The 72,089-nt window shown below is 34.6% G+C and overlaps 5 protein-coding genes across 9 annotated transcripts; 1 reads left to right on the forward strand and 4 right to left on the reverse strand.

Moving 5' to 3' along the window:
- The first annotated feature begins 356 nt into the window (after positions 1 to 356).
- Positions 357 to 5,656, forward strand: LOC133294805 (protein ULTRAPETALA 1-like). The gene is made up of 3 exons (XM_061493554.1): positions 357 to 906; positions 2,443 to 2,767; positions 5,335 to 5,656. Exons 1-3 carry the CDS (start codon positions 696 to 698, stop codon positions 5,507 to 5,509), a joined length of 711 nt encoding a protein of 236 aa, XP_061349538.1. The 5' UTR covers positions 357 to 695; the 3' UTR covers positions 5,510 to 5,656.
- Positions 5,657 to 6,256: 600 nt separating this feature from the next.
- On the reverse strand, positions 6,257 to 9,489 carry LOC133294806 (H/ACA ribonucleoprotein complex non-core subunit NAF1-like). Of its 2 annotated transcripts, XR_009749251.1 has the most exons (4): positions 8,462 to 9,489; positions 7,942 to 8,019; positions 6,571 to 7,738; positions 6,257 to 6,465 (listed from the first exon to the last, which is right to left on the reverse strand). XR_009749251.1 is itself a non-coding variant. In XM_061493555.1 (3 exons), the coding sequence occupies exons 1-3, from the start codon at positions 9,404 to 9,406 to the stop codon at positions 6,680 to 6,682; spliced, it is 2,082 nt and encodes a 693-aa protein (XP_061349539.1). In that variant the 5' UTR covers positions 9,407 to 9,489; the 3' UTR covers positions 6,257 to 6,679. The 2 variants fall into 2 exon arrangements, 1 of the variants encoding a protein (XP_061349539.1); XM_061493555.1 differs by having other exon boundaries at positions 6,257 to 7,738.
- A 12,735-nt stretch (positions 9,490 to 22,224) lies between these two features.
- Positions 22,225 to 22,747, reverse strand: LOC133294809 (uncharacterized). Its single transcript, XM_061493561.1, has one exon. The coding sequence runs from the start codon at positions 22,671 to 22,673 to the stop codon at positions 22,467 to 22,469; it is 207 nt and encodes a 68-aa protein (XP_061349545.1). The 5' UTR covers positions 22,674 to 22,747; the 3' UTR covers positions 22,225 to 22,466.
- Positions 22,748 to 25,289: 2,542 nt separating this feature from the next.
- On the reverse strand, positions 25,290 to 42,369 carry LOC133294807 (secretory carrier-associated membrane protein 1-like). Of its 4 annotated transcripts, XM_061493556.1 has the most exons (13): positions 42,060 to 42,369; positions 36,696 to 36,761; positions 34,884 to 34,985; positions 34,724 to 34,786; positions 34,265 to 34,298; positions 34,060 to 34,182; positions 27,709 to 27,771; positions 27,139 to 27,232; positions 26,574 to 26,619; positions 26,416 to 26,483; positions 25,967 to 26,015; positions 25,749 to 25,814; positions 25,290 to 25,657 (listed from the first exon to the last, which is right to left on the reverse strand). In XM_061493556.1, the coding sequence occupies exons 1-13, from the start codon at positions 42,111 to 42,113 to the stop codon at positions 25,571 to 25,573; spliced, it is 915 nt and encodes a 304-aa protein (XP_061349540.1). In that variant the 5' UTR covers positions 42,114 to 42,369; the 3' UTR covers positions 25,290 to 25,570. The 4 variants fall into 4 exon arrangements, with proteins under 4 accessions (XP_061349540.1, XP_061349543.1, XP_061349542.1 ...); XM_061493559.1 differs by lacking the exon at positions 36,696 to 36,761 and having other exon boundaries at positions 25,290 to 25,653; positions 25,766 to 25,814; positions 26,416 to 26,486; positions 26,577 to 26,619; XM_061493558.1 differs by lacking the exon at positions 36,696 to 36,761 and having other exon boundaries at positions 26,416 to 26,486; positions 26,577 to 26,619.
- Positions 42,370 to 45,470: 3,101 nt separating this feature from the next.
- On the reverse strand, positions 45,471 to 57,550 carry LOC133294804 (protein STRUBBELIG-RECEPTOR FAMILY 3-like). Its single transcript, XM_061493553.1, has 17 exons — positions 57,493 to 57,550; positions 57,069 to 57,380; positions 56,354 to 56,483; positions 56,183 to 56,254; positions 55,913 to 55,978; positions 55,763 to 55,834; positions 55,590 to 55,661; positions 55,428 to 55,499; positions 55,280 to 55,345; positions 55,044 to 55,109; positions 53,690 to 54,177; positions 53,111 to 53,583; positions 47,346 to 47,617; positions 46,621 to 46,759; positions 46,290 to 46,426; positions 45,958 to 46,114; positions 45,471 to 45,855 (listed from the first exon to the last, which is right to left on the reverse strand). The coding sequence occupies exons 2-17, from the start codon at positions 57,187 to 57,189 to the stop codon at positions 45,781 to 45,783; spliced, it is 2,478 nt and encodes an 825-aa protein (XP_061349537.1). The 5' UTR covers positions 57,190 to 57,380; positions 57,493 to 57,550; the 3' UTR covers positions 45,471 to 45,780.
- Positions 57,551 to 72,089: the final 14,539 nt, after the last annotated feature.

Here is a 72,089-nt window from a genome sequence, read left to right on the forward strand (position 1 = left end):
TCATTAAATCATTTTACAAGCTCGCATCAATCTTATCGTATAACAAATTGCAGTTTATGCAGAAGAGAATCAGATTCTACTTCCAAGACCCCAGCTTTTTTTTTTTTTACTCCCCCTTTTTTTTTTTCTTTCAAAAGTCTACTATCTAACCAAACTCAATCTGTTCCATTCTTTAATGCAAGATCATATATATCAAGATAGAAACCCTGACCCCTGATGATGACAGTAGCACAATGCAAACTACAAAAAAATAAAATAAAAATTAGTAAAACAAAAACAAAAATACACACACAAATATCGAAAACCTCTCGTTACATGAGAGGATTTCCTATAAACTTTTCTTCTTTCTCTCTCTATATCATATTCTCTCTCATGTCATATCATGCAAGTAGGTACCCTAAGCCTTTAACCCCTCTTCACTACCTCACAACATTGGTTTTGCTACGCCAGCTCATTATATTCATTCAACCCCATCGCAACCACTCTCTATCTCTTACTTTCTCTCTCTAGTATTTCAACGCTTCTATCCCAGATCTCTAGGATCGACGTGGTTCTGGGTCTTCGTTTCTCGGAGTTGAGTTTCTGGGTATCTCCATCTCGTGCGAAAAAGCCCGTCTATTTGGAGCGCATCCTTGATATTCGATTTTACACCCACTTCGTTTTCTCGCTAAAAACAGAGTCTTTTTCTCGAGAAAATGGCGAATGAGTTGGAGAGAGAGAGTGGGTTGGCAATGTTCAGCGACGAAGAGTTGAGCGAGGTGAGTGGGGTGAAGCGTTCTGGTGACTATGTTGAAGTGACGTGTGGGTGTACTAGCCATAGATACGGTGACGCTGTTGGAAGGCTTAGGGTTTTCGTTAATGGGTACCTCGAAATCACTTGTGAATGCACCCCTGGTTGCCAGGAAGGTCTCTCTCTCTCTCTCTCTCTCTCTCTCTCTCTCTAAAGATGAGTTTCTTTTTTTGTGTCTTTTTGTGTTTATGTGCATGTTGATAGTATGTGTAGAGGTGAGTTTTGACGTTAATGGGTATCATTATGGGGTTGTTTTGATCTGCTTTGGGTTGAGAGTTTGTGTTGTTCAGTTGACAGTGAAGTGTATGTTGATTTGTCGCAGTGAACTCGTTGGTTTGATATACTACACGATCGGGCTGGAGGAATATTTGTTATATGCAAATGTGGAAAATTCTTAATTAACTTTGTGTCTTTTTGTGAGTTTAAACATGGTTTGTTTCTTGATGAAGGAGACCTTTCTATAGTTTGCACGTATTTAATAACATAGCATAACCATTACAGTTAAGATGCGATCTCGTTACTCTATATTTCTTGAAAGTCATTGAAGTCTGTTTGGCAGAGTAGACTATGGTACGATCTTATGGTTGTGTTACTGTTAGTCTATAGTATATAATGCATTTTGCTTATATGCTTTGTTCTTGTCTTTGATGGCATGCATATTCTCTTATGTTATGTGTGATTGACCTTTATTTGTATTTGGAGTGGGCCATTGGAAGCATATATTCATGCCACTTAGGTAGCTTTTAATTTGTTGGGGATTGGGTTGAATGGGTGCGTTCCGCAGACTTGGAATCTAATCCTTTCAGTCACTATTCATATGCATTTTCAAGTTGTACTTTTTCCATGTATCCAGCGCCTGCTTTATTTTGCTTGCACATTGATATGTTGTATAGGTAGGACTTAGTAGAGTATCTTTTCAGGCAGAAGGACTAGTACCTCTGCTGATGCATGAGGATTTACTGATTTAAACACAAAGTAATGATAGTTACTTTCAACATCTTGTTTGCCACACTGCAGGATGGTATATTAGCACCGCGTGAGATGCATTTAAGTAATTAATTCACCAAATTATACATGAAATACTGACTTAAGAAAATAATTTTTCATAGAGTAATATTATACCATGTCATCAACGGCAAACCCAGGTGATGTTAATATTGATGTAGAATTTGTACCATGTCATCATGATTAATTTGAAAGCACTGAGAGATCAGCAACTAGGGAAGAGATCATATGATTAAGAGTGGAAAAAATTCTGAATTTTTACTCACAAAAAAAAGGAACAAGATTTCTTGAGCCCTCTGGTGGAGTTTTGAGGGAGATGAGTAATACTTTATTTGGTTTATGTGAATCTATTCATGAATGCGTTGGACAACGTGGCTAGATGATCCATTATAATTACCCTCACCGGACTTTTAAATCAATATTAATAATTGGGTTTTGTTTATAGTTTGATATCTTGCCACTGGAGCTTTGTAGTGCTATTGTGTATTTTTACTGTGCTTTATATATTCATAAAGAAAAAAAAACTTGTTTTTGATTTTGATTCTTTAACTTGCATGCTATCCATTGTTGAATCCGAAGATTTTGTTTAAAATGGTGTTCTTCTCCTTCATGGCCTTTTTATTTGCATAATGGTGTTTTATTGTTAGACAAGTTGACTCCTTCTGCATTTGAGAAACATTCTGGAAGAGAGACAGCCAGGAAATGGAAGAATAATGTCTGGGTAATAGTTAATGGCGAGAAGGTTCCATTGTGTAAAACAGTGCTGCTCAAATACTACAATCAAGTGTCAAGAGCTGCTAATGGCTCCCATAGATCCCAAAATGGCCGGGCTTGTCACCGTGATGAGTTTGTTCGCTGTACCAGGTGCAACAAAGAGTGTAGGTTCCGTCTGAGGACTAAAGAGGAATGCCGCATTCACCATGATGCTATGGCAGATGCAAATTGGAAATGCTCTGATCTACCATATGACAAGTAAGTTTATTCTCTTATTATGCAATTTCACCAGGAACTAAAAAACTAGTCAGCAAGTCATGCTTTTAATGTTGGTGACTTGGTGTTAATAATGTACGTCTATTGGATTAGTGTTCATAAATTCACCATACTTTAAATGAATTTTGTTTACACCAAATAGCATGTATATTGATGCATGGCTATGGTGTAATGTGTATGACCACTTTCCAATTCTAGCCAATAACTTTATCTTTCCTCTTTCTTTTTTTTTAACACCATGGGTGGGATCTGAAGATCTAGTAAGCAAGCCTTTCTAATTTGCTGAGTGCTGTACTAGTAACTGAATATGGTCTTAATTTAGGATATCTTGTTTTTTTTACTTTACACCTCACTACAGTATCATTGCTTCATCTTTGATTGGACTTAGATTATTTATAAATTTCAGCAGGCATATCTTAGTACTGTCTTTATGTCTGAGAAATTATGTAACATTGATGTGGAACTTTTTGCATTGTCAGGCTACGTATGAACTTTTAATGTTACCAAGTAACTGGAAGTCTGGAACTATGATAAATAATTGTTAAATCCATTTTATCTCTTTATCGTTAAAATTTGGCGTATAATAATATTTTATTAGTATCCATGTATGCTAATTAGTTCTTAAAGCTACTGCGTCATGGTGATGCTATCATGTATGCCTCAAGCTGGAAGAGCTTAAACTGATCTGATTCTGAAAAATATTTAGTACCAACTTAGTGATGAAATTAAAGATTCTTGAAGCAAATTTTAAAATATTTGTATGTGTTTTGGTTATAATGTGTTCAAGAGTTAGTTGAATTTGTTTAACAGACTTAAATGCTTCATCTATTGTTACAAGTGCATAAGTAACAACATTTCAATTTGGCCGGCAGCTATGTGTTGTGGAATCATAGAGGGATTGGAAATGGCAGAGGGACATAAATTCACTTAAGCTGCCATTTGACAGAGTAAATGTCAGGATAATGATGAGAGTGCAACCGCAGTGCATGATAGAAGAGTCTACAATTAAGAATGTTTGGATTGAAAATTTGAAATAGAATGGTTAATGATCATTTCAACATTGTGAAGTGATCTTTTGCTTGCTATAGATTGAATAGCTTCGTGTAGCAAATCACATTTGTTAAGTTTTTGGCAATTATTTAAAAGAAGATTTTCTCCTGAGGCAGTACATTTGGGCACAATTTAGTTATCGATATATTGTAGAAAAATAGTAGGTCTAGGTATGGTTAATGGGACTGATATAGGGACTCCATTCAAATTAGTTATGGAGTAAAATCCATTGATATAGGGACTTTTCCAGTATTTTTTTTTTCCTGTGATTTTCTGTTCACATAAAACGCCACTATTTCAAAACCTTTGGCTTTCTAAGTGTAAAATAGTAATTATGATAATGATTCTCTTACAGTCTTACACAGTTATGATTTATTGCTAATGGTGGTTATGGTAGTGACAAAACTGGTGGTCTTACATTGACCTGACACTGCTTGCCTTTCAAGCCTGTATCTCTAAGCTATCTTTTATTGCACTGAGAATAGGTTGGGGTCTTGGGGATATAAATGGTTGGTACAAAACATTGATTTAAAGCTTGAAAGAAAACAAATTTCTCTATGTTATTAAGCTATATTATCTGAACTGGTACTTGTACTGGTGTTTCCAAGCCTATTTCAATGTGATTTTGGGTTAGTCTTTGTGTTCGATTCCATCTAGCTCATTCTTTTTTGGATGGGGTATGATGGGGTAAAGCAAGCAAAACGGATAGACTTATACTTGACTTCGTTTTTTAATGATATGACTTTTTTTAATTCCTGGAGAGAATAGTAGATTTTTGTGATGATACTAAAATATATATCTTTAGCATCTATCCGAACACATAATCAGAAGTCTCTGTATAACTTTTTTTCTTATCATTTTTCTGGGGTTCAAGTTTCCCTCCATGTTTTTTTTCCTAGAATGGATTGAGTTTCAATCTTTGTGAAAGGTTTGCTAGTGTAACTCCGGGATGACACAAAGTTCATTTGATTCTAATATACCATTATGATATGTATTACTCGTTTTATCTAGCATGGAATATCATTCTTAAAAGGATTACTCAGATACAATGCCTGTATATTATGTCACTTGTGGTCTGTCTCTGTCAGCAACAAGAACTTTGGGTTTTTCTCAATCTTGCTCAAGAACTTTTTGTCACTAATATTTTTCCGTAAGCATCTTATCATTTATTTCAGTTGATTCAATAGGTCTAGTTTGACAGCACTGGCTTGTTTTCACTATGTGCATGGCTGTAAATTATATGGATCACCAAACTTCTGTTTGCTTTACTGTCTTTTTATATGGGAACTATCAACTTAGGGTTCAGGATATAAAACTCAATTTTTGGGCACAATCCTTGAGGAATGCAGTTGTTTTCTTAACATAACCTCAAGAATTGAACTTGTACTACTATTTGGAGCATGTGTGCCTTGTTCATGTTTATACTGTTGTATGTTCACCTGTACCAAAACTACATAGTTATAATTTTTATGGAGCAATTATTAATAGTAACTTTTCAGAATCACATGCGATGATGAAGAAGAACGAGCAAGTCGCAGAGTTTACAGGGGATGCACTCGTTCTCCAACATGCAAAGGTTGCACTTCTTGTGTGTGCTTTGGGTGTGATATCTGCCGTTTTTCAGATTGCAGCTGCCAAACTTGTACTGACTTTACAAGCAATGCAAAAGCTTGAGTCCTCCATATTGTGTTTCCGAGTTCTCATATTCACTCTTATTCATATAGGCTATTCATGCCTATAGGAATGTTTTATTTCCTAATTGAACATTACCAGTCTGAGTTCCGCATTCATTGTTCTCATTGACTGGTCATAAATTTCAATGTTAGCAATTTATTCTCTTTCACAATGTTTCTAATGTGCCTCTCTCTTTCTCTCTTTCCTTATGTTTGGTTATATATTATATATCATATGAGAAAAAAATGTTAAATGAATGGCATAAAGTACTGATCTGATATCCCATTGATGGTGACCGAACCATAATATAGACACCTGACCAGTTCCTTGTTTTTGGGGCAATTATTGTCTAGTCGAAATTATTCGGAGCTCAATAAAGCCCATGTAGTCCTTGGACGGTTGGACATGTTGGTCCTCTATGAATGTGCTTTTTTAATACAACATTTTATTGTTTAAACACGAGGGGTTGCTCTAGTCTTTTGAGTTTGAACGCTTTCTACAGCTTGTAGCCAGGTTTAATCTTGTTTGAGACTCACTCACTCTATCCTTTTTACCCAATGGCGGACGCAGATTTTGTGAGGTTTCAAAAAATTCAAAGTTCACACTTAGACAAGGCAATACAGTAGTGGGTCGTAGCCAGATTTGAAGAACTTTCCAATAATAAGGAATAATAAAGATAAAGAAAGGCAAACTTATATTGCACTATCTTAGTGCAATATAGGATTGAGCATGTAAAAGCCTTTTGGAGGTTGTAGTTAAAGGAGTACAAAATAACATTGACATAACGGAAAGAAAATTGTACATGATGTGGCAGATACATCTGCTTTAAGATTAGAACTAGTTTATATACCGTTGCTTCAAATAAACAGGACTTCTGGCTTGAGTATGGTGACATAATATTATATTGGGTTGAATCTTCAGTGCAATGAAAGTGGAAGGTGCTCTCGTTAGCTATCCTTCAGTTAATCCAATAGACAAACAAGATAATTAGCACCAAGCTATTTCAAGACACTTTCAAATACAAATGATACCTGTAACTAAAGTTTAGGAGCTCAACGAACTCATTTCAATATTCAAGAGAGGCTTCCATGAAAATGTACAAGCATAGTCCTTGCAACATGGTCCAACTCCACAAATTATTTCAATGTGCAGTAGAGCACACAATAACCTTCACTTGGTTGGTCGCCACCCTTTCCTACCCCCACCACGAAATGTTTTTCTCCCACGCCTAGCAGATGAACCTTGATGAAATTGTTGGGGGGCGCCAGAATTAGTACTAGAATGCAAATTAAGATTTCTTTCTGACTGCAATTCAGTAGATGGAAAACCCTGTGGTGCAGCACACATAGTTGGCTGAATCTGTGGGAAGGATGAGTTCAACCCAAATGTCAGTTGGTTTTGACCCACAAGCCCTTGTGCATACAATAGCTGTGCTAATATATTGGCCTGTGCCCCAGGCAGCAAATTTGTGGAAAGAGATCCTTGACTGGGATGGAATTGCTGTTGAAATGGATTTCCTTGTGGCACAGGCAACTGATGAGAGATTTGAGTGTTTTGTGGGTACCATGGTATGCCATTATTTGTAGGAAATCCATTAGGAAGCATGACCGGCTGTGGCTGCTGTGGAAGTGATGTCCTGTTTGTCCAAACACCATTTGTAGCAAAGTTAGGACCTGCATTTGAGGGTGGAAATGTGGTAGTTCCCCTAAAATGACCTTGTCCAATGCCTGAAAAAGGTGAACAATTTCCATGATCAATAAATGGTGTTGCAGGTGCATTATGAATGGTAGGTACCACATGCTCTTTTGGTGAAACTTTCTTTCTATTGTTTTTTCTCTTGCCAGGATTTTGATCATTTATGCCTCTCTTTGTCACTCGTTGCATTCTCTTGTATTCAGCCTCTTTCTCATCATCTGAAAACTCTACTTCATCAGACAACTCTTCATCATTCGCACCAGATGCATCATACCCTTTCACGTAAATATCCTTGTTATTAAGAACATGATTGGCAAATTCTGGAACAAATGAGATCAAGGTTCCCCCATGAATCCCCGCAGGGACTTCATTCTCAGAATTGTATCTCACAACATAATAAGGGTTTTTGACTGGTCCAAAGATTTCATCAATTAAACCTAGTGGTTTTCGGCTTTCAGTCAACCAGAGAATAGAACCCTCATTAAGAGGTTCATGCTTCTCCACTCCTTCCACAATGACTTGAGCACCAAGAACCTGTAAAATGAGAAACTTGATTAAGCTGATTTCAACAATAATTGGTACCCCTTCTAATCCATTTCTCTAGTCATATTATTATCTAATATAGTAACAAACACTTAATTTAAACAGATAGGGGGTCACCAAGCAACTAAAGAAACTAAACTTGCAAACATGACTGGAATGCCTATTTTGCTTTTCTTATTAGAGAGTGAGCTTACCGACATAACAACTCCCACTGGCAGCATTTGATGGTGTGGTTCTAGGGTCACATCAACCGGAGGAACTGGAGGTAGATTCTGCAAAGTTAACACCTTTCAAAATAAAGCCCAAAAGCAAAATAAAATTGCACGATAGCACACAACCAGTGTGTGTCATGAATATAAAGCATTCTTCACCCTATATTTGTGTATTGTATAAAGCGTCAAGAGATTTCCAAAATTTCTTATTCTTAACTTCCTTCAATTCTAAATTCTTAATAAAGCTTCAAACTAAAAGGTCAAACCGTTCAAAGCCATAACTTCTAACTTGTGTGGCAACAATAAATGGCAAAATTTGTCATCAAATTCAAACAAATCAATATATGCACAAAGTGCCTCTGTCACTAACATTTAAGAACTGAATCACCAAATAGTTGACAACTTAATTGTCATTAAAAAACCTTATAATTCCCAATGAAGCACAATATAATCAAATTAGCAAATATTTACTTTATAAATTAAAAGAAAAAAAGAGGAATACCTGAAGCTCATTGTTTGACCTGATAGGTCCTCCTACAGCAACATCATCATCATCATTAATATCATCATCAACAATGCCCCAACTAACCATCTTATCTCCATCAGAACCACTTATCTCGCCTTCTTCAACTTCCCCTTTCTTCTCCTCCTCCTCCTCATCATCATCGTCACTATCACTGCTACTGCTACTGCTACTACTACTGCTTCCGCTGCCAGAAGAAGAAGAAGAACACTCAGAGTCTGAATTTTCACTTTCACTTTCTTCCATATTACCATTCTCCTCAACTGTGAGAGAGGTACCCACTAAAGTGATTTTCTCCACACCTTCCTCAATAGGAATAGCACAATCCAAAGTCCCAAACTTTTCAGTCTCAGGCTCCAATGTCTCCACCCCACTATGAATTTCACACTCCAAAGTCCCAAACTTTTCAGTCTCAGGCTCCAATGTCTCCACCCCACTAGGAATAGCACAATCCAAAGTCCCAAACATTTCAGTCTCAGGCTCCAATGTCTCCACCCCACTAGGAATTTCACACTCCAAAGTTCCAAACTTTTCAGTCTCAGGTTCCATTGACTCCACCCCACTAGGAATTTCACACTCCAAAGTCCCAAACTTTTCAGTCTCAGGTTCCAGTGTCTCCACCCCAAAAGGAATAGCACAATCTAAAGATCCAAACTTTTCAGTCTCAGGCTCCTGTATCTCCACCCCAATAGGAATAACACAATCCAAAGTCCCAAACTTTTCAGTCTCAAGCACTTTTGTCTCCACCCCAATAGGAATAGTACAATCCAAAGACCCAAACTTTTCAGTCTCAGGCTCCTTTCTCTCCACCCCAATAGGAATAGCACAACCAGAAGTTCCAAACTTTTCAGTCTCAGGCTCCGGTGTCTCCACCCCAATAGGATTCGGGTCAAGCCCCGACCCGTTGTTGTGTTGGTTGGCCATTGTTATCTATCTGGGCAATATATCCAATGCAAAATTGTACAGAATCGGAATCAAAACTCAGTGGCTTCAAAGTGAGGATTGGTGGTGTTTGGCTTTCGCTGATTAAACCCTAGTAGGCGCAAGGGGTTTCCAATAAAGAAGGGGTAATGATATGTTGGGAATTTATCCGACGTCGTTTTCCTTTTTCTTTTTTTTTTCTTTACCCATGATTAAGAAATAATATCTTTTACAAATCATTTTAATTACTTAAAAACTAAAGTGTCTAGTTAATAAGTGTTATAAAAACGTTGAGTAATAGTATTTAATACTCTTTATTAAATGCTTCTAATATTCTTTGATTTTGAAGAACTGTGAAAGAAAATATTTTTTACTTTAAAATAATTTTTTTTAATAAGGATTAAATATTTATTAAATATTTTCAAGTTTAGAAAAATATAAATTTATTTGATTATATTATACTTTTATTATATCAATATTGATTTGGAGCATTGGATGAAAGTAGATGTTCAAATCAATTTGACGATAATACATGGTTTTTATTTTTATTTTTAAAGAAACAATATAAGTTATTCGCATCCGAGATAAGGTCTATGACCACAGGAAGAAGTGTGTGCTTATAGCTTATAAAGTCCACAAGAGCAACATAATTCTTGTATTTCCATATATATATATATATATATATATATATATATATATATATATATATATATATATATATATATATATATATATATATATATATATATACCCCTGATTTGAGAAAGGAAACAAAGAAGAAAGAAAGGAAAACAGGGGGAAAAGAGACGAAATTGAGAGAAAAGAAGAATTGGGAGAGAGGAAAGAAAAATCGGGGGAAAGAAAAGAAAAAAAAAAAGGGAAAAAGAGAAAAGAGCGGGGAAAAGGAGGAAGGAGAAAGAGCGACATAAAGAATAAGGAAGTGGGGGAATTAAAAGAAAAAGGTAATATTGGGAGAAAACACTATTCTCTTAATTTTATTCTTTTCATCCATATTTATTTAAAGTTGATATTTTAAAATTATTTCTTTAAAATCTATGAAGGTGTCGTTACTTTGGCAAACTATTTTTTATTCTCTTTTGTTTTATCTTCTACTTTGGTTTTAACTTCTACTATTTGATTGTATCTTCTAAATTTTGATTGTTGTGTATTTGTTGGATATGCACATATTTGTTATAAGAATGATGAAAATCAAGATTATAGAACTAAAAGAATTCGTTTGGTACCAAACGAATATTAACAGAATAGGCAAGCTTTAACTAAATGATTTTGATATGAAATGACCCACAAAGGTTTGGGATTAGACAGTTATAGGGTAAGGGACGCCTTATCTGGCTTAAGTTTCGCAAATCAGAACCTTTCACATGCAGAACCCACAAAGATTTGAGCTTTAGTCATTTCAGGTAAAGACTACACGTTCTTTAGTATGTTTGTATGCAGAAACCCATAAAGGTATGGGATTTTGTAGTTTCAAGATTTCATTTTCTTTTATAGGAAAAGTGTGTATTATTTTAAAGTATGTAAAGGTATGGGATTTTGTAGTTTCAAGATTTCATTTTCTTTTATAGGAAAAGTGTGTATTATTTTAAAGTATGTAAAGTTGTGTCATTTTAAGTGAGAGAAATAGATAGATAAAAGAGGAGAGAGAATGGACAAAAAAAATATAAATGTGTGGGTCCCACCTCTTTGTGAGAGTGAAATGACACAAGTTGTGTCATTTAAAAGGACAAACATTTTTCCCTTCTTTTATATGATTGTTATTTAAGTTATTATTTTCTTATTATAGACATATTATGAGAGAATACTATTTTCCGCTAAAGCGGCTAGATTGGTTATAGTTTGAAAACCACAATATTACTGAGATTTTTCTCATGTGTGTTTATGTTTATGTTATCCTTTCTAGAAAGTAACCATGCCAGTATGTGTAGCTTTGGAGTAGGATGAAACACTATGGTTAAAGACTTTGAAGATTGTACTGAGTTCAGTGGAGTAACTGATATAATGAAATGTTTCTTTTCAGTTTAGATGATGATATAATATATTTCGTTTCAGATGTAACAGTGAACTTGACTTCTGTCGCATGTATAATTAAATTTTAAGAATATTTTATCATATGTCTTATTTTATATCTGTTACGTTAAAATCTCATTATAATTCTCGTTCTCTTATTTAAAATAAGATTTAAGAATTAATGTGATGTCCTCTATACTAGCCAGTTATAAAGGATGTTACAAAAGTCAAAAATGTCAGAAGTCAAAAATGTCAGCCTAGACCCTATATTATGCGTGTGAGTGATAAGGATGACAATTTTCAACAAAACCAGCTAACATGACACGAACACGACACGAAAAATTCATGTTCGGGTTGATCTATTTTCAAAATTTATGTCATGTTCGAGTTGACAAAAACTAAACTGAAAATATTTGTGTCGTGTTGTGTCGTGTCGCTTGTCAACCCGTGAATCCCAAATTGACCTATATTATTTTTCTTATAGATTATTTATGTTGTGTCGTATCGTAAATATGTTATTTGTGTCTTATTGTGTCGTGTCAACCCGCATAATAAGTAGCACATTTTGAGGTTGACAGGTTATTCCTGTCATGTTGTTTCATGTCAACTCGCATAATAAGCGATACACTATGAGTTTGCGGATTATTTGTGTCGTGGTGTGTCAACCCGTAAAATAAACAGATCGTGTTCATGTCGAAAGTTTTAACCCGATTTCAAATTCGTGTTGTGTCGTGTCGACCCGAATTGCCACCTTACTAATAAGGTATGTGAGGGAACTAGAAAAATATTGAATGAAAGAGATATTTTATCATATAATGAAATAGTAAATTGGCGCAAATTTGACTTAAGACACTCATCTTCAACAAATACTCTTTCATTTTACTAAGCAGAAATATCAAAAGATATTGATGCAAGTTTAAAATAAATAAAAAATGATATCTTTTTTTTTAAAGTAACAGGGCAATTTGAAGAAAAAAACCTAAATTTTTTAAGCATATATTTTATGTTCAATTTCGAGATTTATATGTATGGGAAAATATTATTAGAAGGAATTCCCACCTTATATCTCTGATCACACGGTAAAAGAAGTCTCTTACTTATCAAAGTAATCAAAAAAAAAAAAAAAAGTTCTCTATACACAATTCAAAAATAGAGTGAATTTTGGCTGAGCTAGAAAGACGAACAAACCCAAATGCACATATAAATGTTGAAAGTCGTAATCCCAAAAATATGATTAATTTAAGTTTAGAAATATTAGGTAACAAAGTATCCTGTAGTTAAATTAGAGTTAAGAGTGTAAACAAAAAAAATAGAGTTAAGAGAAATCGGGAATTTCCAGACACTTTTAACTACATCAATTGGTAAGTTAAATATAAATTCAATGAGAGTCTTTTGGTGCTAAACAATAGTGACTAATTAAATAATCCATGAACTTAAGACTATGCCTTTTATCACTTTCCTAGACACCAACAGTCTAATTAACTTTATCTTGATTTCACCAGTCAAGAGATCAATAAATATACCAATTGAAGTGACATACAAGAGTTCGATCCTCCCCGATATCACTTTTGGAAGAGATTTAAAGCATTAATCTTTGCCCTACCCCGAATCGAACTAGTCGTGAAGCTATGTGTAACACCCCGTATATATCCGGTAATGTTATCATAATATCGTATTAAGCTGCGCTTAATTAAAATGCGGAATTACTTTTTCTTTTCAATTATGATGCCATTAACATTACCAACTTGCTTAATAATCAATCAATAAAACATCGCATGTACGTAATTGCAATAAAACAACTAACTGAAATACCTCATAACATAGATAATATAAGTGTGGCTCTAGTCACGGAACTAGATCAACGTAGACCGGACCATCTAACAGTTTATACAACTCCAAACTACAAGTACTAACAGAAAGTGTCATGGACAATCCCCATGCTCACTCCAATAAGGCAACATGCCCAACATCAGTCTCAACAACAACATATCATAAATAGCGGAAAACATAAACAGCATCCAAATCCAGTCATGCTAACATATAAGCAGAAACAACATAATCAGCTAAGCTCCGGCCTCCTGCCGCCTGAGGCATCAGTACCCATACTACCTGATCCTGAAATAAGCATTTCCCAAACGTGGGGTAAGATCTCTAATCTAGAAATCTCAGTAAGTCAGTGAGTCCTCAAGGATCTTCCACCCCAAGCTCACTTACATGTGCAATATAAGTTCAAAACAGTTTATCATTTATCATTTCAAAAACAATGCAATGCAGCAGATAATCATGTCATGTGTGTCAATACTAATCTACTGGCCAGAGACAGTGCAGGTATACGTCTACACCTACACACCGTGCAAGTACCACTTGCATTCACCCCGGTACACCATCTTGTATGGCGCTACATACTCAGGCTTCCCGTCAAGATGAAACAACACATGCATATTAAAAGCCATTACATGTAAAGTTCAATCAACATATCAAATATCCAAAAGCATGTACACAGCATGCATAAACCATACCCCCATGGGACATGGTGGAACCACAACATGGCTAAACCGAGGACACAAAAGCTTACCTTGCAAACTAACTCCAAAAGCCAAGAGTCCACAGCTCAAAGTCCAAACACAGCAGATTCACAATCTGTTATGGACCAATACTATATCAATAATAATGCAACACAAGCATATAACTTAAAGACAACGCCTTTCCTTACGTTTTACGTCTTAAGGCTCCATACCAAGCCATAAGTCCTTAATCACAACGATTCTGACTTAGTTCATAAATTACAGAAGTTCAACTTCATCAATCTAGGGTCCACAAACCCCCAATAGCCTACTGTACACACAACACAGCTACTGTTCTACGAAATCTCAGAATATCCGGATATTCCTCGGGACCATATCCGGATATGCAATATCCGGATATCTCACTGGACGTATCCGGATATGCAAAATCCGGATATCCAGAATCCCAGATCCGGATATCTAGTATCCGGATACTCAAAACCCATATCCGGATATCACATTTCCGGATATTCATCGGGCTCATATCCGGATATTTCACGACAGAATGCAGAAAATGCATTTCGTGAAGATATCCTTCCAAGGTTGGGTTTTTAACGATTTAAAGCACCTAAACATGCATTTCTAGGTGTGTTCAACATTACCTCACAATAAGTTATCATCTTTAAGCCTTAACATGCATCAAGCTTTCATTTTTAAGTTCAAAAACTCAAGACCAAAGGTGACAAGGCTTACCAAAACTCAACCAGCCAACAAGATGTGCTCTTGGAGCTCAAAAGGTCACTCCAAGATTCTGTCTCTCTCTGCACACGAAAATGGTGCACAAAGGTGGTTCTTTTACACAACAAGAAAGCTCCTTGAAGCTTCAAAACACCTAAGGAAAGCTCCCTCCTTCCCAAAACATGAAAACAACAAGCTCACCCTCTCAAGACAGAAGCCAAACTCAGAAATGAAGTCTCTTTCTCACTCACAAGGATTGTTCACACTCACCCAATGTGTTTACAAGAGAAAAAGTGAAGAATCAAGGAAGAAAAGGCCTTGAACCTCAAGAAAAGGAAGGAGAAAACCCAAAGGCTGTGTTTCTGGGCAGCCACCAACACAACTCACGTAGCAAAATCTGGTATCTAGGGCAATGTGCCCTTAAAAATGGGTATTTATAGCCCAAGCCACTTAAACACAAAGTATTAACTTTAATTGCTACGCTTAGCATTTTAATCCCAAACTTTGGATTATGAAACTACATAATTTTCTAAGATTTATCATATTTTTCTTATAATTTTCTGAGCACTTTTCCGGTACGCGCTTTTACCAGCCAGTACCGGTTTCCAGCACCAGTTCTCATTATCCGGACTTGAAACTCGTTTTACAAGTCCTACATATTATCCTAGTAATTATCATGCACTTACATTAATTTTCCGGGATACTTTTTCGGCACGCATTTATACCGACTAGCAGAACCGGTATCTGCACTTTTCTTCCGAAAAGCGACTTTCAGCATTCTTAATCACTTATTACGATTATTAAGCCTCATAAATAATTATTAGGGTCAATTATGGAATCATTTCCTATTTTCTCGTAATTTATTAATTAAATACCTTAATTAACGGTGCGAGTTCTTACATTCACCCCACCTTTTTAGGATTTTGACCTCAAAATCAGAAACATACCTGGTCGAAATTCGGGGTACTGCCGGAGAAGCTCGTCCTCACGCTCCCAAGTACACTCCTCAGGAGTCCTTCCGGTCCACTGCACCTTGACCATCGGAATGATCTTGCTCCTTAGCTGCTTCTCGCCACGATCGAGAATCTTTAGTGGTCCGACGGGAGTCTTTAAGTTCTCCCGAACTTCCACATCATCCGGTTGCACCACGTGCGAAGGGTCTGCTATGTACCTCCGAAGCTGAGACACGTGAAACACGTCGTGGATGTTGGCCAGGTTCGGAGGCAAGGCAAGCCGGTAGGCAACTGGTCCTACTCTACCAAGAATCTGGTATGGCCCAATAAACCGCGGGCTCAGCTTCCTCACTCCGAGTGCCCGTCCAACACCGGTGACAGGTGAAAGTCTCACAAAAACGTGCTCACCCTCACTGAACTCCAGTGGTCGATGCTTGACATCGTAGTAGCTCTTCTGACGATTCTGCGCCTGCTTCAGCTTTTTCCTGATCATTTGGATCTGCAGGGTGGTATCTTGGACAAAGTCCAAGCCAAACAACTCACGATCCCCAACCTCCGACCAGCAGGTAGGTGTACGACACCTCCTACCGTAGAGCGCCTCGTAAGGTGTCATGCCCAGGCTAGCATGAAAACTGTTGTTATACGAAAACTCTACCAATGGAAGGTACCTATCCCATGCCGAGCCCTGCTCCAACGTGCAAGCCCGCAACATGTTCTCTAAGGTCTGGATAGTCCGCTCAGTCTGTCCATCAGTCTGAGGGTGATAGGCGGTACTCAATCTCAACTGTGTACCAAAAGCTCCTTGCAGCGCCTCCCAGAACCGAGATGTGAACTTCGGGTCCCTATCACTGATGATACTCACGGGCACCCCGTGAAGCCTCACAATCTCGCGAACATACAGTCTGGCCAACTGCTCTGTAGTGAAACTCACCTTCACTGGAAGAAAATGGGCAGACTTTGTCAATCTGTCCACAATGACCCATATCGAGTCACAGCCAACCTGAGTATTCGGCAAACCCACAACGAAGTCCATGGAAATGCTCTCCCTTTTCCACTCCGGAATCTCAAGAGGTTGAAGTTTACCAGACGGCTTCTGGTGTTCAATCTTCACTTTCCGGCAAACCAAACACTTGGACACAAAGATGGCAACATCTTTCTTCATGCCCGGCCACCAGAAGTTCTTCTTCAAGTCTTGATACATCTTAGTAGCACCAGGGTGGATAGAAAACTGACCCTTATGGCCTTCTGCCATAACCTCTTCTGTCAACGGACCTCGAGGAACCACAATCCTCCGCTGGAACAAAAGCAATCCTTCATCATTCCAAGATACATCGTCTTGGTTCTTCACATAATCCAGACACTCTCTCTGAACTTGTGCCTCTTTAATCTTTTCTAGCAGCTCGTTCACGACATCTGATGCTTCCAACCCGAGAAGTACGCTCGCACACGGAGCGGTCACTGCCAAGTGGCGGAACTTCTCAACCACATCGAAGTTACCAAGTAGCAAACTGGATGAACTACTGGATTTCCGACTCAAAGCATCGGCTACCACATTGGCCTTGCCAGGATGATACCTTAGCTCAAAGTCGTAGTCCTTTATGAACTCCATCCATCTCCTCTGCCCATGTTCAACTCCTTCTGGTCGAACAGGTACTTTAAACTCTTGTGATCACTGAATACCACAAACCTCAAACCAAAAAGATAGTGCCTCCAAATCTTGAAAGCAAACACAATCGCGGCCAACTCCAAATCATGAGTCGGGTAGTTCTCCTCATGAGGCTTCAACTGCCTCGAAGCATAAGCAACAACTCTACCAGACTGCATCAGCACACAGCCCAGCCCCTTTTATAATAAGAGGATAATATAAAGGGTATGATTATACTTACTACCATTTTGAATTTGCTATTCTTATTATCTGACTGGTTATTGTTAGATCAATCTAAAATCAACAGTTGAAAAAATGAAATAAAAATAAATTATCATTGATTTTAAATTAATTATACATTAACCAATCAGATAATAAGAGTGGTAAGCTAACCTTCCCCTAATATAAATCAAGACAAGATTTTCAAGTAGCTGCATTGGAAACTATAACCATAACCTTTGACAACCAGACTTCTTCTATTGTATTGAAAGATAGTTGCTTCAAAATTATCTTTAAAAAGTTCAAAAGACGAGGGACCCTTGTACTTCTATTTGTTATCTGATAGATTAGTTTTGGGATATCTAAAAAGTTTTCTTATTCGCGATATATATATATATATATATATATATATATATATATATATATGAGGTAGGACCATTTGACACCGATGTCAAATTTGAAGTTTGACACCTTATCTGAGAGCCATTAGATAAAAAAATATCAATGGGGTCACATGCTTACAAACCAGAGTCGATGATCTTATTTGATCTAACGGCTCTCAGATGATGTGTCAAATTTGAAATTTGACACTAGTCTCAAAGGATTATATATATATATATATATATATATATATATATATATATATATATATATAGGTTATTCTACCTACTTTTTTTCGGCCTACCTTTGCCTACCACTCTAAAAAATCATTAGGTCAAAATCTTAATTAACATTTATCTTTCTCTCTCCTCTTTGGATTCTGATCTAAGGTATTGGAGAGTGGTAGGCAGAAAAAAAGGTAGGTAGAATAACTTATCCATATACATACATAGATATATATATATATATATATATATATATATATATATATAAGGGTTTTGTAATTTTCATTCAACATGAGAATTGAAATCTTCCTACACACCCTTCAATTTTCGTTCTGAAGTGGGTTCTACACATAATTTTTTCTAACATATGAGTCACACATGTTTTTTTGTCTCTATAACATAAGATTTCAATTCTCATATAACTTGAGAATTATAAAACCCTACATATATATATATATATATATACAGTGGCAGACCCAGGAGAAATTGTTTATGTCCGCACATTTAGTGATGAGGGTTCGGGGGTGTCGCCTCCGATTTTTTTTTTGTAAAGACAGTTTAAATTAACGCACAAGATTATGAACTCGCTCATAATTTAGTTGCTTCCATAACAAGCTGCAGGCAATAGTTTGACCAATCATTATTCCTTCTAAATCTTACCAATCCTCCAAAATAAATATGAGAATATACTCTAGTACATCTATACATCATCATTCTATTTTATAGTGGTGAATAAAAAAGTCAACACTACGGTACAGAAGACAAGCGAAATCATAGTGAAGGTCTCGTCTTTAGAGATTAACTTATTTGAAAATGTCAGACGTGCAATCAATCCTCTCTTTTTATAAAAATGAAAAAGAAAATAAAGGATGAAGAGAGCATGAGAATGGGTACATTACAGGAGAGGAAGAATAAGTTTTCTCTCTAATCAATTTGCATTGCTATGTTGTTTTAATCATCTCTGTACGTTGCTACGTTGCTAACTAATATAAGAGTAAATACTTTTTTTGGTCACTAACAAAAATTCAGTCCTCACTTTAGTCCCTTACAAAAAAAATTAGTAACCTGGTTCTTATGAAATTCAAAGTGAACACATTTTAGTCCTTTTGAGTGACTAATGTGGGTCTTTTTTGAATTTATGAGGGACCACGATTTTAACTAAATTGATCCACTTTGAATTTCTTAGGAACCTCGAGATTAATTTTTTTATAAGAAAATAAAGTGGAGATCGTATTTTTTATTAAGGACTTAAAAAGATATTTACACCTAATATAAATATTGAACCAAGTAATAAATAAAAACCTGCAAAAAAAAAAAAAAAAAAAAAACAAGAAAAGTCACAATATTTATGTCCGCAAGTGCAGACATTTGCTACCGACTGCGTCTGCCACTGTCTATATATATGGGATAAGTTAAAGGGGGCGAACCGGAGTAGGGGTGTTCATCAACTGATCCAAACCGATTCAAACCGCGGTGACCGAATCGAAAATCGAAAAATCAAAAATCGAAAAATAATCGCAAAATTTAATTGAATTGGATCGGTTTTTAGATGGGTGGGTGAAAACAGATCCAATCCAAACCGATCCAATGATTCCCCAACCTTACCATCTACCTACTTGGGTCTTTCCCCCTTTAATAGCCCAAAAATCATATAGATTCTTTTCTCAATTCAATACCCATTAACCCATCATGTTGGAGAAAGTGAGTTGTGTTTGATCTATGTTATGCTTATTTTTGTAAGATACATAATATATTTTTATTACATATGTTATTGTTGTACAACAGCTCCTCTATAGGATCAAAATTTGGGTAACTTCGTATCTCATGCAATCATATTATAAATTTTTTGTTGGAAGTAAAAGATGATAATTTAACTTTTTGTTGTATAATACTTCTAGATTGCACAATAATAATCATACAAACGTTACAAAGCCGATACATACAAAAGATATGTTATTTGCACAATAATCATTATACAAATCTTAGGCTTTTCAAAAAACCGAAAACCGATCCAATCCAAACTGAATAAAATTGGATTGGATCGGATCGGATTTGAAAAAAAATTTAAACCGAATGGATGATTACATGGTTAAACCGAAGGGATTTGATCAGATAATTTTTATTTCCAAAACCGATCCAATCCAGACCGCGAACACCCCTAAACCGAAGCAGTGGTAAAACTACTGTTCCTTCATGACTGAAAAGGTCATGGGTTCGAATCCAGAAAACAACATCTTTACAATTATGCAAAGGTAAGGTTGCGTACAAGAATTTCCTTCACCTCACACTCGCTAGTCAGGTTTAACAGGGAGTGGGTTTTTTTTTAATATATAGGATAAGTTATTCTACCTACTATTTTTTCTGCCTATCTTGACCTACTACTCTAAAACATCATTAGATCAGAATCTTAACTAACATTTATCTTTCTCTCTTCTTGAGATTCTGATCAAACGATGTTGGAGGGTGGTAGACAAAGGTAGGTAGAATAATATATATATATAAAGGATCCATTTGCAATTTTTTTTTACAAATTACACTAAATACGACCTGTCATACAATCTTGATTGAAGTATGACCGTGTAGTTTATAAACAAAAAAATTGTAAATATAACATTTCCTATATATATATATATATATATATATATATATATATATATATATATATATATATATATAAGAGAACTCTTAGGTGTAAGCACACTGCATAATTACCCCTATTCCTTTCCAACCATATCAATTTTTATTTTGTAAGAGATAATTTATTTCTTACACATACTTCAAAATGTGTGGAGTCCATATAAAACCATATCAAGAGAAGAAAGAGAAAAAAATAAATATAAATCTCACATATTTATATATATATATATATAAAATAATTTTATCTTTCATAAACACATTATTCTTATAAACTATAACGCGGTTAGAGACTACTTTATTATTAAATTTTCTCATATGATAGATTGAACCTCCTACGAGTTGCATAACTTATCCTACAGCAAGAACCCTGGCCTGTACAACCCTTCGGATTTTAGGGGCACAAATCTATTGAAATTTATAAAATGTTTCATTTTTTAGTTTTAAAAAAATAGAAGTTACACAAGCGCACGCATGTATATAAACAATTAATATATTAAAATATTTAAATTCTATAAAATATTACGCCTATTTTTTTTTTAATATTTCCTCTATCTACTTGTATCTATTATATATAAACAATTAATATTAAAATATTTAAACACTATAAGATACTATGCCTATTTTTTTTTTAATATCTATTCTATCTACTTGTATTTATACCATTAAATTATAATCTTAATTGACAGTAAAAAAGAAAAAGAAAAAAGATGAAAGTCGATTAAAATTATTGTCTAAAAATATGTATAAAAGTAAGTAGAGTAAGAATGAAAAAAAAAATAGCTTACCCCCTATAATAATTCTTTTTAACAAATATCGAATAACTTATGATACACATTTTTCCAAGGTGTCCGTGTACCTATACGGGAAGTCGGGAACTAATTTTTTTTTTTTAAAAAAAAAAAAAAAAACTAACGTACTCATTGTACACGAAATTAATGGAAAGGTTCCAATATGGGAAAAATAAAAAAAGCAAAATGCTCAATGAAGAAAATGAGAAAAAAGGTGCGTTACCAAACAAGCTGCTACCTTTGATCATCCAGAAAAGAATATTATTTTACTGTGCCTTTCGCCCTTTCATTAGTACTGCCAATTTAATTTGTTAGAGATCTCCAGATTTTCAAGCTACCTCAACAAAGCTTTCATTGCTTTAGCATTTACTACTTTGTTTTGAGTCTGAGTCCTTGTCCTTTGTAGTTGCAGTTGTTGTAAGAAACAACAACTTATACGAATATTATTATTATTATTATTATTATTATTATTATTATTATTCCATATCTAACTAACGATTCTAATTATTATTATTGATTCATCCTGTCCCTCAAAATCACAACGAAAGGAAAGAAAGAAAAACACAGAGAAATATGCATGCTTCTCTAATTAACATGATCAAGGGTATATAATGAAGCAGGATACTTTAAAAAAAAAAAGGAAAAATAAACAATATTAATTAATATACATAAAATTTATCATAATAAAATAAACAATTCTACATTTACTGCAAGTTACATGTATTTATTTTCAAAATGACATCGTTATCATTTCGAAATTGAAAGATTAAAAATTTATAATTATAAAGACTATAATAATTCTAAAATAAATTAAAATTATAAAAATATGATTTTCGTTCCAAAACAATATCGTATTAGACTTTAAAAAGGAAAAAACGAACCCTAGAATAAAATAAAAAACTATGGTTTGGATTGGAAGTTGGAAATTGGAAAAGAGTGATGATGACTAATGGTAAGAACGAAGGACAGCACCACAAAAAGTGCAGGCGATGGCTCTCCAAGATTTCCAGTAAAAGGGAACATAGCAAAATCTGGTGGCGGTCTTCATATCCACCACGCTTGCTCCGCCGCCGCACTTAGAGCAAAACCCCGCCGCCGGCTTGCTCCGCCGTACTTGGCGCGTTTGGTCCACCAGGAAACAGAAGCATACCATGGTGCTGTCGTTAAGGAATAACGTTAAGGAATATTGGAATATGTTCTAATTTATAGCAAGTACATTTAACAGTTATTTAACATTCGATCATCTTTCAAACAGTTCTTACAACTGCAACCGTTGGATTGTCGATATAGTTAGAAGTGGGCCCCGGATAGTTGCTCGAAGTTTAGTGAGTGTGTGTGTGTGTGTGTGTTTGTTCCATGTGTACCACGTAGTTGGATAAAAAAACTATGGTGGTGTGAGTGCACGTGAAATCTGGTGCGTTCACGTTGCACAAATGGAAGGGTTGTAATAAATAGGGCCATGCTTGGTCGTGTTAAATATAGGTGGCAGTTGGAAGGTCCTGGTTGATTTTTAGGCGTTTCATGTTCCATTGTCGGCTGTAAAATGCACTTCAAAATATAATTTTGTTAAGAAAAATAAACACACTACTAGAAAAGTATTTACTATGACGGAATTTTTCGATAAAAAAAATTCCATTAAAATTATTGACGAAATTTTTCACAAAATTTGTTTTTCGTCAAAAATTTCGACAGAAAACGGTTTCCGTAAAAATGTTCGACAGAATTTTGAATTCCGTCAAAGATTTTCGACAGAAAAAGAATTCCGTCAAAAACTTTTGAAAAAAATAAAAATAAATTCTATTCTTTGAATGTTTTGACGGAATTTTGATTCCGTCGAATTTCTGTCGAAAACTTTTGAAAAAATAAAAGAAAAAAGAAATTATATTCTTTGGAATTTTTGACGGAATTCTGATTCCGTCGAAGATCTTCGACAGAAAAAAAAATTCGTCGAAAATTTTTGAAAAAAATAAAAGAAAAAGAAATTATATTCTTTGGAATTTTTGACGGAATTATGATTCTGTCGAAGATCTTCGACGAAAAAGGAATTCCTTCGAAAAGTTTTCATATTTTAATAAAACTAAAGAATAATTCTCCCAACTAAGCTGTTGTTGATTTTGGCTTTTTCATATTTTACCGTTTTACAGTGATCGAAAGGATATAAGTTATCCTTTGAGTCATTTTAAAAGGAGTTTTTGAATTTAGGTTAAAATATATTTTTCACTTGATATTTAATTTAATTTAATTATTATATGTAAAATTATTTTTAGTTTAGTATTCATGTTGTTATTATAATACTTTCTGTTGTAATTATAACATAATAAATTGTAAAAGCTAATTAATTTAACATAATTGTCACGTATAAGTATTGAAAATATTATATTTTAATTCTCTAATGTGAGAATCATTTTCAATTTAGTTACTATAGTTTTTTCGTAACTTAATTTTCATCTTATAATATTATAAGGATAACATACAAAGGAGATGACATTAAAAATAGATCTATATATGTGGATTAAACCAAAACTACTTATATAAAAATTAAGTCAAAAATAAATATATTAAAATTATAGTAACAAATAATAAATCTATATATGTTGATTAAACAAAAACTGCTTATATAAAGATTAAATAAAAAATAAATATTTACTATATATATATATATATATATATATATATATATATATATATATATATATCAAAATTATATTAACAAGTCCACTTATTATTTAACTCACCTGTATCCACATTTATTTAAACTCATATATATCGACATTTAGTTATTAGTAAAATAAAAAAAAAACTTTAATCGTAATACCTTCACCGCCTTGTTTTGTTTTTCTTCTTTGCTAAGGTTTTAATCAATGCTGTAGTATTAGTATCACATCTCAAACATAAAGTCTTTTCTTTCTCACGAAGATAAGTCTTTTTCGAAGACTGGATCAAAATTAGTATATCATATATTAAAAATATCATAACAAAAAAATTATAACGTATGTGTGAACGCATATGCGTTATTCTTTTAAAGATAGGAAGAAAGATAAAACTATAAAAAGAGGATAAAATTCGTATGAATTAAAATTCAAGTTCACATCTGATTATCAAGCCAACACTCACTTAAATTGATGAATCATTTTGTTAATACAAGTATAAATGAAATTCTACCTAAACAAGTCATTTATGGAGGTAGAAATATTCGAAATCCAACCAATTGAACGTTTAAAATATAGAATTGAAAATTTAAAAACCAAAAAATTTAATTGAATTCAATCAAATTTTCATATCTAAATTTAAAAGTCAATTCAATTCAAACTTAACAGAAATTACATATTTAAAATAATATTTTATCTAACAAATTCTCACGTTATTTATATTTATTTTCCTTTTATGACAAACTTAATTATTTATTTTTCTTAACTTTAGACATATTATAAGATAAATAATTAATTTAAACAATATTTGTTGTATTTTAATGAGATTAATGTTTCTCATGTTAGAAGACATTATTTTATCTCCTACACATACATAAAAATATATAAAACTCATGTAGAGCCATGTGAAGAGCAGAGAGAGAAAAAAAAAATGAACCCTACACACTTTTATGTGTGTATAAGAGATAAAACTATCTCTAACATCAATCCCTTTAATGAATTAGACTTTATATTTAGATAAATTTAATGAATTTATGTTATAAATTCTCATAAAAACTTAAAAAATAATCTAACCCAAATCGAGGTAAATCGAATCTTATATTTTCAACCAAATCCTGTTAGATTGGGTCAATGAAATTTTTTCTTTCTTTTCCAATCCAGTAAGACTCCTCGGTCGAGGAAGCCATCCTTAAACAACGTTGTCTATATATATATATATATATGTGCACAACTGAGACTTATAGTAATTATCTGGTTTGAGTTAACCCTAGCCCAAAACCAAGGAAAACACATCCAACTCCCAAGTATTAAGCAAGGCGCAAAAGGTGTGTGTAAGGAACTGGTAACTTAGGAAACCAGTTTTTGGGGTATAACCATCGGAAAAGCATTTGCAAGTACCACATCATAGAGCTGCCATCATCGTCCCTCTTGCAGCCTCGCGCTTCATCTCTGCGGCCTTGCCACTGCCGCGAAAGTACATTAATACTTGCTGTGAATATAAAATCAACAGTTAAAAAATCAAGCACAACTAGGACCAAGAAAATACCAAGTTACTGTTACAGGGTTAAGATTATAAAAACCTGAATAACCCAGATGCTCAGCAGTGACTCAAGACAGAATAACCCAAACCCAATAAAGTAGAATATCTGCAATTCAGCACTAAGTATTAACATTATTTCATCGTGAAATCATGACTTGAAAATATACTCATCCGGAACAGAGTCATAATATCCAACTATTGATTATCCAAGAAGCTAGTGGCATTATAGCAGCCAAAAAATACACAATTGGAACATACCGCAACAAATCCATTGTCGTTCAACACATCGATCGCAGCCAGAATACCTCTGTCCGCATCATAACAACATACAATACAACCATTAATTTGAGCAGAAGTGGAATAACGAAAAGAACAAATTTATTTTTCATATAACTGATCTTCAACAAAATCATGGATTACATACCACCAACCCTAACATAATACAAAAAATTGATGATTATGGCATAGTCATTATGTTCATTAGATACAAAATTATGCGGGGTAAATTGCCACCAATTTATGCCCCTTCAGTTAAATAGTTATGGATAAAACCCAGACGAGAAATCAATAAGCTCGGTAATAAAATGCTTCAGCCATCCCCAGTGTTTTCCTTGCCTCCAGAAGATCAAATCAGTAAAAGAGTAGTTATAGAAGAATTTGAGTTTGCAAAATACATACTAGGAATGCAAGATTAGAAGTATACTCACGTGAGAGATTTTCCTTTGAAGATAATTGGTGGAGCAACTGCAGCGAAAATGCAAAAGACAATGTGCAACTGCTTGGAGAAAATTGGAAAAAAGAGATGAGCGGTTACCCAAAATTAGTGCAGAATAGTGACTACAGCGAGAAAATATATAAAACTTGCCGCGTAAAACAAGAAAAACCAGCTAAACTTCAGAGCACTGTCTGTTCTGTAACAGGAGATGACACGCGATTATAAAACAGAAACAACATCAATATATAACAACAAAATTAATAATAAAACAATGAAGAATCCAGATAGCAGAGTGGATCCTGCTCACAGTATAAATGTTCCTACAAAAGCAGTTACATGTCAATGCTTTTTTAATGCAGTTTGGAAGAAGGTTAAGCATCAACAGACTCCTGCCTCCCAATCACTCTCCTTTCCCCTGTTCTTCTGATACCCCTTCAAAAAGTGAAGGTTAAGGACAAGGTATTTCAGAAGGTAAACTTTGCACCCACAGAGCTTTTCAGTTTTCGCAATGACAGTATTGCCTTCCAAAGGTTATCATTCTTCCCACATATTACCCAGGTGTACATACCACTCTTAACAGTAAAATATTCGGGGCTTCATAATTGAGATAAAGCATATCTGGAGGACATAGATCAACCTGTTTTAATATTTTTTAAGATCTTACCAAATAAACTTAAAAACTACAAAAATTGCATTAAGTCAGATTGAATACTACCTCATAGCACGATAAAGAGGGCGATACCACAGCACATAGGATCCTGGAGCACCAGAAATAAAGTATATAATAGCAAGAAACCAGATTGTTGGACCTGCAAGGTAAGACAAGCATAGTTATCAAATGCGGATTGCGGCATGTCGCGGCCAACCCCGAAAAACGCTATAGCATTATAGCGGGTTGCGTTTGCAGAAATAGCAGAATAGATATATGACAGTAATAATGACAAAAAGAAACATTTTTTAAAGGCATAGGTAGCAGAAGTGACAGAAAGAAATGCGGATAGACTAAAAAACTCTTAAATTTTTTCCGTTACACATTTAAATTTAGGACAAAACTGACATTTTGCCTTATGACAGTATTATGGCTGCAAATGCGATTGCAATGACCGCTATTGCGTTCCAGTGTGGCGCGGCGCGGTTTCTTGCGGCGAGGCACCGCAACGCCCATACAACGCGGCTCGCGGCGCTATTGCGGCACAATTAACTACTATGAAGACAAGTCTGTAAATTAAACAGGACCTAACAAGTCTGTAAATTAAACAGGCCAATATCCAGTTGTAAGACAAACCTTCTCCTTTGATCCAAGCAATGGTAACTGCCAGAATATTCCACACAAGACACAAAATCATACCTGCAGAATATTACAAAGTTGAAAAATTAAGACACATACAGTTATTAAAGTAAGATAAATGATGATTTAAAAAATATTTTTACCGTTGAAATTATACAGATTTAGATAGAGGAGGAGGATAAGAGAGAATAAACAAATAAAATATTTTTACTGTTGAAATTATACAGATTTAGATAGAGGAGGAGGATAAGAGAGAATAAACGAATAAATGATCTAAAATTAATATTAATTTGATGTGATACAAAATACAAGATACTAATTCCTATTTATACTAAATACTAGACTTTTAATCATAATTAAATAAGGAAACAAATAATGAAATATGAAATATTTTGAGATATTTTCTAGATATTTTAACATATGCAATAAATTTCTAGTGAAATGGGGGAGGGGGAGAATTTTCGTAGGTTGAGAAGACATCAACCTTATCTTGTACTTCAGTTAGAAGTTATTACAACATTATCTATGGGCTTCAAAATCTTTTTTTTATGATTCATTGGATCAATAAATGAGAACAAACAAAATTTTTACACACACAAGACAAGGATGCATTTAGCAGACAAAATATCTAATAAGGTTAAACTCTTTTCAGCATAAAATATGTTAGAATTTCAACCATACTTACAGATCTCTTGAAACTGCCATCACTGAGACAAACAAGGGTTGCTTCACAATTTCAATAATTTGGTAAAGAAAAAATTATGTTATTTTATTTAAAAACTGATGCAATTGGTTGCATTAGCAATGCTTATTTTACATTGAAGTAAATTAATATAGTTTATGGAACATGAATCTTATAAACGAAAACATTATCAAGGTTGAAAATAGTTTGGTTTACTTTCACTTAATAAAATATGGAACTTAACTTAAATATTACTTTTAATGCTGGATTTTGTATCAGGAAAACAAAGGAAGCAATGTTTCTATTAGTAAAAAAAAGGAATGTTTTTAAATACTTAAATTTGGGCAATACAATCAACTATCATATTACTATAAAAACATATCGCAACTAATTGTTAACATTATCTGGAAATATGGAGCGAAAGACTGGAGAGTACTTTTTACATGAAGTAAAATATGTATTTCATCCATAGTTTTGTTGCTAATCTATGAAAATGCCTTTGTATCCATCCATCTTGTCAATTATACTAAAAGCTTCCATACCAGTCAGTAACTCACGTAAGAAGTTCAGACAATAATTCATAAGAAAGTGTAGAATATTCTAGATTATCATTTATTACTTCCTTGCTATTTGTTCCCTTATTTTTTAATGTCTCTTGTTATTGTAAATAAGCCTCTTAGTTTACTGTTGCTATTTATTAGCATTGTTCTTTGAACTCAATATAAATAGGACTTATTGGGTCTCTCAATGTAATCAATCAATAGTGTTATACAGAAAAACACTCTTTCTTTTTCATCATGGTATCAGAGCTGGTTAAAATTCAGTCTCTTCCCTGTTCTAACTTCCCTTCCATTCTTTTTTTTTTTTTTTTCGTTTTTTGCCTCTGTCAAGGCCAGAACCCTCACCTAGACACCTCCAACCACAAAACCAAGGCCACCATTAGGTCCAGAACAAAATTCCGAGCCAGCCAACAAAAGACCCGTCGCCGGAAACCCAGCCACGCGCCACCAACATCCTTCAGCTTCGCCGGCGCGTGTGGTCCACGCGCCGCCCTCCCATCATTTTTTTCCGGCGGGTCATACCCAGTTCTGATCGTCTGCCTCAAAATCATATTTGGAGGAATTTTGTTTTCTGGGTATTGTTGTTAGGAAGCCATGGACACTGAAAATGTTGAAAATTCATCTGGAGTTTCGACCGGAACCTCACCCCTTCCCATTTCTTCGTCTTCTGGAGACAACCCAGCAATGCAGATCACCAATCACCGTTTAAACGGTAGAAACTATGTGCAATGGTGTCAATCTGTTAAGTTGTTTATCCAGGCCAAAGGGAAGATGGGGTATCTGGATGGAAAAAAGGTTCAACCAGCAGAACATGAACCTGGCTATGATGCTTGGGTGACTGAAAATGCTTTGGTCATGACATGGCTGACTAATTCTATGGAATCGGATATCAGTCAAACTTATTTATTCCTTGATACGGCTCAAGAAATTTGGGAAGCTGTTAAAGAATACTACTCTGACCTGGGCAATGCCTCTCAGGCTTTTGAACTCAACACCAAGGTGAAAGATTTACGCTAAGGAGGGATGACTGTTACTGAATACTTCCTTGCTCTAAAAACATTGTGGCAAGAGTTGGATCTTTATGATAAAGCAGACCTTCAAGGTTTAGACGCTAATGCAATATTCAAAAATTATATAGAGAAAAGGCGTCTCTATGATTTTCTTGCTGGCCTTAATTCTGATCTGGATGATGTTCGTGGAAGAATTTTGGGGCAAAACCCATTACCTTCCATTGCCACTGCCTTTTCTGAGGTACGAAGGGAGGAGCTTCGCCGAAAGGTAATGTTGGGTGATAAGGACTCTAAGTCCTCTGATGGGTCAGCCTTTATAACAAAGAATACTGCTCGTCCTTCTGGGGACTCAAAACGTTCTGACCGTTGGTGTTCTCATTGCAATAAGGGTGGTCACACCCGTGAAAAATGTTGGGAAATTCATGGCAAACCACCAAACTGGAAACCAAAAGGACAGAACAAGAATCGTGCTAATCAAGTATCTTCCGAAGATAAGGGGGAGGGGTCTCATGTCCCTTCAAACCCCGATGGTGTTCTCCTCTCTAAGGCCCAGTATGAGCAATTTCAGAAATTGATGTCTCAACCTGCTGAGGCAACTAGTCATGTTGCTCAAAAAGGTATGGCATTCCATGTTGAACGTAGTAAATAAGAACAGCTGATGGAAATTTCTCCACTATTGCGGGCAAGGGATCCATTAAACTTTCTGAACATATTATTTTGAACTTAGTCCTTCATGTTCCCTCCCTTACTTGTAACCTCATCTCTATTAGCAAATTTACTGCTGAGTTGCATTGTGTTGCTAAGTTTTCTGCAAATGCTTGTATCTTTCAGGAGCAGGACTCGGGGATGATGATTGGCAGTGCTAGAGAGGAAGAAAGGCTATACTATTTGGAGGAGGATCTTTGTGAAAGGAGGATTTTTTCAAACCACTCTCTATGTTTATCAGATGATTGTAATGATGTTTTGTTATGGCATCGTAGGTTAGGGCACCCAAATTTTGTTTATCTTCAGAAGTTATTCCCTAACTTATTTATCAATAAAAAGCCAAGTTCCTTTCTTTGTGATATTTGTCAGCTTGCAAAACATTCTCGTGTCACTTATTCTCCTAAGAAATATCATGAATCTTCTCCCTTTACATTGATTCATAGTGATATTTGGGGACCTGCTCGTGAAAAAAATGTCTCGGGTGCTTGTTGGTTTATTACTTTCATTGATGATCATTCTAGGGTATGTTGGGTATATCTCTTAAAAGACAAGTCTGATGCGGCATCCACTTTTAAAAATTTTCATGCTATGATTCAAACTCAATTCCAGACTCCTATCAAAATTCTGCGAACAGACAATGCCACTGAATATTTTAATTCTGTTCTTGGAGATTACCTAAACCAGCATGGAATTATTCATCAAAGTTTTTGTCCTAACACCCCTCAACAAAATGGGGTGGCTGAAAGGAAAAATAGACGTCTAATTGAAGTTGCTCGAGCTCTCTTATTCACGATGCATGTCCCTAAATATCTGTGGGGGGAAGCCATCTTGACAGCTTCTTATCTCATTAATCGAATGCCTTCTCGGGTACTAAATTTTCATTCTCCTTTATCTTGTCTTACTAAATCTTTTTCTTCTTTCTGTGCTCTTTCTCTTCCTCCAAAAATATTTGGCTGCGTGGTCTTTGTACATATTCCTCCACATCAAAGGTCCAAACTTGACCCTAAATCTATTAAATGTGTCTTCATAGGATATTCTCCTAATCAAAAAGGCTATAAGTGTTACTCACCTTCTCTCCGTAAGGTCTTTGTTTCCATGGATGTTACCTTTTATGAGACACAATCCTTTTTTTCCCCGACTTCTCTTCAGGGGGAGTCTACTGGTATGGATGAAGATAAGCCTGGGAAACCAAATGAAGCTGTTGTCTTACCTTGGCCTTTGGAAACAGGGGGAGTTATTGGGAAGGAAACAGGGGGAGCAATTATACCTGAGTCTAATGATCTTCCCAGTCCTTGTGATCCTCCTGGTAAATGGGAAAAATTCTACAGCAGGCGCAAAACACATCAAGAGACTCTAGACTGCCAGGATCCTGACTCGAGTCCTTGCTCTAGCAACCCACTTGAATGCACTAGCACAGCCAACATTGATATGCCCATCGCCCTTTGAAAAGGTACTAGATCTTGCACTGCTCATCCTATTTCCCATTATATCTCATATGAGAAGTTATCTCCAGGTTTTCGTGCTTTCAACACTATGTTAGATAGTACCAGGATACCCAAAAATATCCAAGAAGCACTTGATGACCCAAAATGGAGGAACGCCGTATTAGAAGAAATGGATGCACTTATAAAAAATGGAACATGGGAGTTTGTGACATTACCTAAAGGAAAGAAAACTGTTGGTTGCAAGTGGGTGTTCACAATAAAATTTAATGCAGATAACAGCATCAACAGGTATAAGGCCAGATTAGTTGCTAAGGGATTTACTCAGACTCATGGGATTGATTATCAGGAGACATTTGCTCCTGTTGCCAAGCTTAACACTATCCGCATTCTGCTATCTCTTGCCGCCAACCTTGATTGGCCATTGCAACAGTTAGATGTCAAGAATCCTTCTTGAATGGTGATCTACATGAGGAAGTTTACATGGATCCACCTCCTGGTTTTGAAAAAGGGGATGGTTCAGTTGCAGAAGTCTCTCTATGGACTTAAACAATCTCCCAGAGAATGGTTTGGGAAATTTACTCAAGCTGTTAAGGGAAGAGGGTTCACCCAAGCTCAGACTGATCACACTTTATTCTTTAAACACTCTGACAAAGGTAGAATTGCTATCCTCATTGTTTATGTTGATGACATAATTGTCATTGGTAATGATACCGAGGAGATAGCCTCTTTAAAAAAATGTTTAGCTGATCAGTTTGAACTAAAAGATCTTGGATCTCTCAAATACTTCCTTGGCATGGAAGTTGCTCGAAGTAAGGAAGGAATTTCCTTAACTCAGAAAAAATACATTCTAAACCTGTTGCAAGAAACAGGTATGCTTGGGTGCAAGCCAGCAGAGACTCCAATTGAAGCTAATATCAAGATGGGAGTTGAGGACGGGGAAGATGTTGATAAGGAGCAGTACCAGAGACTAGTGGGGAAATTAATCTATTTGTCTCACACTCGTCCTGATATTGCTTTTGCTGTGAGCATGGTTAGCCAATTCATGCATTCTCCTAAGGAAAAACACCTTAGTGCTGTTTATAGAATTCTCAAGTACCTCAAAAACACCCCTGGTCGAGGAATTCTCTTTAAAAAGGGGAACAAAAGGATGATTGAAGTTTATACAGATGCAGATTGGGCTGGCTCTGCAATGGACCGAAGATCTACTTCAGGATATTGTACTTATGTCTGGGGAAACCTTGTGACCTGGAGAAGTAAGAAACAAACTGTTGTTGCAAGAAGCAGTGCAGAAGCGGAATTTCGGGCTTTAGCCCATGGTATTTGTGAAGGAATTTGGTTAAGAAGGCTTCTGGAAGAGTTGAAGATCTCTTATTCCCTACCTATCAGATTATATTGTGATAATAAAGCTGATATCAGCATTGCTCAAAATCCTGTCCATCATGACAGAACAAAACATGTGGAAGTCGATCGTCACTTTATCAAAGAAAAATTAGAAGACGGTAGTGTATGCTTGTCATATATACCTACCAAGGAACAAACGGCAGATATTCTCACCAAAGGTTTACTTAAGCCAACCTTTGAGGATTTGATCAGCAAGTTGGGAATGATCAATATATATCTCCCAACTTGAGGGGGAGTGTAGAATATTCTAGATTATCATTTATTACTTCCTTGCTATTTGTTCCCTTATTTTTTAATGTCTCTTGTTATTGTAAATAAGCCTCTTAGTTTACTGTTGCTATTCATTAGCATTGTTCTTTGTACTCAATATAAATAGGACCTATTGGGTCTCTCAATGTAATCAATCAATAGTGTTATACAGAAAAACACTCTTTCTTTTTCATCAGAAAGACACATCTAGATTTTATTAATACTAACTATCAGCAAGCAAGTAGCTATTTATGACTTAAACACATTCTAGAAGACAGTTCTGGAGTTCAACATACCCAACCATGTTGTAAATGCAACATACTGCATCCTTTGAAGATGTATTGGTATTTCATTTGCAATGTCATGATGAATGATGGGGAGAAAAGGTGGCCAATTTTTGTCCTCTACAACTATTCCAGCTGAAAAAAAAAAGTAAACACCAAATTATAGACATTGTTCTTGTTGGGTTCTATAAGAATAGAAATAGACAAACTCAAATACCTCGTGCTATAGCATCTTCCCTTCTTTTTAGTTCCTACAGAAGATAATGAGATCATCAATTTCCTGACTAAACCAAATGATATTATAGTGCAGTGGCCAAGTTAATTCATAGCAAGGTTAACGTAAACAGACATGGCATTAAGAATCTGAAATGACAGTTAATGTACTAAACTAAATTCTCAACAGAAGGTTTACCAATATACTAATACTAATATATTATAAATAAGAAGTGGCTACGTCCCACGTATCACAGAATTAACATAAGCCACTTTGGCCGCTAATTAGGTCCCTGATATTAACTTCTAATAGATAGAATCATTATAATTTATTAGCACCAATTACCTATATAAATAACAATATTAAAATATTGAATCTGACAAACCAAGTTTCTAACTCTTATAAGAGTAAGTTGTGTACTTGTGCTCTAAAGATATGAAACAAGAAATCAGGATGAATCACCTGTTCCCTTCTTTTCAATTCAGACTCTCTAGCTTGAAGTTCCTTCTCCTTTGTTTTGACGTCCTAAAGTTAAAAAGGACATAATTAAATTTTTGGTCAACAAGAACACTGCAACAGATCGTTTTGATATTCATTTCAACATTTTCATAAGCCAGTCTACCTTTGAGCTATCAATAGGAATGTCAATAGTTGCCCCACGATCATAAGGCTCAGGAGAAAGCGGTGAGAGCCTTGAGTTTGAAGAGGGAACACTTCCAGGATTCTGCAAATTTAAACAAATATGTAGTAAGTTAATAAACAAAAAGGCCTGTTTTGTATTTTTCTTTTACGTTTTATGTTTAAAAAGAAACAGAGAAGTTTTAGAAAATGAGCCCCAAAAGAAAAGAGGGGAGAGGGGAAGATATCAAATCAGCATAGTTACTGATTGCTCCCTCATATTTTTACAATACTAGCTCCAGTTATTCAGTTTCCTGTTGACAAATCATTAGAAAAGAGCATGATATAAAAATACAAGCAAGTAATCACACCAGCATGCAAAAAATTGCATCAATCTACATAAAGTAACCTCCCCAAGTCAATCATCTGCCAAAGGGAAAGGAAAAAAAGTTGAAAAACCACCATATGATCATTAACTTAATAGCAGTGCACTACCACAAAATGGTTTCTGAACTTCATGACAACAAAAAACACGATAACAACATAGTAGCAAGTCAGTCCAAAATTTCCTGACTGTCTTCAAAGCCCCAACCTGATAGTCTCTCATAACCTGATAGAACATCCATCCCTTGTTAAAAACCCATCCTTACTTTTACAACCTGCCTCCATAAATTATAATTTTCATGGGAATAAGTGAATAACTCCATGACCATTCACCATGAAGTTTTCTGTTAAGATCTCAAAGGTTTCACAATCCTAGTTTCCCCCACTTGAATGGGAAAGATGTATTAATAGCTAACCAAGTGAAACTGAATATTACCCTCTCTGCAGGAAATCCCTTCCTATCTTCATGTCAAAAATCTACATAATAACATTGCATTGCCATCCATACATAATCTATAACCAATCCCACAGAAATTACTCCAAATATTTTGTTGAGCATGACCTGTAAATTAACGGTTATTATATACCACTCCCACTCCAGTATGAGAAAACATTAATTCTTGACAACTTTGTCACAATTGTAGCAGACTATGATATCATCTCATCATTAACATTATAGTCCAATAATGACCATCACCAACATGAAGCAAATATTTCCATCACATAGGTCCTCATTTCATTCAAAAAAAGGAGAAAAAGAAAACATAGAGAGAGAAAGAGAATTATCAAGATCTCCAATGCACCAATAATACCACAGGCCCCTAGGTGTCTATCTAAAAATCCATAAGTAGGCTGCCACAACTTACCCCATTAATAATTTATTCACTACTACATGAATCACCCTCCAAGGGAAACTTATCTCTAACTGAGCTGTTTTAGAACATTATTGCTGAATTATTGTGGTTCCAAAATCAGTTTGACCCACTGCATGAGTGAAAAAAGAAAGAGCCCATTCTAAACTTTTTTTTTCAATAATCAATCAACTTCAGTAATTCATCAACAAAATCAATAATTTCCAACTTGCTTCACTATATAAAAACTAAAACCTCTCTCAGACGATTCGCTCAAAGCCTTTTCATCCAGTGCAACCTTACCAAATGTACCAAGCTACCAATCGGTCCCTCCCAACCTATCAAGTATACATATATCTCTAGATTAATTTCAAAAGGGAAAATCTTACAAGGATTAAATAATTCAGATTCTAGATAGTAAAACCTGTTATGGTCAATGCCAGAGAACTGTAGCACAATCAAAATACAGAGAATACATATCAAAAAGCCAAAACATACTGTTACTTCCTTTGTTTGTCAAAATATGATTGTATAAAATGTTGTAAACATAACGGTTTCAGTTAGAGTAAAGTGGAACTTACAGTAGTATAAAATGCACCTCCACCATAACTTGGTTGCCCTGATCCTTTCCCTTTACCTGCTCCAACCTAATATTGTTAATGAAAAAGCTTAATGTATTAGTTCTTCAAATAATTATAAAATAAGAAAGCAAGACTAAAAGAATTCAGCATATTTGAGGTGGCATATCTGCAATTTCATATCATCAAAGGCAACTTTCATGGCTTAATACATTATCAATTGTCATATAATAATCATCAAACCAATGTGAAAGAATATAAAGATTAAGGGAAAAATATTTCTGCAGTTACTGCAGATAAGTTATCTGCATTTATTCCCAAAACGACGTCGTTTTGGTATTGAAATCTTAAAAAATTATAAATATAAAGACTATTATAACCCTGAAATAAATTAAAATTACAAAAGCACCATGATTTCCGCCCCAAAACGACGTCGTATTGGACTTATTGCAGATAACTTATCTGCAGTAACTGCAGAAAAAGCGAACCAAAGATTAATTAGAAACAAAAGAACTCTCTGTGAAATGTCAATCTCTATTAATTCATTGAGGAACCCCCTGCCCTCTAAAGGAAACAATTGATTGAGAAAACTTGATGCTATTTCATACCTAATAATGGTATATTTCCTCCCAAAAGAGGAAAATCAGATCCCTTTGCATCTGCTCAGCAACACAACACATGGATTTTTCAATATCTTACATATTAAAATTTCCTTGTTAGCTTTCACAGTTTCAAATTTTTAGGTGTATCAATTTTAGATATTGTTGTCGAAGGTCAGTCAATGAAGAAATTATGAACTTCTGTATTCAAACTTCTGTATTTGTTCATTACTTATCAATGGTGGATTACAATAGATCTGGCACGCCAAATCAAACTTCTGTATTCAAAATTTTGCTATTTCATTTGGCTTAAGTGGCTTCCCAGTTCCCGTTCTTCCTGCAGATTAAAATATTTGAGGCCCATTTAAAACAATCTTAAACACACACAAACACAGAAAAAGAGTTAGCTTTTATTGTTGAATTGAAAACATGCTGCACAAGCAGCACTCCATCAGAAAAGGGAGCTTGTAATGTTTTAGTTTAGCCATTGTGGATATGATGAGATTTACATATCCAATGGTTTTTCATTTCTTTTGAGTGTGGGAAAGGAGGGAGGGTGATACTCAGAGTATGTAGTATAATTTTTTTAGCTTGAATTTTCTTTCTATATAGATGTGGCTACTGGCTAGATATATTTGGTTTTCTTCTTCTGTTTTATTTATTTATTTATTCATTTCTCCGCCAGTTCATTAGAAACTCGACTAATCCGGTTTGAGCTCTGTCGAACCTATATAGCAGTGGCTCTCCAAGCAACTATTTGCTTCATTCCCGAGGCTCGAACCAAGGTTATTAGTATTTGGTTTTCTTCTATCCGTTGATGATGTACCATATAAATATATTTCAAGGTTGTATTTTATTTAGAAAATGTAACGGTGATATGAAGTTTAAATATAATACAATAGTTGCATTTTTAACATGGTGGAAGGAGAAAAATGATATAGTTCTTTTAAGTACACATGATATAGCAAATTTATTTATAAATTAACCACCTGAAAAATTTATCCCAATATCAGCCACTATTTGTGATGGTTCTTTGTCTCAAATGCGTAAATCAACTTCATGGCAATAATCTTGTTTGAGTAAATTATTCCACCCTTAAAAACAAGGAAGAATTCATTTTGTTCAGCCTTGTAATGCAAAATTCTAGTTTTACAAACATCCAAGTTAGTAAAAACATGAATGGATTCTCTCATGTCTTATTTTAAGATGATCATGTGATATGGAAAATCTCAGTCATTCATTCACCCAACCGTCACAGTTTGAATGAAGAAGTTCGTAGATGAGTAAATGAAAATTATTACTTAAATTTCTGACAGTTGTGATGCACCTGGGTGACTCGCTTGGATTGAGCTTTTTCATAATTTATTTCTTTATTTAGGGATTTTAATAATTATTAGTTATTTCCTTTTTGTAATTTAAGATTATGTTTGAGTGTGCGTTGATTGTGCGTTATCTCCTTTGATTGCGCATGATTATAGTTATTTACTTTTTTTGTTATTTTGTTTTTGCCTATTTAAGGCTTGGAGAACCCTATTGTTATTTGGTTAAAGAAAATTAAGAAAAGAGAAATAGTATTTTCTCACAATCCTTGTTTCATTCTTCTTTCTGTTTAGCCAATTGGTTACTGCTCCGGCATTATTTGGTATCAGAGCTCTGGTTGTCATTTAAATGGCTGAACAGAACAATGGCGGTCGAGGTCGAGGTCGTGGACGACGGGGTCGAGGCGACAACGGCGGTAGAGGGCGTGGTAACACCCTTTATGGCGACGGCGAACAACCACACATCGACGCGCGAGACGCCACAATGGTAGCAATGGCTACTACAATGGCAGAACAAAGTAGACGAATTCAGGAGCTCGAACAACGAATTGCCCAAACACAGTTGGACGAGTTAGATGAAGGAATGGAATCTGAAAGATCGTCTCATGAGGAGGAAAGGAGCGAAAACCCATTCTGGGACTGGAACCAGGAGCGACGAGGACGAAGTCAACCTGGAAATCAATCCTTTTTTGCCAATATTGGGGTGAAGATTGAGATCCCGGAATTCGAGGGCACCACTCATCCAGATGAGTTCATCGACTGGTTACACACCGTCGAAAGAGTCTTTGATATCAGAGACTTGACAGAAGACCAGAGGTCAAACTGGTCGCTATCAAATTGAGGAAGCATGCCTCAATTTGGTGGGAACATATTAAAAAGCAGCGAAACAAAGAAGGGAAGTCAAAGATCAGAAGTTGGGTTAAGATGAAGAAACTTTTACAACAAAAATTCTTACCCATTCGCTACCGGCAGGAGGCATTTATTGAGTACCATAATCTCAAGCAGCGAGACCTATCAGTTGAACAGTATACAACTGAGTTTGATCGTTTACGGATGCGCTATGATATTGCAGAGGAGGACGAACAACTGGTTGCTCGTTACCTAGGAGGACTGCGAACTGAGATCTCAGATGTTGTATACCTACAACAATATTGGTCATATGAGGACGTATGCCGACTAGCTTTGAAGGTAGAGGAGCAGTGTAAGAGAAGAGGAGGTACTTCAAAAATCCAACCCAGATTTTGTGACAAAGGACAGTTATCAAACTCGACAGCCAACACTAGTGCGGGGATGGAATCTTCTAACCCGAAACTAGTGAGCAAGGGGGGAGCGATCAATGGTGAAGCAAGCAAGACAAGGACTACGGCAAAGAGATGTTTCAAGTGTCAGGGTTTAGGACACTTCGCTGCTGATTGTCCAAACCGGCAGTATGTTACTCTTGCGGATACTCAAGCCCATGATATAGGCCCCACCTATGATGAGTATGAAGAACATGAGGTGGATGGAGGGTCTGAAGAATGTGAGATTATTTTCGGTGATTCAGGCGAAGCCTTGGTTGTCCGAAGGGTGTTGAATGTTGACATCATTAATGATGTCCGAAGGGTGTTGAATGTTGACATCATTAATGATGAGTCGTGGCTTCGACACAATATATTCCGCACCAAGTGCACCAGCGGCGGTAAGGTGTGTAATATGATCATTGATGGAGGGAGCTGCGAGAATGTAGTCTCTAATACCATGGTCGAGAAGCTAAGATTGAAAACAGAGGAACACCCACAACCATACAAGCTTGCTTGGCTGAAGAAAGGAAGTGAGGTGAAGGTGAACAAGAGGTGTCTCGTACAATTTTCTATCGGCAAAAGGTACACTGATGAGGTGTGGTGCGATGTGATTCCGATGGATGTGTGTCATATCTTGTTGGGGAGGCCATGGCAATTTGATAGGAAAACGAAGCACGATGGCTTCAAAAATACTTACACTTTCAAGAAGGACGGACTAACTATTACCTTGGGTCCATCTGAATTAAAGGGGGAGGCGAAGAACACTATGTTGTCTAGAGTAGGTTCCCAAGAGGAATCTACCAATGCCGTTGAGATATGTGCTTGTGTGGTGATAGAACAAAATTCTGGTGTTTCTGACATTCCTTTACAGGTTAAGCCATTGCTAGAGGACTTCATTGATGTGGTTCCTGAGGAGATGCCATTGGAATTGCCACCTATGATAGACATCCAGTATTGTATTGACCTTGTGCCAGGAGCTGTTATTTCCGACAAAGCTACATATAGGATGAGCACTGAGGAGCAAAAGGAGTTACATTCACAGGTTCATGATCATATTCAGAAGCAGAATGTGAAATATAAACAGCAAGCTGACAATCATAGAGATCAAGCCATTTTCAATGAAGGCGATATGGTATGGATCCACCTTAGGAAGGAACATTTTCTGGCTAGCAGGATTGTTAAACTACCTAGAGCTAATGGTCCCTTCAGGGTGCTCGGGAAGATCAATAACAATGCTTACAAGATTGAACTTCTTGGGGAATACAATATTTCTAGTACTTTCAATGTTGCTGACTTGTCTCCTTATCATGATGATGAAGAGGGCATAATGTGCGAGAATAACCATGAAGATCCGTTAAATTCAAGGACGAATATTCTTTTGGCAGGGGAGAATGATGCACCTGGGTGACTCGCTTGGATTGGGCTTTTTCATAATTTATTTCTTTATTTAAGGATTTTAATATTTATTAGTTATTTCCTTTTTGTTATTTAAGATTATGTTTGAGTGTGCGTTGATTGTAAGTTATCTCCTTTGATTACGCATGATTATAGTTATTTACTTTTTTTTGTTATTTTGTTTTTGCCTATTTAAGGCTTGGAGAATGGTTAAAGAAAATTAAGAAAAGAGAAATAGTGTTTTCTCACGATCCTTGTTTCGTTCTTCTTTCTGTTTAGCCAATTGGTTAATGCTCCGGCATTAAGTTGATTTGTGAAAAAATGGCTGAAATGTTCTACATGATATGATCGTATTAAAATAAGACATAAAAGGATTAGTTCCACGTTGAAACAGAAAAAGAAAAAGAAAAAAATAATCAGAGTAAGGGTTTTCTCAAAATCATGATTCTGGACAGGTCTAGTACCTAATCTTTAACAGGAGGCTGACGAACCTCAGATTTCCAGTCTAATTACCCTCATACGTCAAATTTCAGACACACTCCGCAACATTTAATCACATCCAAAAATTCCCCAATGCTATATGAAGTGTGTGAGATAATCCAGAAGCCACAGTAACCACCGCCTATACAGCTACACTACTATACGAGATTCAATTCACCAATGATCTCAAATACCACAAACAGATCTAACCATCCAATTACGCACTCGTAAACGGAAAGCATGGAATTCAACAAGATTAGACACGGAATCAAGTTAAACAGTTAGGGAACTCACCGCAAAGGGATTAACCTCTTCCTCTTCGAAGGGGTTAGGGTCGTAGCGACTCATGAGATCAGAAGAGCGATTGATGAAGGAGAGAATTAAGAAAGGCGTAGAATAATGAGGAGAGAAATGTTGTTGTTGCGGTTGCGGTTACGGTTGCTGCAAGTGCTGTTGTCTTTGGTGTGTTTGGTAGAGAAACAAATCGGACAGAGAGAGGGCCTCGGAATCTACGGCTTCTTCTCTTTCCGATTTTGTTTGTTTGTTTGTTTAGTGAGAAAACTGCTCAGAAACGGTGAGAAAATAGTCCAGTGAGAGTCAGACAGAGAGTCGAAACGGAACATTCTTCGTGCATCCTTTTATAACCAGCGCCTCCAACCTTTTAAGTTTTACCTTTTTTTAAATAAAAACAATAGTATTTGTTGAAAAAAAAAAAAAAAAACTTCATTTTCTTTCTTCGTGGTTTTGTGATTTATTATTTGAGTCCTTGTGATTTTAAATTTATCACTTAGATCCATTGTGCTTAAATAATTTATCATTTAATCCTCGGTGGTTTCAAACTTTTACTTAGACAACTTGTGGTTACAAAACTAAAAATTTTAAAAAATAAATGTTGTCTCTTTTTTGTTTTACATCCTCACCTAATACATTTAGAGTTTAAAAAATAAAATGAATTTTAAAAAAAAATTACTTATTTTTATCAAGAAAATAAATTCAATTCAAATCAAATATTACTTTTTATCTATTTTTTAACCTATGTCGTTATAAAATTATCTAAAGAAAGTAAACACTTAATTTTGGTAATACATATTTAATTTATCTTAAATAATAATTTTTTAATTTCAAAAATATTTAAAAAAAGATAATTTATAAATTAATTTCAGAATAAACAACTTGAAATATTTTTTAAACCATAAATACATTACATGAGGATATAAAATAAAAAAGAGAAAAAATTTATTTTCAAAAGTTAATTTTAAAATTTTTTTTTTTTAAACCAAAGTAAATTTTTTTGTAATCACAAAGGGTCTAAGTGAAAATTTGAAGTCATAAGGAGTTAAATGACAAAATATCTCAGCACATTGAGTCTAACTGATAAGTTTAAAATCACAAGGGGTTAAATGACAAAATATCCCAGCACAGTGGGTCTAACTGATAAGTTTAAAATCTAGGTCAAATGATAAATCACAAAATAAATAAAGTTTTCTAAAAAAACATAAAATTATGTTATTTTAATCAAATTTATTATAATGAGAGAAACAATTACTCAATAGTTTATGGTACGAGAAAATAATTTTTTTTAATTTAAGTATTAACTAAAATAAGTAATTTATTTAATCCTTGGATTATCTCACACACTTCATATAGCATTGGGGAAAAATTTAGTTAAAATAAATATTTTTCGAAAAAAATGTATGAAGTTGGAAACAAAAAAGATATAAATTTAGTCAAATTGATTAAGATGGATAAAAGTTTAAATAATAATAATGACCTTTCAATTTATTTAAAAATAAAAATCAATTCTTTAATTCTTTGTTGAAAATTTTTAAACACGATTCTGGTTCTTCTTCTTCTAATGTTTAGGTTTTTAATATTCATTGACCTACGCATTAGTTTTTATAGTTTTCATTCATTTAAACTTCAATTTTATATTTTTATTTAGGCAAATATTACTCTCACATTACATGAGCTCATTTGTTATAGAAGTCAAGTGGGGTCCACCAATTTAAAACAAAAAAGAAAAAGAAAAAAATAAATTTATGACTTTCGAAGTGAGATATCTCATATAAAATTAGAGTAGTATTTTCTTTTTATTTATTAAGGTATCAGTCCTTACTTTTTATAAGAGATCGGTCCATATAATTTTTATTTATTAAAGTATTGATCTCTAAAAAATGAAAACCTAAATAAATAAATAAAAATATAGGAGTCGATATAAAAAAAATAATTATATGTGTTAAAACACAAATAAGTAAAATTATAGAAAAAAAATCTTCTTTTAGTTTTAAAAAATGTGACACACAACAAGTTTTTGTTAAAAAAAAAAAAAAAAACTTGTGTCTTTCTCTAATGAATTTCAAATCCCTTGTAGTTCTCCCCTGAAATTTGTTTAAAAAAAAGATTAACTATAATTTTGCCTTATATCTTCTTCAATTAGCCACCCCAAAGAAAAGAAAACGCGTGCCAAACCATCTGAAAGGTCATCATATACAAATATTCAATTATTTTCTTAGTGAGTTGGGTTTCTTTTTCCAGTGAATAGGGACCTGTCAATTTCGATTTAGCATGAAACGTCACGCAGCAAGCAGACATTCTTTGTCAGAAATGTTTCTTTATCTAACGCATTACACATTGCATAAACCGTCAGCCAAATTCGTTTTGATGGTGAAATCTACAGGTACTGCTTATCAGTTCATATTTTAATTCAATTAATTTTAATAGAGTTGTTGTTAAAATAATTGACAAATATTGTTAAAAAAATATTTATGTTTAAAGATATCTTAAGAATATAATTTAAACAATTGATTTAAATTTTATTATAATAACACGTTTGATTTATAATTTGAAACATTACAAGTTATGATTCAGAAAAAATCTTTTTTTTTTAACTTTTGTCTAAGAAATATTTAACTTTTTTGGTAAAAAAAAATATTTAACTTATTTGGGAATGATTTTGACCCTTGAATTGATTTTTTCCTGAAAAAATAAAAGTTAAAAGAAATAATTAATCTATATAATTTTACTCGACCTGAATTTTAGTTCATCTGTTTTATCCTAGGAAAAAGTGTTTGTCCTTTTAAATGACACAACTTACATCATTTCACTCTCACAAAGAAGTGAGACCCACACCTTTATATTTTTTTGTTCACTCTCTCTCCTCCTTTATCTATCTCTTTCTCTCACTTAAAATGACACAACTTTACATCCTTTAAAATGATAGACACTTTTTCCTTTATTTTAATATCAATACCCCGTAGCATTACTTATTTAAATTTTGATAATACTTCAATAGTTTGAAACTAAAGGATAATTTTTTCATCAAAAATAAAGACCAGTACCATAAAAAATAAAAATATATAACAAAAAATCTAAATGAATGAAAAATATTGAAACAAATATCCAAAAATATATATGGACCGAAATCCAAATCTTATAAAGACCAATAACATAATAACTAAATACGACCAAAGATCAAACGGGCACCAAACAAGAAAACAAGATTTCTTTTATTTTTTATTTTCTTGTCGTTTACAAAGAACAATATCAATTTACAAAAAAAAAAAAAGAACAATATCAGTGTTAAATTACAATGCTTGTCTATGATTTGGTACAAATGATTATCATACATTCATTATCAAGGAGAACATAACTGACGGACAACAGAATTACATTTTCATTACAAAGAATTTGGAAACAAATGGGTTAGTTACTCTGCAACACTAACATGGCATGGTTTAATGAACTATGAAATTATCAGATAAAGTAAGACTACACACATGCAAGGAGTGTTGGTCACTACAATTCTCTGAAGCTGATTGGACAAAACTCCTGGCAGAACTTAGCATATGTGAATGTTGAATAGGTTAGGATGAAGTAATGAAGCATGGAAACAACTAACTGGGCCCTTGTATATTATATGATATCTCTACTAGTTGATATTCAGCAGGAAAAATCTTTGCACATTTATTCATGAACAAAATCACAACCATTCTCAATTTTCATTTGATTCACTTTGCTAAGACTCCCTCCTTATCATATTTAGTAAGTATTGGACCACCTCTGACATTGCTGGCCTAAATTCTGCGTCAGACTGCATTAGATACATTTAAGGCAAGAGATTAATTAATTCCATAAGTTGGGAGATAAATGAGCTAACAATAATAATAATAACTGAGATTTTAAGTTCAGTCACCTGAAGGCATCGAGAAATAATGTCTGCAAAATTTGACAATGATTTAGCAGGGTAATCTCCAATTAAAGAAGGATCAACCATGCTTGATAATGCATCAATATCATGAAGTTGGGGAATTGCCCATCTGGCTAGGAATTGTTCTCCTCGCGGACGTGTCCTGTCCAAGATGTTCCAAATAATGAATCAAATGCTTAAAAAGCCCAAAGAGATGCTAAAGTATGATGTTTTGTAGAGAACCAATTTAATCCAAAAGTTTCAGCTATTAGGTGAAGGCACGTTAATGGTTTTTATATTTTGTATCTTATTTCTCTAACATGTTTATGCATTCTTACCTGTCATGGGGCTGACGACCAGTCAAAAGTTCTAACATAATTACTCCAAAGCTGTAAACATCACTTTGGTGAGTGTAAATTCCTGACTCCATTTCTGGAGCTCCATGGCCGTAAGTTGTTAGCAGGTGCCCCGAGAGCTGACAATGTATGGAATATTATCAGACTGTTAATGCAAATTACATTGACATACCTATTTAATGATATGCTATTTAACATTAAATTAAATCATGCTACAATATGATGAGATACATCAAACCCATAAAAATTATACTATTTTCCTCATAATGTTGAAACTTGGAACAAACTTTTACAATATGGAATAATGTCTTACCTGACTTACAGATCCCGAAACTATTAATGAGGCTAAACCACAATCAGATACACGCGCGGATAGATCCTTGTCAAGGAGAATATTGGCAGACTTCAAATTTCTATGTACCACAGGTGGCTGACATTTCTCATGCAAATATCTTGTGAAATGACAAGAAGCATTAGATTCAGAATCTCAAATCTTGTGTGCTTAAATATTTTAAAGCAGAGAAAAAATTTCCCACCCCTTAATTTTCAATTACATTTTTGCATAAGCTTAATTTAATTGTCTGGAAAATCGTATAGTTCTCTCTAAAGAGATTAGACAAGAGATTTGTTATTGTTAGAGATAAAAACCATTGTTTGGTAAGCACCCAATAGCTTATACTTTTGGGATGAATAGGTTAATGGTGTTTAATTATTTATAACCTCTTTCATAGAGAGAATAGAGCAAAATGTGATTTGAACTATAACTACAAGATCCATATCAAGAAGCATTATGGGTAAGTATGATGTTTTACCAATTTAAACTTTAGAAAGTTCTAATAAGGTTAGAATATAGTCACCATATTAATGACCCAGTTTTTAGCAAAATGCTTTCAGCATTAAATGAATTCACAGAGTAAAATTAAAAACTTTAGACCGGACCAACTATAATTTTAAAATGAAAACTTCAAAGCCATAATAAGCTACAAGTTAACAAGCTTGAGCAATTTTTTTCATATCCATAATGATTACTTGACTTACTCTAAGGCTTTAGCAGCACCGAGAGCTATCAGAATGCGAGTATTCCACGTGAGTTTTGTTTTGAATTCCTCATCTGAGTGGAGTGCATCATGCAGTGACCCGTTACTGCAGTACTGATAGATCAGAAGCCTCTCACCATGCTCTGAACAGTATCCAACAAGCTCAACAATATTTACATGTCGCATTTTGTCGATATCATTTACCAATTCAAGAAACTCATCATCCTTCTGGTGATCAGAAGCTTTCTTTTCCAGTTTCTTGACAGCAAGCAGCTAACAATTCATAAAGAAAGAACAAGTATCAAAACATGAACCCAATCAAGGCACAACGCATTAACACTAACGATGTTTTAGCAAGTGAAAGAGAAGCAGAAACATCTGAATTAAGATGTAATTCACAGAGATTGGTTGTTAAACCTGTGATTAGATCAACACATGCATTTAGCCATTTACCATGCCATTCAAGAAATGCCTTGGCAAAATATGAAAATCAGAAGAGGTAAAGGCCAGAATTATTAAATAAACAATGTTTGAATATTTTTGAAGTCGTTCAAGAATCATAGAATTAGCAGACACCTAAGCAATCAAGTTGGCAAAAAGAAGAGGGAGTCATGGATGCATATACTTCAAACACATCCCCAGGGAAAAGACATGTATAAGACCCAGAAAAAAGAAAATAAAATAAAAAAACCAGTTCAACTAGGTAAAATAAACAGTATTGTTGTAAATATTAGGTCTTTTATTATTATTAGTATTTGTTGTATTGGGCCAAGCCCATTAGGTCCTTTTTCAAGTTGGTATCAGAGCTCTCGATCCAGAGGGCTCTGCTTCCGCGCCTACGAAACCTTTCTATTCTTTTTCACGTCTCTCGCTGCCATCAGCCGCCACCGGAAATTTTTTCCGGGGACCTCTTGGACCGAGAAGACCATTGCTTCACTGTTCCTCTTTCTTTTTCTTGTCTATTACACAACCAGAAACAAACGTTCACAGAATCAACGTACAGAACCACCGTACAGAACCTGTTCATCGCGATTGTAACCTTTTTCCGGTGGATTCTTCACTCCGAACAGCCACAGAAACCATCGCGCTCGCCGGACGACCTTCGCCTGAAAAACCCAGCACCATCGGAGGTCAGACGCGCCTCCACGCGCCGCCCTTGTCTCTGCGCGTGAATCCCACGCGCCGCCAGCTTCACCGGCGCGTGACAGCGCGTGACGGTGGTTCTCGGCCGCGGACCACCACGGTTCTGATCGTCTCTCCAAGCCGGTTCTGGATCTGTGCTCTCTACTTTGATCGGACATCGTTTGGTATTTTTTTCAGAATTTCTTGGCTTCTTGGAGTTTGTTCTTTCACCAATTTCTTGCCTCCGACCAGATCTGACGTTGTTTGGTATTTGTTCCGGTATGTGGTCACTGTGTTACTGTTTCGGCCGCTGTGTTACTGTTCCGGTCAGATCTGACGTTGTTTAGTATTTGTTTGTGATTTTGTGGCTTCTTGGAGCTTTTCTTTGACCATTTGCTGTGCAGTATGGCCTCTTCTCAAAGGAGTTCTTTTTCAAAATTTTATGATGGTACCTCTTCTAGACCTAAGAGAAATGATCGATGGTGTTCTTATTGTAAAAGAACAGGTCATATCAAGGATTTATGCTTTCGCCTTTATGGAAAGCAAACTCTTAGAAAAGATGGCAAGGATGCGTGGTCAAGCGCATTTTACTTCTTCTGAAATAACCCCTGCACCTAATGAGACCCAATCTGCATTTCGTCCAGATGAGTTGGAACGACTCCGAACCATTCTTGATTATCTGAGTAAGCCATCTGATACTAGTGCTTTGGCTATGACTGGTATGAGCTCCAAAACTCATTCTTTCATTTCTTCATGTAATGATTTTAAACATTCTTGGGTTGTTGATTCTGGTGCTACTGATCATATGGCTTGTTGTGCTGACTCCTTTATTTCTTATCATCCTACCATTGGAACTCATACAATATCCATAGCTGATGGCTCACATACATCAGTTGCGGGTTCTGGTGACATAAACTTACAGCAGTCCTTACATCTTAAGGATGTTCTTCATGTTCCTAAACTCTCCACGAATCTTCTTTCTATTCACAAAATTACAAAAGATTTGAATTGTACTGTAACCTTCTTCCCTACCCATTGTGTTTTTCATCTCGCCACAGGGAAGACGATTGGTAGTGCTAAAGAGCAAGGTGGGCTGTACTATCTGGTGTCACAATCTCCCGCAAATAAAGTAATAGATCACACATTCATGTCTCATGGTCAATCAACTGCTGATTCTTTAATTTGGCTGCATCATAAGCGTTTAGGTCATCCTCCATTTAGTTTACTCAAATCTTTATTCCCGTCATTGTTTTTGTCTAAGTCTGTTGAGTCTTTTCATTGTGATGTTTGTGAATTTGCTAAGCATCATCGTGTGTCTTTTCCTTCTAGTATTACTAAGAGTGTTGAACCTTTTGATCTTATTCATTCTGATGTTTGGGGTCCTTCTAAGGTCCCTCATTCTTCTGGAAATAAATGGTTTGTTTCTTTTATTGATGATTACACTCGTGTCACTTGGGTTTACTTAATGCGTGAAAAGTCTGAGGTACCACAACTGTTCTTTCAATTTTATAAAATGATTGAGACTCAATTTTGTAAAAATATCAAAAGACTAAGGACAGATAATGGTACTGAATATGTCAATCACTCTTTTTCCCAATTTATACAAAATCAAGGTATGATTCATGAACTTACTTGTGTAGACACCCCTCAACAAAATGGGGTTGCTGAAAGGAAAAATCGTCACCTTCTTGAAGTTGCTCGTGCCTTACTGTTTCAAACACATGTACCCAAATGCTATTGGGGAGATGCCATTCTTACTGCAGCGTTCTTGATCAATCGTCTACCCACTCGGGTTCTCGATCATGTAAGTCCTATTCACTCCATGACTTCTTTTTTTCCTTCTGTTCCAACTTTGCAAAGTCTTCCTCCTCGAGTGTTTGGGTGTGTTGTCTTTGTTCATATTCATAAACAGCATCGCAGTAAGTTGGATCCTAGGGCTCTTAAATGTGTCTTCCTTGGTTATGCTCCTGATAAGAAGGGCTACAAGTGCTATCACCCTGGAAGTCGGAAATTTTTTGTTTCTATGGATGTTACATTTCAGGAATCTGAGTCCTTTTTCCAAGGTCCTCATCTTCAGGGGGAGAATAATTCACCAGAAGACTCATCACCTTCCTTCTTTGAATCTTCAGTGTCTACTTCTTCACCTGTGTCAGTGTCTCTTCCTCTTGTTCCTGTTCCTAATGTGTCTATGTCTGATCCTCCTGTGACTGATCCTCCTATGACTGATACATCAAATACACCAGAGATACGGAAGATTGTGACACCTGAATTGGTATATCAAAGAAGGAAACAGCCCACATTGCCTCAACAGCAACCTCAATCGTCTGAACCACTGGTAAGTCCTGAATCTCATATTTCTGATCATGATGTTAATACGTCTGATGACTTACCCATTACTACTGTTTCTGATGACTTACCCATTACTACTGCTTCAGATGATTTACCCATTGCTTTAAGAAAAGGAAAAAGATCTTGTTCCAAGAAAACTTGTTCTTCCTGTCCCTCTTGTACTCAATACCCTATCTCCCATTTTGTTTCCTCTGCTAATCTTTCTGTGCAGCACAAAAGCTTTGTTTCAGCACTAGATTCTACTTCAATCCCAAAATCAGTACATGAAGCTTTGAAAGATGGGAATTGGGCTCAAGCCATGCAAGAGGAGATGAATGCGTTGGAGAAAAATAAAACATGGGAGGTTATTGATAGACCCAACGGAAAGAAAGCAGTAGGGTGCAGATGGGTTTATGCCCTGAAATATAATTCTGATGGCACTCTTGAGAGATACAAGGCTCGATTAGTCGCCAAAGGTTACACTCAAACCTATGGCATTGATTATGAAGAAACCTTTGCTCCAGTTGCAAAGATGAATACAGTGAGAATCTTGTTGTCCCTTGCTGCCCATTACAATTGGGATATAAATCAATTTGATGTGAAAAATGCTTTCCTCAATGGTGAGTTAGAAGAAGAAGTCTACATGGAAATCCCGCCTGGTTTTGATTCTGTGAAGGGGGAAAATAAAGTTTGTCGATTAAAAAAGGCCTTGTATGGATTGAAACAGTCACCTCGTGCTTGGTTTGGAAGGTTTACTAAGGTTATGATGACCTTAGGATATAGACAGAGTCAAGGAGATCACACTCTTTTCTTCAAGCACTCCCAAAATGGGAAGCTTACTGTGCTCCTTGTATATGTTGATGATATTATTATCACAGGTGATGATTTTGTGGAGAGACAGATTCTGCAGACACGACTTGCCTCTGAGTTCGAAGTCAAAGACCTTGGGAAACTAAGATATTTCCTAGGGATAGAAGTAGCTCATTCAAGCAAAGGAATTTTTATCAGTCAGAGGAAATATGTTTTGGATCTTCTCAAAGAAGCAGGGAAGCTCGGGTGTAAACCCTCTAATACTCCTATTGAGCAGAATCACAAGATAGGCTTTGAAGAGGAGAGTCCTCCAGTTGATAAAGGACAATATCAACGGCTAGTTGGAAAATTGATATATCTGGCCCATACTAGGCCAGACCTAGCTTATGCTGTTAGTGTTGTCAGTCAGTTTATGCACGATCCAAAGGAGAAACACATGCAGGCAGTAGAGAGAATTCTTCAGTATCTTAAAGCTACTCCTGGTAAAGGATTGTTATTCCGACGTGATGGTAATCTCTCTTTAGAAGTCTACACTGATGCTGATTATGCTGGATCCGTGACTGACCGTCGTTCTACCACTGGTTATTGCATGTTTCTTTGCGGTAACTTGGTGACATGGAGAAGTAAGAAACAAGATGTGGTTGCCAGATCAAGTGCAGAAGCTGAATTTCGAGCTATGGCTCAAGGCATTTGTGAGTTACTGTGGCTGAAAATTGTACTTGATGATCTCAAAATAAAATGTGAGGGACCTATGAAGCTGCTATGTGATAATAAGTCCGCTATTTGTATAGCTCATAATCCAGTTCAACATGATCGGACTAAACATATTGAGGTCGACCGCCATTTCATCAAAGAGAAACTTGATAGCGGGTTGATTACCACTCCATACATTCCCACTGGGCGTCAATTAACTGATCTATTGACAAAGGGACTTCCTTCAGATAGATTTCAAGAACTTACTAGCAAGCTGGGAATGATAAATATCTATTCCTCAGCTTGAGGGGGAGTGTTGTAAATATTAGGTCTTTTATTATTATTAGTATTTGTTGTATTGGGCCAAGCCCATTAGGTCAAGAATTAGGGTTTTTGGTCTCTATAAATAGAGACCTCTTTATATCATATTATTTCACAATTCTAAAATATATCAGAATACCCTTTTTCAAGTAGTATCATGCAAGAACAACCCACAAACTGAATGAATATAAAATTTTCATGCTCTATACACTATATTTGACCTCACAGACTAGAAATGTTGAAACAGGAATATATAAGATGACAAAATGAATATCATCTGTCCAGCTAAAAGAACAGTAGAAAGATTAAAAAAAAACAAAGGAGACGAAGTATCGATCGCATTAATGTAAACATTAATGGCTATCTAAGGTGGATTAAAGTCCAAAGACAGGTCATAACAATAAAGAGATGCGGGGGGAAAAACAGCATATGCAACTTGTTTAATCAGTACACACTATATTAATCAATGCAATTGATAAGAAATAATCCTACCTTCCCATTAGGAAGCTCTGCCCTATACACCCTGCCCAGCATGCCTCCTCCTATAAGATTTTCTTGAGAAAAGCTATTTGTATACTGTTGAAGGGATGCAATGGTGAAAGATTTTGCCAGAGTGGAAGGAGGAACTGAACTTTTTACAGATGGATTGGCATTAGTCCCTTTGCGGAACATGGTTGGCTCAACAATCACCCTCTTAGTAGGAGGAGGAGGTGGGGGTGGAGGAGGGGGAGGGGGAGGGGGAGGTGGGGGTGGGGGTGGAGGTGGAGGAGGTGGGGGTGGAGCAGGCGGCATTGAATATACTTCTAGTGTACTCATATCTATCCTATGATCTTTCGGCTTTGGTACTGTTGCAATTCTTTGCACATCCTTCTTTTGCTCATCCTGTGGATTTGGAGTAACCCCCACTTTCCTGGTCTCTGCTTGACGATTCTCTTTTGGCCTCAGAACATCCTCTACTGGTGGTACTGTTAAGATGAATTTAAAAAGTTAGGTGATTGTGAATCCTTCCAGTGTATAATTAAATGTTAAGATTATAAATTAGATGAAGGACCAAAAGGTATATTTATTTACCTTTCTCAGTTTGACTAGGTGTTTGGACTAAAGCACCATAATCCCTAGCATTCTGTCTTTCTCCTCCATATGCACCAATTTGATGTCGTTTGGACCTTCTGTCATCACGTTCCCTTCTAATACATCCTGGAATAAAGAGAATGAGTCCTAGGATCAAAATAACGGATCCCAATACACTAGCAATAGATATCCAAACCACCCTCTTGGTGGTTTTTTTCGATTTCCCAGAATTTGATTCCTTTGCTCCGGTTGGTCCATCAGCCTGTTTAGTGGGTACATGACCAGAAGATGGTGCCCCAGAAACCACTGTTCCTGGTGGTGCCCCAGAAACCACTGTTCCTGGTGGTGCCCCAGAAACCGGTGTTCCTGATGGTGCCCCAGAAACCACTGTTCCTGGTGGTGCCCCAGAAACTGGTGCTGTCACTGGAGGGCCAGGTGCAGGACTAGGAATTGAAGTAGCATTAATATTAAATGGGTTTCCAGCTTGTCTGCATAATAAACATCGCCTTTAGTAACTGAAGCTTACCCAATTACAACAATATTATTCATATTCAAATTCAAATTTCTGATGTGACCGAAATCAATAAATAACTCGGAATTAAGGAAACTTTGAACAAGGAACAAACACTTGAGTTCTCTCAATAGTCACAAAATATACCAAGTAAGCTAGGAGATAGCCACATAAAATAAACTAAAACTACACTTTAAGTCCTGCTATTGCCAACATGACAATAGTATGGTGACCACTTTTTTAAATGTAGCTCACCATTACCATTCCCCTTCTATTGTTAAGTATTATTATCCTTCTTCAAATCCAATTTAATGTATAAAGTCCAAACCATGTGTGCATTTAACTGGCCAAGCACCATTGTACACCACACAAGCTAATTCCTCCATCACAAATTTTGAGACGTTCATTTGGGTGCAAAAGAAGTGTACCTTGTCAAATGCACAGTGACTATTACAAATTGGAAATTGTATGTAATGTTGACTCTTGGGACTTATCTTAAATCACACATTTTATTTTATTTTTTACTTTTTCTTGGTAATTTAACTGGAGGCAGCATCTAATTGGTTGTTTCCTAGAACTGCAATGCCTCTGAAATTCTGCAGAAAGCCCCAAGTCAAAGTATCATTGATTCTCTTTTGGCCTTATCTGCTCCTTTTTTTGCTTAATTGCAACACTGGACTTCTTTGAAATTAGCAGGATCAGATAAATTTTCAAGGAAACGTAGTCTAAAGTTCGAACCACCAAGTTCCATGTCCATCTTCACATTTTTTTAATTCATCAAATCATCCTTTTAAAGCATAAAAAGCAAAATAAGCAAAATACTTGAGTTTTTAAGGCTTGCACCTGAAGTTAGGGATGCTTAGCAACTTTGGAGGTATTGGGCCAGCAAACTGGTTGTTCTCAATATTCCTGCTCAAACAGGGCAGAATAAGCACAAATTTAACAGAGAATCAAGTAGTATCAAAATTAAAAATATAGCATCTAATCCCATTAAAATCTCTACAATCCATTATGAAAAAAAAAAATTATAAACAAATATATCAGCTATAATTTATGTGAAACGTGGTTAAGAGAAGTACAAATCTTTCAGAGGGAGGTCTTGTAAAACATCAAGTGTCCCAGACAGTTTATTATTCTGCAAGCGTCTGCCAACAAAAAAATAGTGAGTTTGCTTGATAAAGAAAATAGAAGTTCATACTTTTTATCTTAGTAAGACAAAATACTCACAAGGTGGTCAAAGATGACAAATTCTCTACAGATGGAGGCAATTTCCCGCTCAAACTATTATTAGATAAATCTCTGCACAAGAGTTAGTAGCTCTGTCAAATATGTTTAGTAATGAAGCAAAGAATCTTCATTCAAATTGTATCATTTAAAATGAGGCCATACAGATTGATCAATAGTGGAAGTGCCTGAAATGCATCTGGTATTTCTCCAGTTAAAAGATTGTTGTTAAGAGACCTGAAAGGAGATAATTCAATATAATTTAGATAAATTTTCATAAAATTTAACATCAGCTACCATACAAATTTAATATAAAATAGGAGAATCAACAAACTCACATGTCAGTCAGTCCAGTCAAAGTGGATAAAGAGGTTGGAATACTTCCAGTTAACTGGTTGGCTGAAAGAAATCTGCAAATACAAACCATCATGTCTTTTTGCACAATTTGTTGGGAAGAGCTAGTTTTACAGACATAGGTTATTACATACAAGTTTTTCAAGGTAACTGGCAAATTGGATGGAATACTTCCCCCAATGTTGTTGTTGCTGAGTTCACTGCCTCCGAAATACATAGCAAACAGTAAAGAAGATGCAGAAGAAACTTATGGGTACTGTGAGAAAAATGACCACTGAAATTCATGAACTGAAGAAAATGCAATAGATGCACAGACATACACTCAAGCATGCACATGCTCATGCTCATGCATGCATGCACACACAGAGACAAATGCAAAGAGAGAGAGAGAGAATTCTATTTACATTATTGAAATAGAAACAAACGTTGCCAGTTTATCACCAAGTTCTCCTCCCAAATTTGCACCATTAAGAACGCTGTCAAAAATAGGATGATAACAAAACTTACGGTAAACTATATATCAATCAATAATTCAATATGAAGAGTCAAGCCAAAGGGATAACAAAATAACATACATTTTTTGTATGAATGAACCATTACACTGAATGCCTTGCCACCCTTCACCGCACGGATCTCCCCCACTTGGAACCCACCCAGGCAGAACAGGGGATCCCCAAGCAGCATATAAGCTATTAATTGCAGCAACTGATACAATCAGAAAATTTTAGAACTTCTATAAACCACATATATGTATGACATAATCAATCAAGAATATGTTGAAATTTGTAATTTATAAATTTCCTGTTCTAGTTCACATCCAAACAATTCAGTAACCCTCCACATATCAATCAAGACAAAAGGCAGAATAATTAATGTATCACCACTACTAGCATTCAATAACAGACCAATAGACATGAAAAATAAGGCGAATGTTATAATATTAAACAAGGGACACTTGGACATATCGATTAACTGAAGACTGACAAAGTCCAGGAACACAAATTTTAGTACTTCAATTTTGCGAGGGAGTTTGGTCATCAACGGTCAACCCCAAAGCATCAATGTAGAAGACATGAAATCCAATTCGATTGACGGTAGATATAAGAGAAGCAGAAAGTCTTCAACCATCATCCACACACACACACACACACACACATAATATTAAAAAAAGAAGACCCAGAAGAATGCACCATTAGCTAAATAATATACTTTTTGTGACCAGAGAATCTGGAGCCATTTACTTGTGAGACTAAGCAAAATGCCAAAGGAGAAAAGAGGAAGGATTCTTACCATCAGAGGGATCAGTGACTGCACTTGAAATCTGAATTGTGCAGATCAACAAAAATCCCAATAGAACTTGTCCAACGATCTTCACTCTCTTGTACTCCAAAGCAGATCTCTTCCAACCCATTGAAATCTTCAGCACACTCTTCTCCGAGCAATCCAATCACAAAAGCATCCTCCCAACTGAAGAAGAACGAGGTCAACTGGTCAACACTCCTCAACTCAGCACCTGATCCTATCACCACCTCAAAACTCTGAAAATCCAACCCAACAAAAACCAAAAATATCCACACCCCACGACTCCACACACACAAAAATCTGCATAAACACAACCCAATATTAAAAAAAAAGGACACGTTGATTTCAAGCCTTAAGACACTATCATGAGGATAACTTCTGAAAAGAAAAGAGAAAAATGAGATGAACTCACTTGCAGACAAATTAAGTTGGGAAATGCTGAAGATTTGATTGAGATGAGAACCAAACACAAGTTACAATTGTTGGAGCCACCCAAGCAGAAGAAAAATAAAATAAAACGTGGCGTCTAAGATTCAAAAACAGTAGAAGAAGGGAAGGTAAGCACACATATTGCATTGCATCAATAAAGGAAATTTGGCAATATAATAATAATATGTAATTGAAACTTACGTCAAACCCTAACCTTTGTAAAAGAAGAAACTGTGAACAAGGAAAAAGGCAAGCCAAATTTGTAAAGGTACAGTGACAAAGGTTGTCTCTCTCTCTCTCTCTCTCTGTTTCTTAGCACTGTCTATCTGTAAACAAAGGAAAAAGAGGTGTCAAAGAGTGTGTGCTCAAGTCATAGATATCTACTTTGCAAAGTCTTTATATTATAGAATGCTGAATTTACCCTCTCCAAACGTTCTAGTTGGCGCGTGCACTTTCTCAGCTATGTTTCAGTTTGTTGCTTTCGCTTCAACTATTTTCAGTTATGTTCCTAATTATTCATGTGCCTTTGTGTTGGGGTCGTTGGAAATTATTCCAACCTTGAAGTAGACAAAGGAAAAAGATAATTTGATTCCAACCTTTTTTTTATCTGGTTTGGTGTGGTATGTCAGTTTTTTCACAAAATTAGCATATATTCTCACGCATTGAACAATAAATTGTCACACTTTTAGATACTTTCACAAATCACAATAACCAGGATCTTATAATAATTATTCTTTTTTATTATTTGAGTCTATATATATATATATATATATATATATATATATATATATATATATATATATATATATATATATATATATATATATATATATATATATATATATATATATATATATATATATATATATATATATATATATATATATATATATATATATATATATATATATATATATATATATATATATATATATATATATATATATATATATATATTCTCCTCTTCAAAGTATGGCTCGCAGGTCATAAAACGTGAAAAGAGTAATGCAACGTGACACAAACTTACAGGGTTATGAAGAATTGGAAATTAAAACATAAAAAAAAATTGATATATTAAAAGGAAATTAATGGATTGCAATCATATGCCACTTAAATAGAACTACCTGATATGCGGTTATTGATTGAATGATTAATTTTTTTTTATAAATCACTTACAATTTTTATTTTATCATAAAATAAATATTGAATCTTATTGATATGATATGTTACTTTTCTATAAAGTGTAGAGGATCTGGATTGGAAATTAATCCGTTATCCACCAAATTAATTCATTATTCTTCACTATATTGTTTATGCTTGACCAAATTATTGAAGTTCTATATATTTGAATATTTTTTAAGGGAAAAACAACGCACAAAAACAAACATAATGTTGTTTGCATCTAAAATAAATTTGAGCTCAGAAGGTTGATAGGCCATTGAATATAGTAATTAAGCATCATACATTGCATTCATTTAGCAAATCTAAGTCTGACTAAAATTAAAATATATCCAAATATCATTTACCAAAATAAAAATATTCACCTTTTAAAAGGAGAGAATTAAAATTTCTGAAGAATTAACCATGTATGGATAGTTGGGTACTTTTCTTTCTCAATTTCTCATTCTTTTTCATTTCAATTTTTTTATTATTATTATTGTGCAATAACGATTATTGTCTTCATGGTAAAGGAAAGTGTTATTCACCTTCTGCGGCTGCGCGTGATGCTGGCAGTTATTACAATATATAATTTGGCATTTTTCAGACATACAAACTGTAAACTTTTAATTATTATCCTTTGAATTTGCAAAAATATTAATACTTATTTTTATTATTAAATATTTATTACTTATAAAAACAATTATATAAATTGTTAAACATTCATAATAACACACAATCAATAAATGTTTAGTAATTTAGCATATATCTTTCACAGTTACTGTGTAAGTGCAGCCAGTTTCATCACTGGCTGTTTTGTCGGATGATTATTATCGGTTTCGCGTCAGCTAATTTAAAAGCCCACTGAATTCTATAAATATTCCCTTTTATAATTGGGTGAACACTGATTTTGATTCATACTTATTCTTTTTTCTGAATTGATATAAAAATAACTAATAATCCAGTAAAACAAGTCGTATAAGCCAAATCGTTTTCTCTTTCCACAACAATTGATTTTCCTGGAACAAAGATTGAATTTGAAAAAAATAGTGTTAAAGAAAAGCATAGAAAGTGACAGAAATCAAATCAAGATAATGTTATTGATTTTACATTGTGAAAAATTATCTAATAAATTTTACAAAAAAAAATAAAAAATTGATCTAAAGATAATTAAATACAAAATCGTTTATGTTTTATTCATATTGTTTGGTAGAATCACATAACTTTAATGCTGTATGATTTTTGTACATTTTTAATGTAAAAGAGTCACATAAAATATTTAAGCTTGGTATTTTCTTTTTTGAGCCTGATAGTTTTGTTTCAGTTGCGTCATAGTGAACGAACTTAAGGGGTGTTAATTAAAACTTAAAAGCTCTTCTACTAAAAAAAATTATCCTATTATTTTGTCGTTTGTAGTTTGTACTTGTCAAATAGTACATGCTCCTTTAGAATGTTTGAATTATTGGGCAACAAAAGGATAACTATTACCAGAGTTTCCACGTCATTATTTTGTGGGAATAATAATTTCCACCTTTGAATGAAAAAAAATAATAATAAAAGAGAGACTGAGGGAAGAGGAAGTCAATTTTATAGCTGTCAACGGGCAAAAGCAAACGTTATGTTATGAAAAGGGAGAAAACAACGGGGGAAAAAGTAGCTAAAAAGTAAAGAGGTTGGTTGGTGGTCCTAATCTCAATATCCGAACCAAGTTGTCTCTGGTCACGGAACTTGGAGTCTCTGTGATGTAATGAACATTCACCCCTATCCATAACCCCCAAGCTTATCACTTAATTACACTACTAGTCCACTTTATGAAAATGAAATATGAAGTTTTCGGTTCAAAGAATAGATCATCAATAAAAAATATATATAATTTCTCATGTTGTATTTATCTCACGGAGAAGGTTATATTTAAAAAAAATTTGTTTATAAATTCTTATAAACTATACTATATCTGATCGATCATATACTAATTAAGAATATATAACCTGTAATATTTAATATAATTTATAAAAAAAAATTGTAAAAGAATCTTTCCTCTTATCTCATATATACAAAACAAAGTACATGAAATTCATTAAAAAAAAGAAAAAATTATTAATAAATAGGTCTTATCTATTTTTTTATATATATAAAATAATTTTATCTTATTTATGAGAAATATATATCTATGAAAATAAGCATTGATTTAGTTGTCAGTAATAATTAACATTTCATTTCATTATATAAACTGGGTGCTGAATCAACTGGGGCTGCTTGTCAGACTTTATGATTTGTTCGAACCAACGACTCAGTGAACTGGCAACTTAATTACGTCAACTACCGATCTAAATTTTATGGAAATAGAACTTATTATATATTAGTTAATAATAACGTGATGATATAATGTGAAATGATCCTAATCATATAAGGATCAATTAATGATAATAATTTTATAATTTTTTATCTCAATATTTTTTCTCACTATTCTCTTATCATTATTAATTTTTTTTATATGATTATAATTTCTCCCCATAACATAACTTAGAAAGGGGATTTACTCACTTATTGTTGACCTATTGAAAATGGATCCTTTAGTGTGGAAAAAAAAATGAAATTGTCATGTGTAAAGATCACAATCATATAAAGGTAAATTAATGATTATGATTTCACACTTACTTATTTTAACATTTGTTTATCTCTTCTTTTATTACCATTGATCTATCTTTATATAATTACGATTTCTCACATAACATCATCATATAAATTTTCACATAAAAAAATTCAGATCGTAGCCTATTTGGTTTGGTTCTATCCTGAAGATCTTACAAATAAAGGAGAGTGTCAAATCTGTTTTGGAATTAGGCGTAGTACACTATTCAAACTGCAATACCTTTTGTATTGATAAAGATGCCTAGGGATCCATAATCTTCAATTGAAGAGTAGACCTACGCATTAATGGCTTGTTCGACGTATATATTGTATTTGTTAATGATTGGACAATACACATGTTCATCTACTTTATGTTAAAATTTAATTTGTTATTAAAAGAACAAAGACGATAAGGATGAACTTTAATTCACTTGCTTATAGATACTCAACACTATTTCACCCAAAAAGTTTATCAAATGAGAGCAAATCATAACAATGGGAAGAATACATTGGAAAATGGAGTTGGAAAACAAGATTTGTGGTCTCAAGAGACTACCAAAAAGCCTAATCTCATGAGCCAACACATAGTGGATGTTGGTAGCTATTCCCCCATTAAATTGATTTGTGAGGAATTGGACGATAAAGAACAAGTTTTGGAAACCGGTTCATATGATAATCTTGTGGAATCAAACTCATCCGATGCCGTTGTTTTATTGGTGGATGGAGCTATTAATACATTTCCTCAATGTCATGACGTTGAATTTAATTCATCATATTTTTCAAAGAAAAATAATAATCAAGAGGGGGTCAAATGATCAACTACATAAAAGAACTAAGAAGAAGATATATCAGCTTAAAGTGATCTCTCAATTAACTAAGAGAATCTATAGATCTCAACCCAAAAGCAACAATTACACTTCAAAATCTTCAACTCCAAAGCAGAAAAATAAAAAATAAAAAGTTGCGTAAGAATAGATCCTTTGAGCAAACAGTCGTTTTAGTTGAACATTCAACCCCTACCATTTTTGAAAATTTTCAATGCCTTGAATGTTGAATAAGGTGGATTTGAGAATTCAATATTTGAAGATGAAATAGGCATTGAATATAATTCACTACAAAGTTATGGGGGAATGGCATCTTTGTCATGTTTATGTTTGGTAAATAACATACACGAATTGGACCAAATTTCCTAAAAATGTGTAAGAAAAGTATTGGCAGACTAAGGTTCCCTTTAGAAAAACTCTCGATCTATTTTGCAGATGGGAAGACCTAAAATGTTTCATCGTGAAAAACAAATGTTGGATAGCTTTATGTCTTAGATAAGAAAGTATACACAGCTAAAATAGAGTTGACAGAAATATGAATTTCAAGACATCATTAATCATAATATACCAATTGATCAGGTAAATGTAAATTCAATGGGAGTCTTTTCGTGCTATGCAACGATTACTAAATAAATAACCGCTAAATTTGAACCATTTTCCTAGACATTAACGATATGCATTAATTTTATCTTGATTTCACTGGTCAAAAAGTCAACATGTACAAATACATCAATTGAAGTGACACACAAGATTTGCGTGGAAACCCTCAGACAAGATCAAAGAAAATTTCCACAATATGAAAGAAATTACAACGTTTCTCTAAATACAAGGAGAGAACAATATCATTATCTTTTATATTAGGAGAATATATATGTCTCACTCAAAATAATACTCAGAAAACACTATATATTTCTCTCTGAGCTCGTGGATGATAAGAATAAAGGAAATGAATCCTATTTATAGAAAATGAATTCTCTACGTTATTTAATACGTTTGTATGTTACATCGCTCCTCCATGTTCTTTTTGCAACTTTCCCCAATTGCAAGAGTACATAACATGTGAAGAAGTGACGAAGGATTGTCCAAAAGTCACTAAATAAAATTGGTGGTAACTCTCATGTTTTATTTTTATTTTCAAATAAATTTCAAGTCGTTACAGATACGAATATATTTATTAGAAAATAAAAGTCACCTAAAAATGGCTTTAACTTTTTCGTCACAAAATAGAAGGCAACATTGTAATTCATGAAAACATGAATTCTATATAATCAATGAATTTTGTGTAACGAAAAAGAGAGGTCAAAACACAAACTAGCTAGTTATTTATAAAGAATTAATAGAACTTATAAAAGGCCATCCATATGTTGATGTTCTACTTGATGAAGAGGGTTGATCGATCATTTTACCCTTCTTTTTTTCTCCCGGTAAACTAGGTGTTTTACCTCTCTTTTAAAATCAATTTATCATTTGTCTATTTTCTTAAGTTATATATCAGCATGTCACTCTTTTAAAACTATATATCAACATGCCCCTATGATCAAATTTTGACCAAACCACTAAAAAATGAATTTTAGCCACATTTAAAACCATAGCTAGCTTGTTGAAAAACCGAGGCCAATATAAGTGGAGACATATATTGAAAATATAATTGTAAAAAATACTTGGTGATATATTATAATTTTTTTTTCTCATACTAGAATTCTGTAAAGGTTTCATTTTTTTTCTAATGTTACTTTAGAAAATTTTGTTTAATGTTCACCCAAACGACGTCATTTTGGGACATAAATCATGGTGTGTTTGTAATTTTAATTTATTCCAGTGTATTCCAGTGTTATAATTGTATTTATTATTCTAATTTTTTTAATCTTTCAACCCAAAACGACGTCGTTTCGTTGAATATTAGACAAATTTTTGTAAAGTAACATTAGAAACTTTATTCCCTTCTATAAAATATAAAAGCACTTTTTTTTCTTAATAATATTTTATTATGGAGATTAATATTTACAACTTACATCTACATATATTACATCCATCAATCAATTAGTATTTGTTTTACACTAAGAATTTGTATATACATGACTTATTAGCATTGTCCATGATTTGAGATTTTAATTATCTCCACTATTATTAAAAGAGGATTAGATTTGTTTAAAATTTTTTTTTTGTTATCCTTGTTTAAAACTTATTACTACTTAGTTTCCCTAACTATAGGCTTCAATAAGTTATATTCAATCATTATCTTAAGTGGAGTTTTATTTTCACCAATTTACTCTTAAATGGCATCAATATATTATACAACTATTTAATATTAATACAAATAAAATATACATTTATTAATTTCATATTTTTAAATTTTTTAGCAACTGAATTTTATATTTTTTTGGCACAGAAGTTTTTAACCAAATATGTATAATGTCTCTTATGATTTAAAATATAAAATTCTACCAAAATATAACAATAAGAGACATTATAATTTTATATTTTTAATTATAAGAGACCTAATGTCTCTTATAATTAAAAATATAAAATTATTACCTACTTAGCTAAAAAAACTATGTTCCAAAAAAGAATTCAATTGCTAAAAAGTTTAAAAATATGAAATTGATAAAATATATTGTTGAGAAACAAATGTGCTTTTACAATTTATAGAATTCTAGTGTGAGAAAAAAATTGTCATAATATATATATCACCAAGTATGTTTTTAAAATATATGTTTAACATATATCTCCACTTATATTAGTCACAGTTTGGCTAAAAAGCATTTTTCAAGTGATTTTGTCAACCTTTGATCAAATAGGTACATAGTTTAAGAAGAAGGAAATATTATGTTTACAAGTTTTTTTATTTATAAATTTTTATAAACTACACTATGTATTCCGAGGAGTACACTCACTTAAGAATGTACTCCCGAGAGTATATAATATAGTTTGTAAGGTTTTGAATTTGTAAATATAATGTATCCCTTAAGAAAATAGATAAAATGATAAAATAATTTTAAAATAGGGATAAAACGATCAATCAACGTGATGAAGAGTTAAAAAAGGAAAAGTGAATGATGAGAAGAAATGAGACGAAAAAAGATGTATTGCGACAAGAAAGATAGAGTCTGTTCTGGCCTGACAAAGACCTATATTCTAAAAGGTTTAATAAAGGATAGCACAAAAAGAAAGAGAATCTTCTATTAACGACGATCATATTCAGACAGCTAAGCAGTTGGACTTGGGCCCCCAATATTTCTAAGAGGTTCAGAAGTACACTCCTGCCAGGTAACTCATTTATACATAAGGGGTTAAATCAATAAGGTACACACTCTAAATCCTCTCTCTTAGCTTGTCACTGTGCACACATCCACGCATTGATACACACCCCACGCCTTGATTATGTTGGTTATTATTGTGCACAATAATCTGCCTATCATCAAAGATATCTCATTCATAGATACCTGAGAGAGCACACAGACCCTACATAAAATATATCAGCTACCCGTTGAACATCTCTATCTTTTAGACATAACAGAATCCTATCACAATCATTAAATTTAAATAATAAAGAGCTTATGAAGTCTTGAATCCGAGTTCTAATATGATAGAATGGCCTTTTGGAAAATTGTAATGCTCGAAAGAGACTAATCAATTAATCAATGAGAAATTAAAATGAAAAGTGTATAAAGCAACTAACTTGTGATTAGTTCGGTGCATAAGTAAACATCAGAGGGCGAGTGTTTTCCTTGAGTGGTTTACCAATGGGAATGGGGATCGCCATACGCCAGTCACCACCACCATTGAGTTTTGACAACGCCATTGCTATTGAATGCTTTTGACACCGTACGTGTGGGTGTCTTTCTCTCACATAGAGATAGAGAACTGTATAATTAATGCCAATTAAAATATGCCACGACCTGAGGTGCTTTGCGACCATTTACCAATCTATATATCTTTGGGAATATTGTTCGCATCTTCAGTCTTGGCCACACAAAGTAACCTCAATTATTTTTTCTATTATTTTAACTGACTCGTCGTCCTTGTGATTTTTTTTTTAAAACATACTCTGAGTAGGCTACTCTTATAAGCTTCGATTTTTAGAGTCAGTTATAGAATTAATCCAGAGTACATGGTGGGCTAGGAATAAAAATTTTAAGCTCCTTCCAAATGTTATGTATGGATCTAACTGAAGCTTTATACGCAATAAAAACTTGTTGGCCTTGCTAAAGAGTATGCAAGATATGCGCAAGTATACACAGCCACAAATAATATAGGGCGTATTTGAGACCCCAATATCGTTCTCACAATGATCTTTGACGTTTTTGACTTGACTAAAATTTGCAATTGCTTCAAACTAAATTTCTAACTAAAAAAAATACTATGATTAAGGTTGATAAACAGAAAATAAATTAAACAAACAAAAGATTAAAAGTTTATTTGAGGTTTTCTTATTTAAATTTGAAAACAATTTCTTGAAGCACAAAATGAAAGAAATAAAATAAATTGAGAAAATTATTTTTGGACTTTTTGAATTGATTATGTTTTTGCAAGGATTACTAAAAAATTGTACTGAATAAAAAACAAACAGATTTAACAAATTATTAATAAATCTAATTAAAAACTGGGTTGAGTTCTGATTCCTTCCCCACAGCCCTTAGTGTCTAATTTCTTAACAAAAATTTTTCACAATTGTTTTTCAGTTGGCGGACTACTGTGAATTTTTAATCTCTTAAAAATCCTTTTCCCTTTTGTTCCCACAAAACTTATCCCTAAGCAGGTGAGACTAAGAGTTTGAAGCTTAGGTCTTTTTGACCACATGGAGGAGTAAAAATTATCTCTGAATTACTCCATCAAATTATCCCTTATTTGAGTCCATGAGCTCAACTCATTTTCCAGAGAAATTTATTTTCCAATAAATTCCCCCTAAACAAACCTATTTCATACGGCCGAGATGAAATAAAATTTGAACAGTTAAATCAGAGTTGAACTAAAGAAAGTAAACATTCATTCCAGAAAAGCAATCAACACTAGTCATTGCCAGTCACCCAACCCTTAGAAAATTTAGCTCAAATCCATAAGGATTGAGCTCAACTACAGGAATGAAAGGAAATACAAAGAAAATAAAATGCAGAAAGCTAAAACCACATAACGAGTACTATTCACTGAGATAGCCTCGACAATGTGCTCACATTTACAAAACAAAACATAATAGAAAACTATTACAATACCATAAACGCAAAATGAAAACGTAGAAGAGGAAATACTGAAGAAGGTGTGTGTGTGTGAGAGAGAGAGAGAGAGAGAGCCTCCATTTATGCACAAGCTCCTATTTATATAAGCTCTCTTACACATGCATGGGCTTGGGCTACTCTATCAGCATCGTCCACATGTGCTCCCTTTTTACAAATTGTGCGATCCTTCTTTACGTAAGCACCCCCACGGTTTGCAGTCCAAAAACGTTAGCAGACCACTTTTTGTAACAGCCTCACCTCAACATAGCAAATATGATTTTTCGCTTAGCTAATTTGTGAACGGTTTGGGTTAAGAGTTGGGTTAGGAAAAATGATTGGGTAAAAACAATAAGAAAAATGGCTTAGTGGCTAAGGGGTTTAATGAGATCAAGGTTGGGTGCGATGATGGTTAGATGCAGTGTGTGGATTTGGTTGTGATTTGGTGTGCATGTCACGGTGAACACATGAGGATGGAGGCTAGGGTTCAATGGCTTGGGGGAAATGAGGGATGGTTTGATTGCTTTGATCAGCTTTGAAAATATGAACCATATCCAGCCACGTCTCCCACTTTTAATTTCTATGTTCATTGGGCTGCAACACATCTTGAGGCCTTCCTTCTTTACTCTGTTGATTTAGCCTTCACTTTTGGGCTTGAACCATTTCTTCCTTTTATTTTCTCTATTAGGCTTAAGTTTGGGTTACTGCATAAAAATAATATAACCAACGAAAGTCCATAACAATTGAGTGTGAAGTGTGATAAAAAATAGATATAATAAGTTCAAATTTGTCACCATATCACTAATCCTATTATTTTAAAGTCTCTTTTCAGAGACTTATCACTCCCCCAGTATTTTTATAAGCTTCGATTTTTAGAGCTGGTTATGGAATTAATCTGGGGTACAGGGTGGGTCAAGAATAAAAATTTTAAGCTCCTCCCTAATGTGGCATGTAGGGATCTAACCAAAGCTTTTTCTTTTTTACTGCTCAGCTCTCATGCACCAACTGAGCTACCAGCAATGGCTAGAGATGGAAAAGTAGGTGGTTCGGTGATATACATTCAGCATATAGGGAAATCTAAGCCAAAAAGAGAAAGAATGTTGATTAATCTTAAGCAAAAAGGGCAAATATTACTGTTGATTTGTTAAAATCTAAGTCAGAGATTACATATTGATTTTGTGTTGATTTCGTAGGAAAAACAGACAAACTGGAGCTAAAAAAAATTTGCTAAACTGAAGGCCCACGCTGAGAGCGTGGGTATGACGCTCACAGCGTGAAGGAAGCTTTTCAGCCAGAAGCATCCACGCTACTAGCGTGGGACTCACGCTAATAGCGCCAGATATCAAAAATAGGCAGAAGCTACCACGCTACTAGCGTGCCACTAACGCTAGTAGCGCCAGACATTTCACAAACCCACACTTGCAGCGTGGAAACCACGCTAGTTGCGTGGTGCTCCAGGATTATTAAGAAAATCTCCCACTCTCACAGCGTGGGAACCACGCTAGTGGCGTGGGAGATGCGGACAATCAGCATTAAATCCTTGTTTAAATCAAAGACAGATTGCACTGAGATGCGGAAAAGATTAGATCAAGATTATCCACAAGGTCAAAGACTCTATAAATAGAGACTCAGACCTCAAGAGAATAAAATCTTTTGCACAAGAGAGGAAGACGGAGGCAGAACGCAGAGCAAGCTTCTTCTCCAATTTTCTGGTTTTATTATTTTATTTTATGAATTCTTTTCAATTCTTCGAATTGTCAGACATGAATATGTCTGGCTAGTTTTTATATTGTGGTAAGGGTCAGAGTAGTACCGGTAGCCGAGAAGATGAGAGAACATAGATTGAGGTGGTTTGGGCACGTGATGAGAAGACCCATGGATGCTCCTGTAAGAACAGAAGTTTGTTACCAAGAGCTAAACACAAAAAGAGGCAGAGGTAGGCCGAAGCTTACTTGGGGGAAAGTAGTAAAACAAGATTTAATGGAGTGGGATATAGACTGGCGGACAGTATGTCTTAGAAAGGAATGGAGAAAAGCTATAAGTATGGTGGAGGGTTAGACTCGTTGTTATTCTTATGTTCCAGATGGTCCTTTTTTAGTCCTTTTCCCCTTCATTTCCCCCACTTCTTCTTGTCCCTTTCTTTTTTACTTTTATTTATTTATATATACATATATTTTTATTTCATTTTATTTTATTTTATTATTTTATTTTATTTGTGTATTTTATTTATTTATTTATTTTTTATTTTTTATTTTTTTTACTTTTTTCAACCGTTTTGTATCTTTCATGTGGGTTCATCTACCACCGACCCCAATTAATTTGGGATAAAGGTGTTGTTGATGTTGATGTTGATGTGGTAAAGGTCACTGATGCTCTCCGGCAAATATACCTATAGCACAAGTAATATAGAAAGTAAGTAGAGTATCGTCTCCACAGGGATTGTAAACCAAATACTACAATAACCAGTCCCCTTAAGTTGGAAAACTCGGTTTGTTGTTTGGAAAAATTGCGAATTGATTTTGAGTAACAATAAGAAATAAAAGTAAAGACTTGTTTTTGAATTTTTATTTAAGAGAAATAAAACAATAACAATGCGAATTGATTGTAAAAATATGAGAAAAACATTGTAGCTAGAGCGCACTCACCTTATGATCCCTACTTCTTACTTTGGATTGATTCACAATACTTATTCATATAATTACTCGGATAAATTATTATCTAAGAATATTTATTAGTTAACCCTTTAATCCCCAATTGAAACCCCAATTCCTTGCGATGTTCCTCATGGTATTAAGCAATGAACGCAATAATTTAAGCATCCGCAATTAAATACACTTCTATTCCTAGCATGCATACCAATTGTTATCCTACCCCCTTTCAAGATCCAAACCCCAATATTCCTATCTAGGGTTCTAACCCTCAAACTATTCTCAACTATCAGATTGATCAGTTCTAATAAAGAAAATAGAAAATACGAACAATGTAGAGACAAAGATAATTATATAAATGAGTAAAACTAAATCAATCCATCGTAACAAGGGTTTCACATAGGGCTCGTGACCCTAACTACAATAAAAGATAACTAGCCAAGCATAATCATGGCTAAAAATCCAATATTCAATGGAAGCATAAAATTAAAGTTAAATAGATGAAGAAGAAGAACTGTGGAAGAATCCTCCTGAGCTCTGCCGTCGGCCTCTTTCTGAATGGAATGCGATATCCAGGGTTCTGTTAAGAGGATATATTTATAACCTTGCTTCTTTCTTCCAAAATTACCCTTCGCGCAGCACGGTCAAATTTCCCGCAAACCGGCGCTAGTTGGCGCCAGTTTGGCGCAAGTTTGCGCCGCTCCTCTGTCTGATATAAAAAAGTCGGAACCAAATTCTCGAAAAGTCGCGCCAGTTGGCGCCATAGTGGCGCTACTTGGCGCCACACCACTGACTCAAACATGGCACAACTTGGCATGGAATGGCGCTACTTGGCTTCATGGCGCCACTTTGCTTCACTTGGCACTGGTTGGCATGGTGGTGCTAGTTTGCGCCATTCTGGGGCCAACTAGCGCCAATTCTCTGGACTTTGGCCTATGCGACATGATGCAACGTGGAACTTTTCTGTGTGTGGAGTCGCGTTAACAGGCTTTTTATAATTTGTAATTTTCACTCCTCCTTTTCCTGTAAAAACACAACCAAAAGGTGAATATTATTGGCATAGAAAGAATCAATATAAATAGCAAATATTTATTTAAATTGCTCTCTTATGACTCAATTCTTATCAATTTTAACACAGAAAAACCACACTTGCCAGAGGCACATCAAATCATTCCCAGATTTAAACGTTGCTGTCCCCTGCAATGTACAAGACTCAATCCCAGAAATATTCAATTAATCCAACATAACATTCCAGAGATACTCTCAGACACAATATGCTATGCATGCCTGACTCAACATCATAAACTCCCAATAATGTCATCAGCTTCTTAAAGATGCAAGTCTACATTAATTACCCCTCACACAGATAATAATAATATTCACTCAACACTCAGTGTTTAAGGGTAGCATGAGCACTCAATTACTCAAAGCTATAACACTACCATAGGCTTGATCATATTCTCAAAAATTCTTAAAAATGAAGAATCAAACACATGCATCAATTGATCAAAAGGACTTCACAGGGTGTAACTTGGTCGGGGTAACAGGTAGGAAAATATGGATAGTAGCTCACACAACAATGAGATTGAAAAATTAAATTTATTTGACTTTAACACATTCAACTCAATGATTTTGCTCCACTAACATTCCCACAGAATTTCGGGAATTAATTCCTTCCAGCCACCTTTTACTCTTTTCCTTTTTCTTGCTTTCTTTTCTTTTTCTTTTATAAGGGCATAGATGAATTTTTCATCCCTTAATTACTTGACCTTTGTGGAGCTTACCTCAATTTCTTTATTTTATTTTTAACACATTCAGTGATTCAATCTCAATCAAGGTAAGTCACATGGACATAGGCTAAGCCATAAATCAGGTACAGGTCATTTATCAACAAATAAGTTCAGGCTCAAAGGATCTAGCAAGGGAAAATTTCATACAGGTGGGTTATTTTGGCCATAAGATAATAAGAACAAAATGCCTTTATCATATCAATCAATACATGCATAACAGAGAAACAGATCAAGTTCTAGAGTATTACAACAGTGAGGCCTCTCAACAAAAATTTCAGTGTTTAGGCTCAAACCTCACAATTATGGTATCAATGCAGAC

This window comes from Gastrolobium bilobum, unplaced genomic scaffold (genome assembly GCF_033153095.1).
Source record: "Gastrolobium bilobum isolate Gb01-03AN ecotype WA unplaced genomic scaffold, APGP_CSIRO_Gbil_v1 utg85175, whole genome shotgun sequence".
In the NCBI taxonomy this organism is placed as follows: Eukaryota; Viridiplantae; Streptophyta; class Magnoliopsida; order Fabales; family Fabaceae; genus Gastrolobium; species Gastrolobium bilobum.

Excerpts from the sequence above, each read along its gene's own strand:
- LOC133294805 (XM_061493554.1), top strand. The coding sequence starts at position 696 with ATGGCGAATGAGTTGGAGAGAGAGAGTGGGTTGGCAATGTTCAGCGAC. Across the intron at positions 907-2,442 it reads CACCCCTGGTTGCCAGGAAG|ACAAGTTGACTCCTTCTGCA; the intron begins GTCTCTCTCTCT and ends TTTTATTGTTAG. Across the intron at positions 2,768-5,334 it reads TCTGATCTACCATATGACAA|AATCACATGCGATGATGAAG; the intron begins GTAAGTTTATTC and ends GTAACTTTTCAG.
- LOC133294806 (XM_061493555.1), bottom strand. The coding sequence starts at position 9,406 with ATGGCCAACCAACACAACAACGGGTCGGGGCTTGACCCGAATCCTATT. Across the intron at positions 8,020-8,461 it reads GGTCAAACAATGAGCTTCAG|AATCTACCTCCAGTTCCTCC; the intron begins GTATTCCTCTTT and ends TTAACTTTGCAG. Across the intron at positions 7,739-7,941 it reads CAGTGGGAGTTGTTATGTCG|GTTCTTGGTGCTCAAGTCAT; the intron begins GTAAGCTCACTC and ends CTCATTTTACAG.
- LOC133294809 (XM_061493561.1), bottom strand. The coding sequence starts at position 22,673 with ATGGTATGCTTCTGTTTCCTGGTGGACCAAACGCGCCAAGTACGGCGG.
- LOC133294807 (XM_061493556.1), bottom strand. The coding sequence starts at position 42,113 with ATGAGTCGCTACGACCCTAACCCCTTCGAAGAGGAAGAGGTTAATCCC. Across the intron at positions 34,787-34,883 it reads TTCCTATTGATAGCTCAAAG|GACGTCAAAACAAAGGAGAA; the intron begins GTAGACTGGCTT and ends TTTTAACTTTAG. Across the intron at positions 34,299-34,723 it reads AATTGAAAAGAAGGGAACAG|GAACTAAAAAGAAGGGAAGA; the intron begins GTGATTCATCCT and ends TATCTTCTGTAG.
- LOC133294804 (XM_061493553.1), bottom strand. The coding sequence starts at position 57,189 with ATGGGTTGGAAGAGATCTGCTTTGGAGTACAAGAGAGTGAAGATCGTT. Across the intron at positions 55,500-55,589 it reads CTTCCACTATTGATCAATCT|AGATTTATCTAATAATAGTT; the intron begins GTATGGCCTCAT and ends ACTCTTGTGCAG. Across the intron at positions 53,584-53,689 it reads ACCTAGTCAAACTGAGAAAG|TACCACCAGTAGAGGATGTT; the intron begins GTAAATAAATAT and ends TCATCTTAACAG.